At 37.3% G+C, this 72,089-nt stretch overlaps 1 pseudogene; it reads left to right on the forward strand.

Moving 5' to 3' along the window:
• Positions 1-27,653: 27,653 nt before the first annotated feature.
• LOC140631421 (microtubule-associated protein RP/EB family member 1 pseudogene) lies at positions 27,654-51,244 on the forward strand (annotated as a pseudogene).
• The last annotated feature ends 20,845 nt before the right edge of the window (positions 51,245-72,089 follow it).

Consider the following 72,089-nt stretch of genomic DNA (forward strand, 5'->3'; position numbering starts at 1 on the left):
GTTAATTTACTACCTCTTTGTTGTATTTGTTAACTTATAGGGAAATGATGGCAATGATTGCAACAAGAATTTCTTCTCTTATAATAATGTCCCATGAAATCCTTAGAGGCTAAACATATTTGTTTCCATCCTTAAGTTACACAGACCATCTTTCAGTACTGGAAAGAAGCAAGCAATCATCCTTAGTTTTGATGCTCATGAATTATGACTCACGCCCTGTTTGGGAACCTGGAATACTTGAATAGTATTATCCTTGACTTGCAAGCTCAGGTTTTGCTATTGGAAGGAAATGCTTCCATTCTCACATTCTCTCTGCTCTCTCTCTCTCTCTCTTTTTTTTTTTTTTTAATAAAGTTCAGAACTAAAAGGAGTAAACATTTTTTAAAAAATATTTTATTTATTTAATAAATGGCTGTCATGAGAGACACACACACACACAGAGAGAGAGAGAGAGAGAGAGGCAGAGACACAGGCAGAGGGAGAAGCAGGCTCCATGCAGGGAGCCTGATGCGATGCGGGACTCGCTCCTGGGTCTCCAGGATCACGCCCTGGGCTGAAGGCAGGTGCTAAACCGCTGAGCCACCCAAGGATCCCAAGAGTAAACATTTTTAGTTTGAATATTTTTTTATTTTTCCTTTTCTGTAGATATTAAGCATAATATCACTATTCATGATCTGATAATGACAAGTGTTTGAAGACAATGTGATGTCATTTATTTTAGTTGCCTGTTTTTCGTCAGACTAGGTATTTCTCTTACTAAAGTTGATTCACTTTTGTATTTATTGTTTCCTTTGTTGGGAAAAAGGAGTGCTTACTTTTATAAGATATTTATTAAAAAATTAACATATACCAATTCAATATCATTCTCAGTACCATATTTAAAATAGCTTAAATATTGTTTTAGATGTAGAGTTCTGTAAAATCAAGGAAACAGTAGTTAAATTGATTTTCATAATCCCTCCATAGGATCATCTGGAATATATTAAACATATCTTCCCTTAACCTTACCATAAAATCTATGGGGAAATAACTATTTTTACAAAAGTGAATCATTCTTATTTGGTTACTGAAACTGAGGGCACAGTCAGATTTCTTTCTTTGTTAAACTAACTCCAAAGATGCTTTACTACATGGTTTAGTCTGGCCAAATAAAAAGAGAAATTGAGACCAAGATTCAAGAAAAGTATGTGTAGTGTACAATATCTGTGTTGGGATATGCTTTGAAAGACTGAAAAAAACTTTACATATATTTTAACATATCACATATCTTTACATATTATTAACATCTTAAAAAGCTGGACATAAAATGAAATGTGTAAAAGCCAACATTATGTCATGAGGAGCAGAAAAGAGAAGAAGCAGACATTATAACTTTCTTATATGCTTTATACCAAAATTCTTAAAAAAAAGAAACCAACCAAGAATGTGGCTTGCAGCCATAGGTGTAAAATAGATTATAAATTAATTTGGAAGCAGGTGTTTCCATGGTTGTGGGAAGAACAATGCCAAATGAACATTTCCATAGCATTAACAGAGCAGACTGTGGTTATGCTTACAACAGGCAAGAAAGAGAAATAAGATCATAATGCTGGAACATATTCCTCACTTTCTGAAACAAAACCTGGAGCCATAAATGCTGCAGCTGGAAGAGTTTTGTAGGAGTTTTGATCTTGGTGGGCGAATTCGGCATTAACATCTTTAACTCAGATGCATAGCTTGCAGTAAAATCCATATCCACAAGTTATTTTCTATTCCCAACTGTGAAGTTTCTGTTCTTTCTTTTTCTTTTAAAAGGAAATAAACAAAGACCAAAAATTATTGTATTTGTTAAACTTCAATTTATCATTTCTTGGAGCAAGTAAAGTTGCAAAACAAATTCTCAAGCTAGCCATATACATAGTTATGGTATTATTATGCTTTATACTCACTGGCACAGAATCCCATTCCATTAGTGAGCTGTGTTGAAGAATAACAATGTCTATGCTTTCATGGGTGATATTTTCCTCTGATAAGAGTTGTGTTTCTACTTGATTATAGATTTCATATACTAGTTTTCCTACACCCAATTCTAGTAATTCTCCTCCCCCATCTTATTTTCATTTTAGGGTGAGGAAAAAAATCTAACATAAGACTCATTTGTCATTTTATTCCCTGGCTGCCTCTGAATGACAACTGTGATATCTTTTCTATTCTATTCTTCATAGAACTTAGACATATTATCCAATACATATACACAAATTAAAATGAAAAAGTTACCTGGCCCTCCTAATAGCCATTTGCTTGATTATTAATGAGATTATAATATAGCACAGTTGACTTCATAATTAAAATATGTAAATACATACACATTTAATATAAAACATATTTGAATATATGTATATAAATACTAAAGATGTAAAGAAATAAATACAAACAGTTGATCTTATTATGTTTTAGTCATAGCTTCAATCTCTGCTTGTATTTTTATTAACTTAGAACTACTAGGCAAAAAATAAATAAATGAATCACGTATCAAACAATTATTTCTTACCATCCTCCTCAAATTGAGTAATCATCTACTGAATTGCCTGGTTATTTAGGTTTGGTTGAATCATATGGCATTGTTATTTCCACAGGAGAAACACAATTGAATATTATCAATGTCATATGGTTCAGTCTAATAGATTCAGTTTCAGTCAGCAGTCACGTATTTCCCTCGGCTGCTTCTAACTAAAAATATATGTATCAGAAATCTTTCTTCTGTGCACTTCCATTGTAGGGATTCAGCTTTCCCCCACTAATTTACCATGTGTTCTTGTTTTTTCTTCAAAGAGCCCATTTTTTTCTGCCTTCATGTTCTTTTTCCTTTCTTCTATTGTTTCTGGGAGAGAGAGAGACAGACGGAGAGAGGGAGAGAAGGTGAGAGAGACAGAGAGAGAGAGAGAGAGAGAGAGGAGGACTAGAGAAAGATGGGGTGTGATCTTTCCCCATGAAACTGTTCCCAAACCCTCCTAAAGGTTCTACACTCAAAAAATGGGTGTGAGTAGATTTTTGTAGAAACCAGTAAACATACTGGGCTTCCTGCCTAGACTGATGTGTGGGAGTATAGAGGCAGAGCCCAAAGAAACCAGTCTGGAGCACTCAAAAGAATCATGAGGAGGATTTTGCCTTTCACAGTCCTATAGAATTTGGGTTTTTCCAAGTTTAAACACAACTCCAAGTTCCCTATTTGATATATGTTCATTTTGGAGTCCTGTCCAGTATCATTGGCATTAAGGGGCAGACCTGAACCAACAGCACAGCCTTAGAATGACTTCTAAACTGTAGGGTGTATTGTACACGGAAATTAGGGGTTTGTTGGATTGGCTAAAAATCCTGATGATTTTGGAAGTTCCATGTAAATTTAGATTAAAGTTGCAGTAACCATTCTGAGATAAGCAATATAGCCTTTGGGGGAAACTGCACTATTTAATATTGGCTACTTCATAAAGGAGCCAGGTATATGCTGAATTGTAAACAATATGGGTGGTAACTTTTGTCAGTATAAGGGACATAAGAACATACTTAGCACTTCCTGGTATGCAGTGTGGTTTTGTGAATTAAGAGAAGAGACATTTTGTGGTAAACTCCAACCAACAGGAAAAACCACTGCTCTTTCAGAAATCAAGTTCAGGAAATATGAAAGAAGCCAGAGAGGTGACTACTCCAGCACTATGAGCAAAGGTGCTCATATGAACATTTAACATTTTTTGTATGTTGCTGAGGCCCTAGAAGAAAGAGCTGCAGAAGGTAGGGGGCCCACTTAACAATATCCCCTCCAGTATGGGTCTGACTCTGAGGGTGAAGAAAATGTGGCATAGGGTTTACATTGGGAGTTGCACCCCCTTCCTGGGGCTCCCTTAAGCCTGGTGCTGTTGACTGTATTAATGATAGTGCTGCATTCATAGACTTCTCTCTGATTCTTTGGAGACCTGTGCTGCCAGAAAGGACTTTGTGTGTTGGGCTGAGTGTGAGAGACCCTTCAAGTAAATAAAGAGGCAAAGCCAGAAGAGGATTCCAACAGAATTGTTAGAGATTGGATTTCTCTATGGCCATTGGAGAAGAATGGGGAATGTGAAGGCTGTAGGGTGAGGAAGGTCTGTGATATGGAGGAGAACTGCAAGCTAGGTAATCCACATGCTGCATTTTCTCCTTACCTTTTTCTGTGGGGGAGAACTTGGTAAAAGCTGTCCAGACTGCTAATATTCCCCTTTTTCTCCTTCACCTAGAAGAAATTTTAATAAGGTGCAGAAAATTACATTCACTGGAGTTCACTTAGTTGGATAAACGCTTATGAAAGTGCTTGGGGTATAGAATGAGATTCCAAGGATATGGATGGAACTCTTTTGAGCTAGACAGCAAAGAATTTGCTTACTTCTTGGAAGGGAGGAAAGGAGAGACCGGTACTGGTGAACCCACTCAAATAATGGTGGGTCACAACTCTATAATGCAATCTTTCTTTGTGACTTTAAATTTGTAATCAAGGTAATAAATCCAAGAAATACTTGAGCATGAGTGGATTTTTAGTGGAAGCCAATAAAGAGACTCCATGTGGAGTCCTGGAAGTGTAGGGATGGGAGAGCATGAAATCAGAGAGAAGGATGTGAAACTTGGACATCACCCAGAGAATTCTGCACTCTCATAGGCTGTATAATTGGCAGCCAAGTTTAACCAGATCCGTGATGGATGTGTGTGTGTGTGTGTGTGGTCACCTAGCTGCATAAAAGGAGTCATGTCTTCCTGGAATCTTCCTGCTCCAGGACTGTATGTTTCCATGACAACACTTGATACACTGTATTGTAATTACAATCCTTCCGACTTTTTTCCTCCCAGACACAGGCATTTCTAATCCACTGAGCTATCACTGTTCTCCCTTTCAAAGGCTCCCTTGTCTCTCTGTTTCCATAGAAAGTGCATGTAGAGGAGGCAAAATTCTTTCAAATAATTTTAACCTTGTCCCTATCAGATGGATCTAATAAGACCAGAAAAAAAAAAAAAAAAGGGATCAGGGAATCCCCTTGTAAATCCTATGTGACTGCCATACTCATTTCTGCCTTCATATATTGTTTATCCTAGCCTGCCTAAATACTTTTATTCTGTTCAAATCTTATCTATCCTTCAAGGCCTACCTAAAGGTACAACTCCTGAACTTCTCTTTAATCTTTCTAGTCCTTGCTGATCTCCTTTCTAGCATTAATCTTATCTCTCTAATTCTACTGCACTCCTCTTTGAGGATGAGGCATATTTTATACTTCTGAAACCTCCATAGTGCCTAGCACGATGCTGAGTGCATAGTACGAAATTCATTTAAACATGTGTTGCTAGCTATGTGCAAATATTATCTATTGATTAGAAATGTAAGCCCCTAGGGGTCAGGGCCTAGGGCTTGTAGGTGTTTTTTGTTTGTTTGTTTTTGTTGTTTTACACAAAGTTTCATATATTTTCATTTATTTAACTATTTTGAACAATGAGGACCATGAAAGCACTAGAAACCTCATTAAAATTCTCAATGGGATGCATGCTTGCTCTGATAACTTATGATGGATATGAAATAGCAATGAGCTATTCTGTAGGAGTATTCCTAGTGGTCAGGAGAACAATTATTATAATCATTACCTACTAAGATTTTAACTGATTTTCCTTTGTGCAAATATTTCTGTAAAACTTCTTAAAGGACCCAGTATTTTGACTTTGAATTCATCTGCATTGAATAATGAATTATTATTACTAAAGGAGAGATAAGAGCAAAGTATAAGTAGAAAATTAGCAACCATTATAAGATTGGAAAATGGAATTAGTCCAGAGTGTCTTTACTCAAAGATCTCATACCTTCCTTAAAGCCTTATGTTATTAATAATAATAATAAAAAACTTTGTCAGCTACTTGGATCCAGAGAGCATTCCAAGACCAACATAAATGGTTTCATGGAGCCAAGTGTTCAGGGTTTGCATAATTGCTAACACTGTACTTCTCAACTTTCATAAGACAAACCCATCTTCAAAATTTATTTATGAGATGAATAATTGAGCCTGAAAATTTGATTCTGACATTTCCTGTCCCTATTGTGGACCTCTGAACAATTGTCTTAATCACGTTTTTAGTGGTGTCCAAGAATGACATTCTTCTGATGACTTTTAAGCAGAAACCACATAAATTTTTTTAGCATTAAGCGATAGACTCAATTTTGGTAACCATTTCCTTTGGGGCATGCAGTTGTGCCTCTTTCACTTGTGGAGTAGGTCCTACTGAAAGGGAGCAATCACACCCTTCCCCCAATCTTCCTTCATGCCATCAATACGTAGAAGATTTGACTTCATGAAAAGCCTTTCTGTATCATAGACAAAGGATATTCTTTTTCATCTCTGTAAAAGTTATCTTTCCCAGGGAATCACATAGAGAAGGGTTGGGTAAGGCAGGAATGAACTGACTCATTGATATATCTCCCATGAACTCTCTGGATTGCTTTAGAGGGATGAAATTGAGCAGTTGAACCACTGTCTAAATTCCAAGGCAGGGAACTGGCTTAAGGACAACAAACACAGTTCAGGCCTACATAAAATAGAGGGCTTTCTAGGGGATCAGAAAAAACCTGTTTTGCACAGGTGCTACTCTAATTGTGATCCAGAGCTATGGAGAATTTCACAGTATGCTGCAATTCCTGCATTGTGACCACAGCTGCTATAATTCAAGCTCCTCCCCACCCTGTGTGGTGGTCTTGCATTGTTACATAGGTCCATAATAGGATGCACATAGAAACACAAAGGAAGATATCAAGGCTTGGGCCTGATTCCAGTGAGGGGGTAGCTTTGCTCCCACAGTTAGGTTTTGTTTAATAGGGCTTTGGAGAGGCAAATGCACACATAGAAAATTTCTTCCAATATACAGAACCACTTGTTTTAGCAGTTACCAAATAAAGATTGCACTTGCTTTTAAGTTAAAGTAGAGGTCAAATGAAAGAAAAAGAACTCTGGTATTCCAGAGACTGACACCTAGGCCAAAAGGATATAAGTTTCTGTTAATAGTGCTTTTTGGCATTCTCACCCTTAAAAGGTGGTTAGGTCCTGATTGTTAGTAAGTCTTTTGTACACAAAATGTTATATTACTATTATTGATTCTGGGGGTAAGAATAGAAAATGTCCAATTATTTTCTTTAATGAGTTCACTTGATTGAAAGTGGGTCATTTAGTGGTCTGCATTTAAACTGGTGGTTGTTGGGGCACATGGGTGGCTCAGTTGGTTAAGCATCTGACTTTGGCCAGGTCATGATCTCAGGGCCCTGCAATCGAGCCTCACGTCAAGCCCACATCGGGCTCTGCACTCAGCTGGGAGTCTGCTTGTCCCTGTGTCCCTCCCTCTACTTGTGCTCTCTCTCTCTCTCTCTAAAATAAATACATAGGGATCCCTGGGTGGCGCAGCGGTTTGGCGCCTGCCTTTGGCCCAGGGCGCGATCCTGGAGACCCGGGATCGAATCCCATGTCGGGGTCCCGGTGCATGGAGCCTGCTTCTCCCTCTGCCTGTGTCTCTGCCTCTCTCTCTCTCTCTCTCTGTGACTATCATGAATAAATTAAAAAAAATAAAATAAATACATAAAATCTTAAGAAAAAATAAAAGCAACTGGTGGTTGTGAATGTCCTTGGGTGTTGTCATCTCGTATGGTGTTGGCACAATATTATAACACATTTGGCTTAGTAAAGTAGACCAGAGAGATAGAGAGAGAGAGAGAGAGAGAGAGAGAGGGAGAATATGAGCAGGGACGGGGGTGGGCAAAGGGAGAGAGAAAAGCAAACTCCCTGCTGAGCAGGGATCTGTACACGGGGCTGGATCCTAGCACCCCAAGATCACCACCCAAGCTGAAGGCAGATGCTCAACTGGCTGAGCCACCTGGGCACACCCTGCATTGTTGTTGTTGTTGTTGTTGTTTTTAAGACTTATTTATTTATTTGAGAGAGAGAGAGAGCAATGTAATTGTGGTGGTGGTGGTAGGGGCAGAAGGAAAGGGAAAGAGAAACTTTAGCAGACTCTGTGCTTAGCACAGAGCCTGACTTGGGCTCGATTTGACAACCCTGAGACAAGGGCCTAAGCCAAAATAAAGAGTTGGATGCTTAACTGGCTGTGTCACCCAAGCACCTGATAGAGTAGACCACTGTTTAAGATTGTATGTTTGGTTTGCTATACTTTCTGGGATGAGGAAATAAAGAACTTCATCTCTGTGAAATTAATCTTTAAAAAAATCAACAAATAACTTTTTTTAGTTATTCAGAATTCCTTTTTGAACTAACAGTGTGATTGCTTTTTAATTTTGAAAATTTTGTCACCTTAGCCTAAGTGACAGATCTTTACTCTTAAGCTATTTGGGGGCATTCCTACCTCCCCAACTTTCTATAGGACTTTTCTTTTGTCTCTCAACTCTATGTAAATTCTTTACTGTCATTTTTTCACATAGCTGTATTTCAGTGCTTTTTCCTTCCTGTACCCATAACACCATATATATTTTATTGGTAAGGGGATTGTAAATTATTTAAAGGTTAGGGACTGTGGCATACTTGTCTTCATATCTCTATTAATCTGAATGCATTTATTAACTCAAAGATTATCCCCCGCCTCTTACTTCTTATACAAACCTTTGTTTCTTTTTAAAATATACTCTCCTTTTGTCATCCTACTAAGAGATATACTTTGTTAGTAACTTTAACATAGTGGTCCTCAACATTAGGATTATATGGAAAACTTCAAAAAAGTGCTGATTCCTGGTTCCCCTCCCCAGGAATTCTGATTTGATTGGTCTGTAGTGTGGCCTGGGCTGTAAGGTTTTAAAGGAGCTTTCTACATGATTCTAATATCCAGTCAAAGTAAAGGGCCACTGCTCTAGTGTCCTGTCAACTTCAGACATGAGTTTATTTGAGTTTGCACTGTGTTTAGCAATTTAATTTTGCAATGATCTTTACTTATGATGATGATGATGATTACGATAACAATGATGATGAGGACCATAACTACTAAAAGTTATTGAGCACTTCTTATATGCCACGCACTAAACACTTTATAATTTATTTTACCTTCCCAAAAATAGTAAGAGGTAAGATATGCTATTACTCCCAATTTACAGAAGAAGGAATTTAGACATAGTGAGGTTAAGTAAATTGTATTAAGTCACATAGCTGATAAGTGACAGAGATGAGATTCGTACTCAGGCAGGCTAACTTCAGAGCCCACATTCCCAGCTGCAGCAGTATGCTATGGTCTGTCACACCTTCTTCTTGGAACAGTGACTCTTGATTAATGGGGTTTTCCAATTACCAGAAAAAAATTGCTAGTCAGTCATATAAATTTCCCATGTTGCCTTCATCTATATATAGCTCTGCAATGAGCAGTATGATGAGGAGGAAATTTCTTTCTTCTTTCTTTCTTTCTTTCTTTCTTTCTTTCTTTCTTTCTTTCTTTCTTCTTTCTTTTTTTTAGATTTTATTTATTTATGAGAGACAGAGAGAGAGAAAGAGAGAGTGAGAGGCAGAGACACAGGCAGAGGGAGAAGCAGGCTCCATGCAGGGAGCCCGATGTGGGACTCAATCCCGGGTCTCCAGGATCACGCCCTGGGCTGAAGGCGGCACTAAACTGCTGAGCTACCTGGGCCACCCAAGAAATTTCTTCTAAAGAATGAATACACAGATCAAGATATATAAGAAAACATGCCACAGAACCAGAGATCTCAATCATGGCACTTTTGACCAGTAGCAACCCCTTTCTGGTTGTGACAATCAAAAATATTTCCAGACATTGCCAAATGTCTCTCTCATCGAGCCCTCATCGAGAATCACCACTCTAATCAAACAGCTTTCAAGCCAGTAATAGTAATTAAACTTAAAGTAGTAAGATGTTTTGATTGATAGTGACACTTTTTTCAAAACAAACATATCATAGTTTATTTATTCAAATGAGTGTTTCTACCCAAGTAATCAACTTGGAACTCTTATTTATCCAACAAGATATTTAGAGCCAAGTCTGGTCAGCAAGGTATGTTGATGAAGAGGAACTGTAGATTTTGTAACTCTAACAACATGGTCTCTCTTGTATGACTCATAAACTGTCTTTGACAGCCATCAAACAGGAAGAGTTCAAACTAATGTTCTGATTAGTGATGTTCTTTGCAAGAGCCCTTCCAGAGTTTCTCCTCTAAAGTATAATACTAGGAATGCCTGGGTGGCTCAGTGTTTGAGTGTCTGCCTTTGGCTCAGATCCTGGAGTCCGGGGATTGAGTCCCACATCGGGCTTCCTACATGGAGCCTACTTCTCCCTCTGCCTATGTCTCTGCCTCTCTCTCTGTGTCTTTCATGAATAAATAAATGAAATCTTAAAAAACAAAACAAAACAAAACACAACAAAACCATAGCTGCTTTAGTCTTGTATAAGGCTCTCTGGAGGTGGTGCCTTGAGCCTCTGTGTTTTGTTTTGAAAATCTCCTCAAGACATCTTAATGCATAGACATGTTAGTGAATCAATTTAATAAGACATAAACTTGGTTGAGTAAAGGTAGCCTGCAATCCATGTTTTCCATGACTCATAAAGCAATAGTGGGGCCAGGTCAGGCTTCTGAGCAGGGGAGTAACCTTCTGTAGTTTTGGAGATACCAAGATGATAATATTGATTTAATATTAGAGAATTCAAAAGGGGTTAAATAACCTATCTTAGTTTATCCAGCCAGTAATGGCAAAGCAAAGGAATAATTCTCTAGTTTTTTTATTTTAGTTCAGGGGCAGACCAGAGAAAGAATTAAGAAATTTGTTGGACAGCTGGAGTGGAAGAGAAGTTAGAATAATTTGGAAGGCATCTGTATGTTGAGAGGACATTGAAGAGCAGGAGGGAAGAAAACTGAACACCTGCCATATGCTAGTTTGTATCTCATTTAATCTTACCAATATCCCAACAGAGTAGTAGTGGCACATCAAGGGAGCTGAGGCTCAGAGTGGTCAATAATATGCCCAATGTCACATAGACTGAAAGTGAAACTTAAATCTATGTTTGCTGGCTCCAGAGTTGATTTGGTCTTTTATCTGAGGCAGTGGTTCTTTACTCCGCAGGTTTCCCCCCTCAGGGACAGCTGGCAAGGTCTGGAGATGTTTTGGGTTGTCACAATTTAGGGTAGGGTGGGACTGCTACTGGTATCTAGTGAGTACAGGCCAGATACACTGTTCGACAATGCACAGAACAGGCATAAAGAATTATCCAGCTCAAAATGGTGCTAGTGTTGAAGTCAAGAAAACTTGACCTAGAAGTATGGTTGTAGCTCAAGAAGTTGGAAATTAAAGGCAACTTTATGAGTGAGATAATGAGATGGCTCCAAACATTCATGCATTAGTTAGGTGTCCAGTTAAATCGAGCTGTGCTTCATCTCCTTCCACTTGAGAGTTATTTGGGGCTGATATGTTGCTGTCTACATTGTAAATGTGGAAACTGACCTTCTCATGCCTTACTGTGCTTCTCTACACAAGCTTTCCTTTAAGATCTCAGATGGATTTACCACAAGAATAGCCTTTGTGCCAGTTTCTAACCACCTGTTAAGATGAGGAGGCTTTTGACTCCCTATTTTTCTTTCTTTTTTCCTCTTGGTTTATTATTACTATTATTATTTTTCTTTTTTATGGCCCATTGAGTTCTTGGCAGATCTGTTAGACATTTGCTCCAAGTTTCTCATTTTGGGTCCTTTGTTTGAGGGAGAGGTCCTTGTTTACCAGGACCCAAGTGGAAACGTCTAGAGGCCACAATAAGGCAGCCATTTTTAGTCACTTTCCACCTGGGCTGAATATGAGCCAGAAGATAAGAGGCAAAACATATCCCATTATCAGGCCCCTAAGCCATTGACTGCCCTGATTTCTCTCACGGATATTCTTGTTTCAGTGCCAGTAAGCCCACATACTCTGTTTGTGGTGGCTTGGAGCCAAAATCCAGGTGTGATATTCCAAAGCATTCTTGTAGAGGAGTTTTCAGCTGGTATTTTGTTTACCTGCATTTTTGGCTAGTCTCAATCCTTTGGGAGCCAAAAGCTTACAGAACTGTAACATTTCTAGCTCTTACCATACCTGTCTATAAAATATGCATGAATACAGACTTTACACAATGTGTCTGTAGCCTTTGGTGACCCCTTCCTTGCCTTTATCTTTTTTCAGGAAATTCCAAGAGGCTATGGAAACACCTCCTATCTAGTTCCTGCTTTTTGGAAATCTGGTACCCTCATAAAGTGCTCTGAGCCCCCTGGCAGGAAAAAAGGCATCTTATAAAGCCAAGGTCTATTATTTTTGGGATTACTTCCTATTTTTTAGTAGAAGATCCTTCTCAAATGTTCATGTTAAGATAGTACTGGAGGAAAATTATAACAAAATATAACAGCCATAAATAAATTATACCATTCTATTCATTCTAGGAAGAGAACTAAAAATACCTAGATTTGGATTTCAGTGTGTTTGGCTTTGAGATCACAGTCATTTCCTAAACCCTCCTCTTTGGCTTCTTTGGGGCCTTTGTGATGTTCCTATCATTTGGGGGCTCGGATGTGTGTGTTCTGGCTGGCTCTGTGACTTCCTCCTGCTCTTACTTCTGCTACTGCTCTAGGCCTTTATCTCTGATGTCCGCCTTGGCCTCTGGTTTGCAGGGCAGTAGGGCAGGTAGAGGGCACAGGTCAGTAGACAGAAACAGCGGTAGAGGGTCTGCAGACAAGTTCTGTTCTTATTACTTATTATTGTTGACATGTAGAGTCTTTCAATCTTTTTTCTGTCATCTGTTAAATGGGTATAATGCTGTCTGGCTTCTTCACCCTACACATGAATTAAGAGGACTTTACCTTATTTACTAAATCAATACAATGCCTGGTGCCTAGTAGCCACACAATAACTATGTGTTGAATGAATGGATAAGCATCATGTAAAAGTCTCTAATTCTAAATGAATTTAAGGTACTGCTTTTTGGGGGAAGATGTTGCACTTTAAACTACTCTGTTTTTAGCATACAGAAGATAAAATATTTTGACATTATTTCTGCCCTAACTTGCTCCTGGCCTCGGGCATGCAACTATCAGAAGAGCACAAGGAATGAGATTATCATAGACCTTTTGATATCAGTAGTGAGGGAAAGTTCAGAGCCTCAGTGTGATTTTAGTGGAAAATGCTTATTACTATTTATTATGTACTTTTCATGTATAGAATCTTCATCTAGATTTTTTTTCCATCTCAATTTTTAAGATTTATGTGAAGAAGAGAATTAGATACAGGATGTAGGGTCTAACTTAGTCCACTGCATTGTATATTTCCTGGAGACTTTGAAGCAAGGAGAACCCTGGTCTTGCCCTGCAGTTCAGGTGGAGTGAAGCCATCTACAGTCTATGCCCATAAGCATGATATATGCACCTTTGGGCTTGCGCATATGTACACACACACACACACACACACAATCAGGACAGCGGCAGCTCATTTGATGGCTAACCTTGATGCTGAAAAGTGCAACTTAAATATTTATACTGAGAGGGACAAGTGAGGACCAGAAATAGCCTCATGGAAATTCAAGTCAGATTTTTATAACAAATGTGTTCGCATGAAGTCAGGTTTTGCACCTGAGTTTGTGAAAAAACCTTTTGGATTTTAGAAACTTTTAGATGTTTGGGTTATGGAAAAAGTATTATGGACTAGTGTTTCAAAAACACAATTAGGGCAGCCCCAGTGGCCCAGTGGTTTAGCGCCGCCTTCAGCCCAGGGCGTGATCCTGGAGACCAGGGATTGAGTCCCACGTCAGACTCCCTGCATGGAGCCTGCTTCTCCCTCTGCCTGTGTCTCTGCCTCTCTCTCTCTCTCTCCCTCTCTCTCTGTCTCTGGGTCTGTCATGAGTAAATAAATAAAATCTTTAAAAAACACAGACACATAATTAGCTTTATTTTTTGGAATTCTGTTGAGACAGAAACTTTGTTTTATCCAGAACCTTGTGGAGGGAGGTAGGTGACTTGCTTAGAGTTTTTTTTTTCCTACATAGAAAGTCTATAGCGTTTTTGCTCACAGTTATTTGAAAATAAGTTCAATGTATTTCCTGGTGCCGGCTGTTAAAATGGCCTGGATTCCACTAGAGGGCAGTTGGTCCTTGTCTCAGTGGACTTTATGGTTACCAGATCTGGTCTTCACCTAATTAGTTAAGTTTGGCCATTGACAACCACTCATTTCTGTTTCTATTCGGCACTTCTCTGTCCCACTTGACATCACCCACACATCTGTAGGTCAGTGATTTCCATGCTTCCATTTCCAGCCTACACTGCTTTTCTGAGTTCCTGCTAGTATCTCTAGTTGGTTGTTTTAAAGATCACTCATTCAATCTGGACAGGTTGAGGATTGACCTCAAGAACTCCATTGCCTGTTCTCCACATCCAATTCTCTTCTTGTGTTTCTTGGCTCAGGGAAAGCCACCACTATCTATTTGCTTATGCAAGCCTTGGAACCTAGACTTGCTTCATCCTTGACACTCCCTTTTCCTATATAATTACTTACTGAATCCTTTCTGTTTTACTTTCCAAATATTTCTCATGGTTTGTCTACTTTTCTGTCTCCTAGCTACCACCTTCTTTTACTTGGCTATCAGCACCTAACTGGTCTCCTAGTTCTAGGCATGCCTCCCTCCTTTTTTTTTTTTTTTTTTTTTTTTTTTTACCTCTGCTCCTCCTGCTCCCAACTTTAGACCTTTCAATCACTCTCGTTTTCCTTCTGCACAACTTGTAAGTCTCTATCCACTATGAAATACTGTTTTTTAAGTGTATGAAAATCCAATGTGGAAGAAGGTAGTAAGATCTAAAGTCCTCATAATGTGGATTGACTATCATTTATTTACTATTCCTCTATTAGTGGGCATTAAGGTTTCTACATTTTTTTTTTCAATTACAAACCCTGCTTTATTGGATCTCCTATTTTTGTGCATGTATTGAGTTTTTCTCCTGTATGGAGTCCTGACAGTGGAATTGCTAGATCAAAGAATTTGCACATTTTACACTTTGATAGATGTTGTCAAATTAAATCAATATATACTATTTGAGAATGCTTGTTTCCACTTTTCAAGACCTAATATTTAAATAATTATTTCAATTAAATACCATCTGATGGATGAAAAATATTTAATTATTGTTTTGGTTTGTATTTCCCAGAATAAAACATGGAGGAGAATCTATGTGTTTAGTGGAGGTCTGTCTATCTCTCTCATATCTTTTGCCCATTTTTAAAGACTTTTTTTAACTTAGAAAAGCTTTTCATAGTCATTTGTTTAGACAATAAGCATTAACAACCACTGGCATTATGTAGGCATAATTCAGCTAGGTACTGGGATTTCAGAGAATACAATACATATATAATACACAGTGCCTACCCTTTGAAGGGTGGTGTGGTTGGTGGGAATGAAGACTTAAAGAGAAAATAAATGCCATAAGATGTTACAACTGTCATGTTAGATGAATTGCCTGCTTAAGAATATTGGGTTGTGGGCAGCCCAGGTGGCTCAGCAGTTTAGTGCCGCCTTCAGCCCAGGGCGTGATCCTGGAGACCCAGGATCGAGTCTCATGTCAGGCTCCCTGCATGGAGCCTGCTTCTCCCTCTGCCTGTGTCTCTATTCCTCTCTCTCTCTCTCTCTCTCTCTTTCTCTCTCTCTGTGTCTTTCATTAATAAATAAATAAAATCTTAAAAAAAATATTGGGTTGTGTGGTACTTGTTTAACAGTCATGGCATAACATTTCATCTCTCTAGTAGCTTATTGCTCTATCCTTAAATGTAACTTTTTATATATTTAAATCAGTAATTACTACTTATGCTACTAGTTCTGAAGGCTATAGAATTAAGAATACTCTTTGAAGTAATTTAGTGTTTCGATATAAAATGACTTAAAAAAAAGATTTTATTCATTTATTCATGAGAGACACACACACAGAGAGGCAGAGACACAGCAAGGAGAAGCAGGCTTCATGCAGGAAGCCCAATGTGACTTGATCCTGGGACTCCAGGATCATGCCCTGAGCTAAAGGCAGACGCTCAACAGCTGAGCCACCCAGGTGACCCTCTTGTTGAAAGAAATTGAGGGGTGCCTGGGTGTCTCAGTTGGTTAAGCATCTGCCTTTGGCTCAGGTCATGATCCCAGAGTCCTGGGATGGAGCCCCCCATTGGGGCTTCTCTCCCTCTCCCTCTGCTGATCCCCTTGCTTGTGCTAGCTCATGTGCACTGTATCTCTCAAATAAATAAATAAAATCTTTAAAAAGAAAAGAAAGAAATTTAAAGGACATAAACAAAAAGAAAGACCTTCCATGCATAGGGATTGGAAGAACAAATATTGTCAAAATGTGTATACTACCCAAAGTAATCTACAGATTTAATACAATCTCTATCAAAATACCAACATCATTTTTCACAGAACTAGAGCAAACAATCCTAAAATTTTTATGGAATCACAAAAGACCCCCAAATAGCTGAAGAATCTTGAGAATGAAAAACAAAACTGGAGGTATCACAATTCCAAACTTCAAGTTATATTACAAAGCTGTAGTAAACAAAACGGTATGGTGCTGGCACAAAAAAAGATAAATAGATCAGTAGGATAGAATAGAAAGCCTAGAAATAAACCCACAACAATATGGTCGATTTATCTTTGACAAAGCAGGAATGAATATACAATGGGAAAAGACAGTCTCTTCAACAAATGGTATTGGGAAGACGGGACAACTATATGCAAAAGAATAAAACTGGACTACTTACCTATACCGTACAAAAAACCTCAAAATGGATTAAGGACCTAAATGTGAGACCTGAAACCATAAAAATCCTAGAAGAGAGCATAGGCAGTAATTTCTCAAACACCAGCTGTAACAACATTTTTCTTGATATATCTCCTAAGACAATGGAAACAAGAATAAAAATAAACTACTAGGACGACATCAAAATAAAAGGCTGCACAGCAAATGAAACAACCAACAAAACTAAAAAAGTAAAAATAAACTACTAGGACTACATGAAAATAAAAAGCTTCTGCACAGCAAATGAAACAACCAAAAAAACTAAAAAGGTATGGGGGAAGATATTTGCAAGTGACATATCTGATAAAAGTTAGTATCCAAAATATATATAGAACTTACACAACTCAACACCAAATAAATAAATAAATAAATAAATAATCTGATTAAAAATGGGCAAAAGACATGAATGGATGTTTCTTCAAAGAAGACATACAGATGACCAACAAACCAACATGAGAAGATGCTCAGCATCACTCTTCATCAGGGAAATGCATATCAAAACCAGAATGAGATATCACCTCACACCTGTCAGAATGGCTAAAATAAAAAACTCAAGAAACAAGTGTTGGCAAAGTTGTGGAGAAAAAGGAATGCTCTTGCCTGTTGGTAGGAATGCAAACTTATACAGCCACTGTGGAAGATAGTATGGAGGTTCTGCAAAAAATTAAAAAAAGAACTATGATCCAGCATCACACTACTGGATATTTACCCAAAGAATTTGAAAACACTAATTTGAAGGGATGTATGCACCCCTATGTTTATTGCAGCATTATTTACAGTAGCCAAATTATGGAAGCAGCCCAAGTGTCCATTGATAGATGAATGGATAAAGAAGGTTATGGTATATATATACATAATGGAATATTATTCAGCCATAAAAAGAATGAAATCCAGGGGTGCCTGGGTGGCTCAGTCAGTTAAGTGTCTGATTCTTGATTTTGGCTCAGGTCATGATCTCATCTCATGATCTCTGTGCTGTGCATGGAGGCTGCTTAAGAGTCTCTAGTCCTCTCCCTCTGTCCCTCCCCCATAACTCACATGCACACACTCTCTCTAAAAAAAAAAAAAGAAAATTTGCCATTTGTAATGACATGGATGGAGCTAGAGAGATAATGCTAAGGGAAATAAGTCAGTCAGAGAAACACAAATACCATATGATTTCACTTATGTGGAATTTAAGAAAAAAGTAAAGAAATAAAGAAAAAAGAGAGAGAAACCAAGTAACAGACTCTTAACAACTGTAGAGAACAAATAGATGGTTACTAGAGGGGTGCTGGGTGTGAGATGGTGAAGTAAATGAAGAAGATTAAGAACACAATTTTTCTTTTTAAGCATAATCCGAGTTTAACAGACTAGACAGGAGGTGTGGAGTGGGCAGGATTATTGGTCAGGTCAGTACAGAAAAGATTAATATGCCTTCCTCTAGGCTCTATAACTGTGCTAAGAACCCTCAAAGTGGCAAGGGGCAAGGAGGGTGTCAGAAGTATTATAAAACTGAAATGTGATAGTATATGCAATAGTTTATAAACCATGAGATGTAAGTCATAGATATAATTTTTTTTGGTAAAAATATAAATCCCAACCATGGGCATAGAATTTCAGTTATAGAATGGGTTTATAATCAACAATCTGGTTGGAAAAGAACATGGTTTAAAGTTGTGTTTGCATAGCAAACACCTTGTTTTTGTTTAAATTGTGTGTGGGTTGGTAGGAAAGGAAGCAATGTAGATTATGAGTTGCTACAATACCACATGCATCCCCGGAGATATTCCATGGCACCACTGCTGAACCTCACAAATATTTTGTCAAGATAGACATTGAAGGGCACCTGGGTGGCTCAGTGGGTTAAGCCTCTGACTCTTAATCTTAGTTCAGGTCTTGATTTCAGTGTGGTGAGTTCAAGCCCCACTTTGGGCCCCATGCTGGGCATGGAACCTATGTTAAAAAAAAAAAAAGATGGACATTGAAAACAGAGATAAACTCTGACCTCCATTTTGTGGAGGGATTTGCCATTACCAAGTCAGACTGAGTGTGGTGCTGTGGAGGATGGGCTGAGAGGGAGATAAAAGTCCCAGGCATATGTTTTTTCTCACTTGAGGATTCTGGTAGGGACTACTGGTGAGATAAGACCCCCTCAGATACAAAATTTGCTACGTGGCAGGAAAACTATATTACCTGAGCCTGTAGAGGAGGTCTTCCCTTAAATTAATTTAAGGTTTTTATAGTATCGAGGATCTGGAGTAGTTTTAAGTGAGCATTCATCATTCCTTATCTCCCTAGCTAGATCCCCTAGCTTAGGAAGGTATTTTTCTCACATTCTCCAGAGTTCAAAGAGCTTACTGAACAACAGACACTCAATATTTATTCTTCAATATTATTCTATCATATGCCACACCAGAGCACATTTGTTTTCACAACATTTAATTAGATTTCCCGGAAATGGAGAAGCCATTGGCTTTTTTATGGATTTACTATCAGTCTGAAACCCAAGAACCTTTCCAATATTTTAATACAAACCAGTCATACTGACTTAAATTAAAGGAATGTGTTCAAAGTAGGAATAACACTGATAAAAGAGGCTTTTGATACGTCCCGGATAGCACCCAGCCTCACAGGATGACATTTTGGTGAACGTGAGTAAGACATGGTATCAAAGGGAGATTTTTCTTTCCTGAAATATTTAAAGCATAGTTTGCTTTTCACTTGGCAGAACAACAATAACAACAACAAAAGAAACCACGTGGTCATTTTTCACTTTGCGAAGCATTCTTTACAGATGCCTGTCTAGTTGTTCTTGGATGGCTTCAGGGCACTGACACCGCATTCATCTTTTGAAAGTTCTCCACCAGGTCCAAGTGGCTGTTGTTGATCCCAGGAATGGGTGAGGCACATCATGCCTTCCAAAGGTTCAGCATTTTATTTGACTATAATGTAGCATGCTCATGAACTTATTTGGCTGAAGATTCTGTCTTTCACTGTATCTAGAACCTTGTAAGACAACAACATTCTGTGTTTCTAATGTAAATTTAGCAGCAGTACCTAGTGCAGTGCCTAGCACATAATAGATGCCGAATGAATACTCCAAGACAGAATGGTCTAGCCATTATCTGCAAACCTAGAAATGTGCTGAAATTCTTGTATAGATGTCTACAAGAGCCTCCTCTCCTAAAACATCACCCTAAACTCTGCTCTGTTGCTATTTGGGACTAGATAATTCTTTGTAGTGGGGGGCTGTCTTGTGCATTGTTGGAGGTTTAGCAGCATCCCTGGCCTCTACCCACTAGATGCCAGTAGCATTCCTCAGTTTTGAAAACCAAAAATGTTTTCAGACATTGACAAATGTCCCTTGGGGGGCAAAAGTCACTCCCAGTTGCAAATCACTGCCCTAAACTAAGCCTGATTGTGTGAAACAGATCTAGCTCTAGGCATGAGTTGAGTCAGCAGTTGTAAATAATGAAATATGATATGAACACCCTGGAAATGCTCTTTTGACCAATAATACCTCTCCTGCCCACAGCATCCTCTAGGAAAGCTGATCATAAGCACTGTAGTTGGGATAGTTCCAGAAAGTTAAGAGCAAATGACTGAGCAATCAGCTAGGGAAATGGTTCATTTTTGATGAAAAAAAAAAAAAAAAAGGACAGTCACTCAGGAGTCATGCAATCACTTGTAGAAAGCTGGTGTCCAAGAGGTAATGTGGTATACTGTGGAACAAAAATGGAAAGTGAATCAGGAGACTTGTATTTTAATCCTGGCTACTGACCAGCTCTGTCTTGTAGGGAACCTCTCTTCATTTGTTTGATAACAAGGGGGCTCAACTAAGTGACCCATAAGGGTCTTCTTAACCCTCTTGTGTGAAAAATTATGGATTTGTTTATCTAATGAATAGTCTGTTGTTAACCTATTTTTATAGATGAGGAGCCAGGCTTTGGAGGAATGTAATGCAGGAATCAGAGAGGTAGAGATTAGAAGTATTGGAAGATAAGTAACAGGGTTTGGGGAATGACAAAGTCTAAGATAAGGGTAATGGAACTTGTGCTAAAGGGAAATCAGAATGTACAAGGAAAACACAAAAGCCATTTAATTTTGCTGTTCTGTGTATGAGTGTGTGTGTGTGTGTCTGTGCACATGTGTGCACGCAGGTTGGCGGGGGTGCTGAGTCGGCCACAGCCAGCAAGCTAGCTTTCCTTATGGCTCCTTAGGGAAGAGAGATTACTCAGGAGAACAGTCTCTTTTGCCAAATATGAAAACCACCATCATAGGTTACTGAAAGCAATGGGCACTATTGTGTGTGTATGGAAGTTCTCACTGGAACATTCAGTGGATTCAACTACATTACCTTATTTTGCAGATGTACATGTCAAAACAGCCCATAAATATTATGTCTTATGGAAACCAATGTCATGATTCATTGACTAAAAAAAGTAAAATGGCCTGAAAGATTCTGATATTCAATAACGCAGAACTGAGGGTACAACAAACCTGGCTGGAATTTGAATGTTTGAAGAGTTTTTCAGCCATTTTGAGTTTGATAAAAGAGCAAGCTCATTTTATGAAGCAGTCTTAACCTTACTTTCTAAATATCATGTGTATTTGAAAGGAAATTCAATCCATATGTTTTTGATTAATTTTACTTAAATCATCAAAATATTATTTCTTAAGGGTTGTTTGATGTCTAAGAAGTATTTAAGCCCTTTGAATAATTTTTAAAATATATATATTTTTTCTCTTTAAAACAGGAAATCACTTTTTAAAGAGTTTAGATGGGTTTGGACACAAATGAGATTCAGACTTATCTTGACCCTGTAAGATTAGGGAAAGTTTGAAACTTGCCAAAATAGACTCTCCCATTCCTCCCTAAAAATCAGTACCTTCTGATATTATATTGTCAGCAGAAATATTTTGGGCATTGTCCAACAAAGTAAAATATTTTGTTATAGTTTTCTCTCAGTCATAGGGTTCGTAACCTCAGTAAACTTTGATTCCCCTCTCCCTCCTTTGTATTGGTCTTTGTATCAGGTAAGTCACTAAGTTCTCTAGCTCTTTCAATCTGTCTCTTTCTCTTGATTTTCATTGCCTTCACCCCTTTCAGGTTTTTGTCACATCAGACCTACATCATGGCATTTACCATCTGGCTTGTGCCTCTCCCTTTCTAGTCTCTCCCAGCACCGCAAATGTATGTTTTTGCCTTTTAATCCTTACCAAAATCCTCACTAAGTCCTTACTAAAATCATCACTCTCCCACTAAAGAATCTCCAGTGGTTCCTAAAGCCCATGAATCCTTTAGTTTTCATTTGCTGGCCCTGGCATACCTTTTCAAATGTATCAATCTTTGCTGACCAATGGAATATCCCTTCTCAGAGTAGTTTGAGATAACTCAAACTACACATGTACTTAGGTCTGAGATGCCCTTCCCCCTCTTCTTCCTGCTCTTTCAGTGAGAACTAACCTTGGTCTCACCTCTTTTCTGATGACTAGTGCCAATGCTATCACTCTATTTATTTATTTATTTTTAGAGATTTTATTTATCTTCTTCTTTGCCAATTTGAATGCCTTTAATGTCTTTTTGTTGTCTGATTGCTGAGGCTAGGACTTCCAGTACTATGTTGAATAGCAGTGGTGAGAGTGGACATCCCTGTCTTGTTCCTGATCTTAGGGGAAAGGCTCCCAGTGCTTTCCCATTGAGAATGATATTTGCTGTGGGCTTTTCATAGATGGCTTTTAAGATGTTGAGGAATGTTCCCTCTATCCCTACACTCTGAAGAGTTTTGATCAGGAATGGATGCTGTATTTTGTCAAATGCTTTCTCTGCATCTAATGAGAGGGTCATATGGTTCTTGGTTTTTCTCTTGCTGATATGATGAATCACATTGATTGTTTTACGGGTGTTGATCCAGCCTTGTGTCCCGGGGATAAATCCTACTTGGTCATGGTGAATAATTTTCTTAATGTATTGTTGGATCCTATTGGCCAGTATCTTGTTGAGAATTTTTGCATCCATGTTCATCAGGGATATTGGTCTGTAATTCTCCTTTTTGGTGGGGTCTTTGTCTGGTTTTGGAATTAAGGTGATGCTGGCCTCATAGAACGAATTTGGAAGTACTCCATCTCTTTCTATCTTTCCAAACAGCTTTAGGAGAATAGGTATGGTTTCTTCTTTAAACGTTTGATAGAATTCCCCTGGAAAGCCATCTGGCCCTGGACTCTTGTGTCTTGGGAGGTTTTTGATGACTGCTTCAATTTCCTCCCTGGTTATTGGCCTGTTCAGGTTTTCTATTTCTTCCTGTTCCAGTTTTGGTAGTTTGTGGCTTTCCAGGAATGCGTCCATTTCTTCTAGATTGCCTAATTTATTGGCTTATAGCTGTTCATAATACGTTTTTAAAATCGTTTGTATTTCCTTGGTGTTGGTAGTGATCTCTCCTTTCTCATTCATGATTTTATTAATTTGAGTCTTCTCTCTCTTCTTTTTAATAAGGCTGGCTAATGGTTTATCTATCTTATTAATTCTTTCAAAGAACCAACTCCTGGTTCTGTTGATCTGTTCCACAGTTCTTCTGGTCTCGATTTCGTTGAGTTCTGCTCGAATCTTTATTAACTCCCTTCTTCTCCTGGGTGTAGGATCTATTTGCTGTTTTTTGTCTAGCTCCTTTATGTGTAAGGTTAGCTTCTGTATTTGAGTTCTTTCCAGTTTTTGAATGGATGCTTGTATTGCGATGTATTTCCCCCTTAGGACTGCTTTTGCTGCATCCCAAAGATTTTGAACGGTTGTATCTTCATTCTCATTAGTTTCCATGAATCTTTTTAATTCTTCCTTAATTTCCTGGTTGACCCTTTCATCTTTTAGCAGGATGGTCCTTAACCTCCATGTGTTTGAGGTCCTTCCAAACTTCTTGTTGGGATTTAGTTCTAATTTCAAGGCATTATGGTCTGAGAATATGCAGGGGACGATCCCAATCTTTTGGTATCGGTTCAGACCCGATTTGTGACCCAATATGTGGTCTATTCTGGAGAAAGTTCCATGTGCACTTGAGAAGAATGTGTATTCAGTTGAGTTTGGATGTAAAGTTCTGTAGATATCTGTGAAATCCATCTGGTCCAGTGTATCATTTAAAGCTCTCATTTCTTTGGAGATGTTGTGCTTAGAAGACCTAACGAGTATAGAAAGAGCTAGATTGAAGTCACCAAGTATAAGTGTATTATTATCTAAGTATTTCTTCACTTTGGTTAATAATCTATTCATAAGAGACACAGAGAGAGAGAGAGAGAGAAAGAGAGAGAGAGAGGCACAGACACAGGTAGAGGGAGAAGCAGGCTCCATGCAGGGAGCCTGATGTGGGACTCGATCCTGGATCTCCAGGATCAGGCCCTGGGCTGAAGGCGGTGCTAAACCGCCGAGCCACCTGGGCTGCCCTATCACTCTCTTTAGAGTTCTTGTATCACTCTCTTTTAAGCCTCTCGTCTCTCTGAGTTTGCGCCTGATCTTATGCTGCTGTAGAGAATCCTTTCACTTCATGATGTTTATGTCTTGCCTTTTTATCTGGACTGGAGACTTAGTTCTTTTTTTTTTTTTTTTTTTTTTTTTTTTTATTGGTGTTCAATTTACTAACATACAGAATAACACCCAGTGCCCGTCACCCATTCACTCCCACCCCCCGCCCTCCTCCCCTTCTACCACCCCTAGTTCGTTTCCCAGAGTTAGCAGTCTTTATGGAGACTTAGTTCTAAAGCATTGGTTCTCCAAGTGTGGTCCCTGGACCATAGCATCAGCATCATCTGAGAATTTGTCAGAACTATAATTTTTTAGGTCTCACTCCAGAGTTGCTAAGTCAGAAATTCCAGGTCAGGGGTCCAGCACTCTGTGAATAAGCCTTCCAGATGATTTAGATACATGCTCACTTTCGAGAACCACTGTTGTAAAGAAAAGGACAAATCTTATGCTTCTTTGTATCTTCCACAATGCCAGGGCAAAGCTGAAATGTAGAAGTTATTAAAATTCTAGATAACTTGAATTTTAAGACAAATGCTCAACGACATGCAAAGAAGAGCGTTAAAACACTTTCAAAAGTTTGTTATAAAAAAAAGTTTGTTATGAAATTTTAAGAAATAAAAAGCTACTATTTCTTACTGATTGTCATGCAGGATTATATAGACTGCAAGTTTATTAGTAATTCTCATAAGGAGAATTTCTTCATTTTTTTCCCTTTTCTTAAGGATTTTAGTGTTGTTCAGTACTGAGTAGTCAGATGATAGAATTCAGCACATTATGTTTCTAACATTCTTGAAACTCTAAATCTGTAGTTTATGGTTGATTTTTTTTTTGGAGGTTGTGTGCTTGGTGGCCATATGTGAGCATGGAGAATAATTTCCTTCTATTTCTTATTAAAATCCTTTATGATAGCTTAGAACTCTCATGCAGTAATGAATGTGCTACAGAATAAAAAAATAATGATATACAGAGAAATCAACCCTTTGTGTGTATCTATACACCAAAAGGGGAAAAGTGAATTTAACTCATTATTTTTTGAGAAATATAAATATTGCATTCTTCTCTACCCTCCTCTAATCAAATTTTACACATCACCAGAGTTTACAGGCTTCAGTGCTGAGGTTAGCTTTAACCCTGTTATATCTTTTCTTTACTCCCCAGGAAAGCTGTATAGTCAGTGATGAACCCTATAAAGTCCCTGGGTCTGGCGTCTGCCAATTGAGCAAGCTTATAGTTGCCTTGAGCCAACTGACAGTACCCGTACATATGAGCCCAGGAAGATGACAGAGGAACCATGGGTCTACCTTAAGTACAATTGGTAACACCCTGTAAGCCTGTTTTTCGATTAGGGGCAACAAATTAGTCAGTACAGTCTTGGAGGAAGAGTTTGTGCTTTGGAGTCAGACAAACCTGAGTTTGAAGTCCAGCTCTCTATCTCTAATTAGCCATGCTTCTTACTGTTTTTTTCTTTTGGAATGAGGTTTCCAATATGTATCCTGCAGGGTTGTTGAAAGAGGATGGCTAATATATGCAAAGTACATGATCTAAGTTAGATGTAGTCAGTAAATGTTGGTCTCTAATAATTACTGTTTGTAATTCTTTTAATTTCAAAGACATAACTTGAATGAAGTCATCCCCTGTTGGGCTTTTTTAATTTCAGAGAGTTCTGCTTCTAATTCTAATTCAACACAAGTTGAACAATTTTTCTTTTGTTTTCTCTCTTCTTTATTGAAGCTGCACCTCTTGAGTTTCTGGAAAGCAGGTGGGTAGCTACATTAGTACTACCATTTATTGAGAAATCAAGTCTGTCTGGATCTTCCTTCTTTCATTGAACTAGTATTTATTGGATGCTTACTCTCTGCCAGACTGAGGATATGCAAGTGTGCACTGAGTACGGGATCAGAGCATGGTCTGCTTAATTCCAGCCAATAGTCATTTCAGAGAGCTGAAATGCAAACTTGTGACTAGAATTACCGTATTGTTCATACTTCCCTACAAATTCAGATTTTGGAGTTGTGGAAGCTGGTATATGCCTGCATGGTGAGATTTAATACAAGGACTTAATACAAGAACATTTCCACCATCTACTAGTATCATGAGAACCACTGTTGTTCAGGAAGAAACCTGATGTTTCCTCCACTAGAGTTAGTGCTTAGTCAAGGCCTTGGCTCTTTTATTCTCTGATGAAGAAGAATATAAGTTAGAAGTAATACTTTTTCCTTGTAGCATTCTCTGAACACATTAACAAAAATTATCTGATCAGCAAAGCTATGCTTAGTAAAGAATAGAGAATTAAGAGGATAAATGTACTGAGCATTTTCTTTGGAGGCCATCTGGAGAGGACTGTCAGGGCCAGTACAGGCAGGCCTGAGTGGAAGGTCTTGGGCAATTAGGGCCTGCGGTAACTTCCAAGATGGCTGCCAGTGATTCTTGCTTCCTGTTAGTTGCACTCTTATGTTGTCTCTATGACTTTGAATGAGGGTTGCTTTTGTGAACCAGTAGAATACTGTGGAAGTGACTCCCAAAACTAGGTCACAAGACATTGAGGCTTCTGCATTAATCACTAAATGAATCATTCTGGGGAAAGCCAGCTGCTGCGTTGTGAGGTCACTCAAGCAGTCCTTCACAGAGTTTCTTATGGTGAGGAACTGAGGTGTTCTGCCAACAATCAGCACTAATTTGCCAGGTATCTGAATGAGCCACATTGGAAGTGGATTTTCCAGCCTTACTGAAGCCTTCAGGAGACTATAACTCTGAATGACATCTTGACTTCAACATCATGAGAGACCTGAAGGTAGAACTACTCAGCCAAACCACATCCAAATTTCTGGCCTACAGAAACTGCATGAGATAATAAATATGTGCTGTTTTAAGACACTAAGTTTGGGGTAATCAGCAAGAGATAACTAATACAGAGCCCAGCATATGGTGCTAGATTCCTGGAGAAAAGAGCAAAGTTAAGGAAGCATGTATTCAAAGGGAAGATTAGAGATGCCAAAGACAGATACTTTTCTTACACTTTATAAAGGGGATAGAGATGGGGCTGGGAATGTTGGTGGGTGAGAGGAAGAAAATTTAATATGCAATTCCCAGAGTATGTGAAAGAAAGAAAAAAGGCAAAAAGGATGGATGTTAGTTTAGGAAGGACTCCTGAATGAAAAATTTGGAAATGCATCTATATTTCAACACTAGGGAGGTTTTGAAAATTGATTTTTATTTGAGCATCATTTGGATTTCATCAAACAGTAGAGTCATAGTAATATAGGTAAAAGAAGTCTCCAGAGATTCTTTAGGCCTTCCCCTCCTTCTCCAAGATTCTAGTTAAAGACCAAAGACAATCTAACCTTTTAAGTCAACATGCCAATGAAAACAGCAGTTTCCAAGGCTTGGCAAAAGGTTTGATATTTATTTAAACAAAAAGAGGCTCTTTCTAAAATTATCTCCAACTATATGAAACTATGAGTCACTTTTGTACCTCTAGAAAGAACTTAAATGACATATATGAGCATTTAGGTAAGAAGCTTTGTATTAGAGATTAAAAATTTTTAAACAAATTGCTTTCTTTTCACATGGTTTTATAACTATGAACGTCTTATATGTTTTTAGTTGGGGAAAAGAATGAGTTTCTTTGGAAAGGGGCAAGGCAGGAAATCAGTAATGATTCATACCACTTTTTCACATGCTTCTCTGACGAGTTTTAATCACAAATCTGTGTCCACTTGTATAACAAAAACATTAAAAGAGGGTGTTTTAAACTGCTTCTTTTTATTAACCATGTATTTGGTCTTGTAAATAATACACGCAAGGACATCCTTGTTACGTCAGTTGGAAAACAGTGATTAACCACCTAAGCTGTATAACTAGGAGACAAGGATGTCTTGCAATTTTATATGTACTTCTTTTTTTTTTAATTTTTTTATTTATTTATGATAGTCACATAGAGAGAGAGAGAGAGGCAGAGGGAGAAGCAGGCTCCATGCACCGGGAGCCCGATGTGGGATTCGATCCGGGGTCTCCAGGATCGCGCCCTGGGCCAAAGGCAGGCGCCAAACAGCTGCGCCACCCAGGGATCCCTTTATATGTACTTCTTAAATAGCTATGTGTTTTCTCTTGTGCTATTTAATTTGATTTAGGTACTTTAAATTTTAGAATTCCTTTAATTGTTTTTGAATGTTAATGATCATTTCTATCTTACTCTACATTTGATGGCAATTTTTAGGACTCTAAAGATAATTTTCTATGCCACAATAGTCTTTTGAAAGAAGGGCACATTTATTTGAAAGAAATACACTGTTATTTTTAAGCTCCCTTGATACGGTTTTACTTTGGCTTTCACTTAAGTCTAATTCCTTTTCCCCTTTGTTTCTATTGGGATGAGATAATCTTAGGTTTGTAGAGTCTTGTGTTGGAAATGACTATGACTACACAGACATAGCATAATATTTAGTAAGAAGAAGAGAAAGAGAAATATCATTAGTAATGTTCACTAACCATTTGAAAATACTTAAGTCCTACATAACCAGAGAGGAAAATGCCTCTTAACATATTTATTATTAACTTGGGTGGCTGAAACATAGTATGTGCACAAAATTATGAATCTATATTGAATAGGAAGAGAGGAGTGGAATTTAAAAATTATGACAAGTGGGAGAAATGGTTAAGGAGGCTAGATGCATTAACAATGGCAGTAATATAGGACATTTATGAATAAGAAAATTACTTCGAGGTAGACAGCTCAACAGATGAGTAGGATAGCATGTGAATATAGTACATACTTCAGTAGGAGCCTATGGAGTTGAGCAGGGATTGGAGATCTTTTTCTGTAAATATTTTAAGCTTGGGGGCCATAAAGTCTTTGTCATAACCGTTCAACTTGGCAGCTGTAGTTGAAAGCTGCCATGGATAACATGTAAATGAATGGATGTGAACGTGTTCCAATAAAACTTTATCAGCCTGAGGGCTGTAGTTTATCAATTCTATTCTATAGTATATAATTTTTTTATTAACTTTTTTGTAGATCAAGAAATTGCATAATGTTTGCAGCAACTTCTGGGAATCTAAATAATGCTAAATGCTTAAAAATGTATATGGAAGAGTCAAGGGACACTGGAAACTGCAGAGATTTTGTGGGTAGGAATAGAGTTGACTCCAGTTGACACTACCTTGAGTACATCTGCTGCAAATACCAGGGAACCACTTGGGAGAAAAATCAGTGTCTGTGACCCATTCTGTTTTCATTTCAGTGAATATTTCAGCACATAGCCTGTGCTGAGGACCTACATAGATGCCCTTTATATTGGCATTGTTAGGAGCCTTCCAGGTCTGATAGCCAGCATATCTCCCAGTAACCAGGAGAGATGATGTTTAGTTCTATTTTAGTTAACACAAACAGACAAGCTAACAAACAAACACAAAACATCTCCTTTTGATGGTTTGTAATACTCTTAAATGTCCTGAGATAGAAGATGGAGCCCTTGACACCTGGAGGGGTGATGGTGGAGAAGAGAAATCTGCATTTATACTGAGATGTGATTAAAACAGGGCTAACTTAACCCTCCTACCCCTTATCAAGTGGAAGAGGAGTAAGATACACCCTCTATAATATTCTTTGACTTCATAATTCAATTCCATTGTAGGACTCTATACTAAGAAAAATCTTAGAAAGACTGCTAAAGATTTATATATAATATTTTAATTTTAGTTTCATTTATTAAACCAAAAATGTAAAGAGGTTAAATATCCAACAGCAGGAAAACAGGTAAATATGTTATGCTACATATGAGACAAAATAATATATCCTTTTTTAAAAATAAAGATTTATTTATTCATTTTGAGAGAGAGAGAAGAGTACAAGTGGGGGGAAGGGCAGGAGAGACTCTTCCAAGTAGACTCCTTACCGAGTGAGGAGCTCTGTTCCACAACCCATGAGATCATAATCTAAGCTGAAACCAAGAGTTGAATGCTCAACTGAGTGAGCCACCCAGGCATCCCTAATATGTTGTCTTTTAAAACTGTTTTTTGAAGACAATTTTATGATAGGCAAATTCTTAATATGATTTTAAGTGAATAAAGAAGAAGACATATGATCCTAATTTTAAAACTTTTAATTCCAGTATAGTATAACAGTTTTACATAAATTTCAGGTGTACAATATAGTGATTCGGTGATTCAATACTTAAAGTAGTCATCAACTTAGGTTCATGAGTGACAATGAAGAGCTGAATTCCCCTGCTGACCTGAGTACTCATCTAGAACTGTCACTTAAGGGAAAAAAAATGCATATCTATGGTGCTCATCTATCATGGTTGTGCCTAATAGAAAAATAAGTCCATGTGAAACACCCACTGGGGATTGCCAGAAACATTTGGTTGGGAGCAGAGATGACGTGTTTTATGGGAACCCAAAGATGTTCATAAATAAATAGGAATATAAACTAAAATTTATAAAATTAAAATTTTAGTTATTATTTATGTTACCACGTTTGCATCCACATGTTGAGGTCTCAGGAAGCTTGGGCTAACACGTATTTTAAAAATTTTATACTTTAGCATATATTATATTTCTTAATTGGGAGAGGTAGTGAAAAAGACAAACATATACATGAAAAATTGGAAAATATAAGTAAATTAAAAAATAAGGAGCAAAGAAAGCATAGAAATATAGTAAAGTATACACAGTATAGAAGGTAGAGGCCTAGTAAAGATACGAGGCACATAAGCCACTGTGTCTTACATAGTTCCTGAAAACTGAGTGTAAATTAATTCTGATTTTACTATCAACCAGGTGATCAGTTAAATGATTAACACACCAATTTCTGATATGTGCAAATGTTTCCTTTGGCAATTAGTTCTGAAAGAAATTTCTCAATGGATTTTCACATAGGAAGCAATGTCCTTAGCAATATCCGCAAGAAAATACCAGAAAGGGTTTCACAGTGCTGCCTCTAGGTTAACTAAAAAGATACTGAATCAAAACAAATCTTAGGCAGAGAAAATCAAGAGAGTTGGAGGTGCACCTTGACAACAGAACATGGGAGATGATGGCCCCACTTGATCCGGGAATTAAACCTATATCTAGAGAAATGGTTGGAATCTATGTCCTTCAAATTGTCTTTATTAATATCCTTGCTCTACAGGAGGCTTTTTTTTTTTAACATGTTGAGCAGCAGGTTATTTTTAGGAACTTTCCTAGAAACTGCTGTAAACTCTCATTTTTTTTTTCCATTTGCCCACATAACTGCTAGAAAATATTATCTTTTCAGTCTTGTGAGATTACCTCTTATTGACAGAATTTAATCCAGAGCCATAGTTAAAAAGGATTTTGGGAAATTTATATCTGGGCATTTCCCTTGCGATAGTAAGAACATAGAGGAGGAAGCTATAATGTGAAATGGATAACAGACCATCTAGAACACTGCAAAATATTAGGTGGCAGATCTCCAACGGCAAGTCAACAAATAGAAAAGCAAACCAAATTGCCAACAATAGGTAGTTATTATTTTTTTTAAGATTTTATTTATTTATTCATGAGAGAGAAAGAGAGAGAGAGAGAGAGAGAGGCAGAGACACAGGCAGTGGGAGAAGCAGGCTCCATGCAAAGAACCTAACGCGGGACTCGATCCCGCATATCCAGGATCATGCCCTGGGCTGAAGGCAGGCGCCAAACCACTGAGCCACCCAGGGATCCCTTATTATTTGTTTTAAAATCACCTTTAAAACAAAATTATATGTAGGGATGCCTGGGTGGCTCAGTGGTTGAACATCTGCCTTTGGCTCAGGGCATGATCCTGGGGTCCTGGGATCGAGTCCTACATTGGGCTCCCCATGGGGAGCTTGCTTCTCCCTCTGCCTGTGTCTCTGCCTCTCTCATGAATAAATAAATAAAATCTTAAAAAAATTAAATGTAGAAATATTTGTATGTAAATGCAAAGGAAAAAAATACACACCAGTATGAGAATAAAAGTTTGGGAGTAGGATTTTATAGGACCAAAAGAGACTTGTACATTATGTTATCTGAAATTCATGCATATATGGTCAATTAATTTATAGCAAAGGAGCCAAGAATATATAATGAAGGAAGGACAGTCTGTTCAGTAAACTGTGTTGGAAAAATTGGACAGCCACAAGCAAAAAAGTGAAACTAGACCACTATCTTATACCATACACAAAAATTAACTCAAAATGAATAAAGACTTGAACATAAGATGTGAAACCATAAAACTCCTAGAAGAAAATGTAGGCAGTAAGCTCCTTGACATAGGTTTTGGTGATGATTTTGTTTTGTTTTGTCTTTGTTTTTTAAAGATTTCATTTATTTATTTATTTATTTATTTATTTATTTATTTATTTATTTATTTATTTATGAGAGACAGAGGAGAGAGAGAGGCAGAGACACAGGCAGAGAGAGAAGCTGGCTCCATGCAGGAAGTCCGATGTGGGACTCCATCCCAGGACTCCAGGATCATGTCCTGAGCCAAAAGCAGATGCTGAGCTGCTGAGCCACCCAGGTGTCCCGATTTTTTAATCTTATACCAAAAGCAAAAGCAACAGAAGCAAGAATAAACAAGTAGGACTAGGTCAAACTAGAAAGCTTCTGCACAATAAAGGAAGCCATAAAAAAAATGAAAAAGCAAAAAAAAAAAAAAAAAGAAAAAGCAACTTATTGAATAGGAGAAAATATAAATCATGTATCAGATAAGGGGCTGATACCCAAAATAGATAAAGAATTAATGCAACTCAATAGCAAAAATCAAATAATCTCATTAAAAAATGGGCACAAGACAAACTGTGGAAGGAGCCTCGGTGTCCATCGAAAGATGAATGGATAAAGAAGATGTGGTTTATGTATACAATGGAATATTACTCAGCCATTAGAAACAACAAATACCCACCATTTGCTTCAATGTGGATGGAACTGGAGGGTATTATGCTGAGTGAAGTAAGTCAATCGGAGAAGGACAAACAGTGTATGTTCTCATTCATTTGGGGAATATAAATAATAGTGAAAGGGAATAAAGGGAAGGGAGAAGAAATGTGTGGGAAATATCAGAAAGGGAGACAGAACATAAAGACTCCTAACTCTGGGAAACGAACTAGGGGTGGTGGGAAGGGAGGAGGGCGGGGGGTGGGGGTGAATGGGTGATGGGCACTGAGGGGGCACTTGACGGGATGAGCACTGGGTGTTATTCTGTATGTTGGCAAATTGAACACCAATAAAAAATAAATTTATTATAAAAAAATAAAATATTGTGCTATACTGTTCTCATCTAAAAAAAAAGGGGCACAAGAGCTGAATAGACTAAAGAAGACATACAGATGGCCAACAGGTACATAAAAATATGCTCTAAGTCATGAATCACCAGGGAAATGCAAATCAAAATCACAATGAGATATCACTTCACACTTGTTAGAATGGCTGTTACCAAATAGACTAGAAATAATGTGGATGTGGAGAAAACAGAACTCTTGTGCACTATTGGTGAGGATGTAAACTGATGCAGCCATTATGAAAGCAATATGGAGGTTCTTCAAAAAATTAAAAATACAAATATCATATGATTCAGAAATTCCATTTCTAGGTATTTATCTGAAGAAAACAACTCAAAAAGATATATGCATCTCATGTTCATTGTAATATTATTTACAATAGCCAAGATATGGAAACAGGCTATGTCTATTGATGGAGGCATGAATAAAAAATGTAGTATGTATTTATACATGCATACATATATGCATATACACAATGGAATATTATTCAGCCATTAAAAATATTGAAATCTGACCATTTGTGACAGCGTGGATGGACCTTGAGGGCATTAGGCTAACTGCAATAAGTTAGAGAAAGACAAATGCCATATGATTGTTCTTATATGTGGAATCTAAATCACGACAATAACAAGAGACAAACTCATGAAGAACAGATTGAAGATTGCCAGAGGTGGGGAGCTGGGGGAAATGCGTGGAGTTTTTGTTTTTTAATTACTTTTTAAAGTTTATTTAATTTTTTTCAGTAGTCTCTACGCCTAACATGGGGCTTGAATTCACAATCCTCAGATCAAGAGTTGCCAGTCAAGTGCCCATTTTTCAGTTTAAATAAATTGAATAATAATAATAAAAGAGGAGATTAATTTCTTATTCTACATATCTCACCATACAACAGGCATCGAACTCATGGTTCACTCACAAGCTTTTAAAATGTCAGATGCCAAACAGGACATTTATGATTAAGAATCTGGGTCTGGAGTTGTCTACTCAAAACTTGAGTTGGAACCAATAACAGCTGATGTTTGAAAGAAACAAAATTGAGTCAACTAAAGAGAATAACTAATCCCATGGATTTAGGCCTTAGAACCTTGGGATAGGTAATACATCTGGCTCAGAATAATTCATACAGATGAATTTTCTAGTTGTGATATGCCATTCTTATCATTTCAGTTACTGTCTCTTGTCTTTGGAAGATGGGTAACATTCATTCAGTTGATTTAAATTTATTTGGTGCTCATTATGCTGGTTGTGATTATCCTGTTATATTTAATGAATCTTGAGAGAGGACTATATATATATTTGTTCATGTTAAAAGGAGGGCCCCTATAGCTACATGTGGGGCCCCAGGTACATTAGAGCAGTCAGGTAATATATCCCTTTCAATATATTTCATTTAAAATTGTAATGCCTGGAACATTCAGTTAAAAATGTTTTTTTTATGACTTGTTAATTTTAGCTATTCTCACTCGTGTAAAGTGGTATCTCATTGTGGTTTTGATTTGTATTTCCCTGAGGACAAGTGATGCGGAGCATTTTTTCATGTGCTCAGCCATCAGAAAGGATGAATACCTACCATTTACATCAACTTAGTTGGAACTGGAGGGTGTTATGCTAAGTGAAGTAAGTCAGTCGGAGAAAAAAGCTTATCATATGATTTCACTCATATGTGGAATATAGAAATAGTGTAAGGGACCATAAGGGAAAGAGGGGGAAACTGAGTAGGGAAAAATTATGGATGAAGACAAACTATGAAAGACTTGTGACTCTGGGAAACAAATGGAGGGTTGCTGAAGGGGAGGTGGTTGGGAGAATGGGGTAACTGGATGACGGGCATTAAGGAAGGCACATGATGTGATGAGCACTGGGTATTATAGTATATGTTGGCAAATTGAATTTAAATAAAAATAAATGAAATATATTTTTAAAATATGAAATTTTGTGTATTCTATAATTAAAAAAATAAATGGAACTATCCTGGGTTAAGTAGTACCTTAACATAGTAATAGCTTAAACTACTAATTTCTATGATAGGATATTCTGTGATTACTCTGAAGTCAATGAATGGCAGAAAACTTTAGTTCAATTTTTGCATTAGCACTATATGATATGACTTTGGAAAAGTAATTTCATTTCCTTTTTCTTTTTTTAGGATTTATTTATTTATTTGATTTTAGAGAGAGAGAGAGAGCATGAAGTTCAGAGACAGAGGGAGAGAATCTTGAGCAGATTCCGTACTGAATATGGAGCCTGACTCAGGGCTTAATCCCATGACACTGAGATCATGACCTGAGCTGAAATAGAGTCGGACGCTTAACCAAATAAGCCACCCATGTACCCTTAATGATTTGATTTTCTTAGAACTCTGTTTTCCCAGTTGCAAAATAAGGGATTCTATTAGAGAATTTCTAAGATCCCTCTCAGCATGGATAGCCTATGATTCTAGGATTTGTTAGAAATATTAGAAGCATGGAATAGTTCTAGGTGTGTGAGAGGAAAAGGCACAATATTGCTGGTCTTTGGGAAGCAAGAGGAAGTGCCCCAAATTACTGAGGATTCAGAAATTTAACCTGTGAGCAGTTGATGGTAACTTTTGCATACAGTAAAGTTTTGCTGAAGTTCAGCTTTCTTTCTCTTTCTTTCTTTCTTTCTTTCTTTCTTTCTTTCTTTCTTTCTTTCTTCTTTCTTTCTTTCTTTCTGTTGTATTCATTTGTTATGAGAGATGCACAATGAGAGGCAGAGACCTAGGCAGCGGGAGAATCAGGCTCTCCTCAGGGAGCCTGATGTGGGACTCAATCCCCAAAGCTGGGATCACACCCTGAGCTGAAGGCAGACACGCAACCGCTGAGCTACCCAGGTGTCCCATGAAGTTCAGCTTTCTTTCTATAAGACACTTGAAGTTACCCAGAGATATTTATTCTTATGTCTATGAACAGGGATTATATTCAGATAGTTTGTAACAAAATTACTCTATGTGCTATCTTTGGAGGGCATCCTTTCTGATTGTTTGGGTCAATTCTTGTATGGATTGTTGAATACTAATCCTAGCCATACATCATACTTATACATCTAAAGAGGTATATATAGTCCTTTCTTGTTTCCATTAGGAAGAACCTAGATGTTGAGTCTTAAGGTTTTACCATTTTCTGCTATTAGGGGATCAAATTTTGCAAGCAGTTTATGTCAGAGCTGAAGATCCACCTCTCAGGAATGAAAGACTGAAAATGAAGGTGAATATCTTTCCAGTAAAAGTGAAACTAGACTTCTTATTTATACAATCCAAGGAGAGTAAATACATAAGGGCCAAATATATCAGTTGAAAGAAGTCTATTAGTAAAAAAGCATATTAGCAAAATTAGATGTAATGATCTAAGTTTTTTGTTATCTTTGTAATAATGATATACTTTCATACCATTTCTTGGGCAGTATTATTAACTTTTGACATTTACTAAGTATCATTTATGTCCTCAGTACTGCATGCTATATAACAGAGTCTTTTAGAGATGGTATTATAAAAAAATTCTAAGAAACATACTTACAAAGACTGATAACCCATGCATTGGGGCCAAAAGGGGATTTTGTATGTTCACGATAGGAATAGTCAATATAATTAAGATGTTAATTTTTCTCAGATTGATTTAGAAAGTCAACTCAAACCTCCAGTCAAAAATATCAGCAGACTCTTTTCTTCTTCCTTTCCTTTCCTTTCCTTTCCTTTCCTTTCCTTTCCTTTCCTTTCCTTTCCTTTCCTTTCCTTTCCTCTCCTCTCCTCTCCTTTCCTCTCCTTTCCTTTCCTTTCCTTTCCTTCTTTTTCCTTTCCTCTCTTGGACAAACTGATTCTAAACTTTATGTGGAAACGCAAAGGATCTAGAGGACAAAAATGGAAGACATACAACCATCTAATTTCAAAACTTATGATGAAACTCCAGTAACCAAGATAGTGTGGTATTAGTTTAGTGTAAAGATAGACAAATAAATAAGTGGTACAGAATAGAAAGTTCACAAATACACACCATGCATATGTGGCTAATTGATTTTCAGAAAAGGTATTAAAACAACTCAATGAGGAAAAAATGATCTTACTTCACATTATATACAAAAATTAACTCAAGATAGATCACAGACCTAAAGAGCTAAAACTAGAAAATTGCTAAACAAGAACACGTGAGGGCAACCCCGCGGGCGCAGCGATTTAGCGTCGCCTGCAGCCGGGGGCGTGATCCTGGGGACCCGGAATCGAGTCCCACATCGGGCTCCCTGCATGGAGCCTGCTTCTCCCTCTGCCTGTGTCTCTGCCTCTCTCTCTCTCTCTTTCTCTCTCTCTCTGTGTCTCTCATGAATAAATAAAAAATAAAATCTTAAAAAAAAGAACATGTGAGAAAATCTTACAAAACAATTCAAATGGTGAGCTTTTTGAGGCTGACCCACTCCATCATTTATCATTTATCATTTATCTCTTTTTCCTCAGTACCTAGCACAGTGTCCAGCCATAGGAAGTATCCAAGGAACGCTGGAACTCAGACCTAGATTTGTTCTTGTATTTCACATCCTTGGTGTATTCTCTCAGGGTTAGGTTCCACTCCCTTTATACTGCACTAGTGGAGAACCGGGAGCTGCATAAGCCTCAGCCCCCAAAGGAATTTGCTCACAGCACTTCTGAAATGAAAGAAGGGGGTTTCCCAGTCTTGGCCCATAGTTGATATCTCCTCAGTTCCTAACTGATCCTACTCTAGATTGGACCTGGTAATGCAACCTCGTTGGCCACCCAGGTTGAGACTCTGAGAAAATACAGTGAACTAGAGTGCTGAGGGTTATCAGTGAAAAGGTGGTTCATCCCAGGGTAATAGTTGTTCCACAGGATTATAGTGAAGGGCACTTAAATTACCATAAACAAGTAAAATATTTATTTTTAAAGAATGCACAGGAAGGACATGATGCTATTTCTTAAGAAGGGGAGACTTTGTTCATTTCCTGTTCTCTGAATTAGAGATCTCTAATTTTTTTTACTCATAACCTAGACAGGTCCTAGAAATACTGTAATTGAGAACTTTTTTGTCTTTCCTCCTTTTAAGTCTCACCATTACGCTAGCTATTTTCTAAGCACTGGTGGCATCTTCATTTAAAACTTTAACTAGGGACACCTGGGTTACTCAGTGGTTTAGCATCTGCCTTCGGCTCAAGGAGTGATCCCAGGGTACTAGGATCAAATCTGTCCCACATCGAGCTCCCTGTGGGGAGCCTGCTTCTCCCTCTGTCTGTGTCTCTGCCTCTCTCTCTGAAATAAAATCTTAAAAAAATAAGACTTTACCTAATCTAGTCTGCATTGGAGTTAACACTAGATCTGAGTCCTCCTGGGGATCTGTTGTCATTTAGCAATAGAAGTCCTATTTTTCAACAGGAATATATGGACCGTGGTTTCTCACCATGCTCAGAAAAGCATAAAGAAAAAAAAAGCATAAAGAACTCACCTTGTCCATTTTTGAACTTCAGATCCATATGCCCTCTTAGTAGTATCCTAAGCTTCACATCTTTTTTCTTGATAGAGTTTCATTCCCTTCCCTTGTGGTTTATACATTATTTTGTCTTATAGGAGGAGATGCTTTACTTGCAAGCATACCTTTTCTTCATGTATCACCAAATGAGTACTGCTAGATAAATTACTTTTAATTCAGGTCAAGGTTTACTCTTAAAACTAGAGGGCTTCATCCAGAAGAGGGCCTATTCCAGGATCTAGAGTTATTTTGAACACTCTCCACCATAAGTTGGCACTTGGCTAAGTCTACTCCTTATGCTTTAATGGTTATATATGAAAATCATTTGAGCAAGATCTATGATAATTATTAGATTGTTATATTTGAAGAATCCCTGATAACTAAGTAATTTATTCCTTTCTCCAAAATGACTGCATTTATCTGCTTGGATGTTGTATAAACATTCATTTAATTTTGAGAGTAAATTAGCAAAGGATTATCTTCAGGCAGCTAGAGGGGTGCATGTGTGTTTGTATATATATATATATGTATATATATATATACATATATATATATGCATAAAGCATAAGAACCTGAATAAGATTTTATTTGTATTTTTTGTTATTGGTTCCCAGGAATAGAGGGTCTTATGAATTATAATTCTTATGAATTTTCCCTCAAGGGAAAGTTACACAATTATGATTAAAATGTAGCATTCAGAGAGGTCTATGTTAAGCATTCCTCAGCTTTATCAGGGATACCCTGAAAAGCACAGTGGCAGGAGTAATTTTTTTTAAACTATGCCAACCTGGAAGGGTTCTACCATTTACTTTTTGATATAAACAGATTCTGTCCAGCACTTACCAACAACTTGACCTACATTTTGTAGTACAACAAAAAATTTCAGTGAAAAATAGAAACCAAGAGTTCTGGATTTAAAGCTAGAAATATTTAAGACAGGGAGTGTTTATAGGTACTTCTTTCTGTTTATCATCTTAAAATAGATGCAGTACCAATGAAGGTTCTAGGATTTTATTTTGGCCCACATTTAAAATGTTCTGAGTAAATGCATGTGGTTTACTTTTGCAATGTTTACAGAGCACAGTCAAATAGCATTTAATGTCTAGGGTTAACCTCAAAATATTATCTGTTTTACTGAAGTAGAGTGTTGTATCCTGAGCAGGGCAGGACAGTAGGTGCATTTATTCTGTGAAATTTTTTCAAAGCCAGTTCCATGAACTCTACTGAAACTCCAATCCTTAGTTCAGTGATAATTATTTATAGTAAATGGTATTTATTATTCTCTTATGTTTGGACTTTGGGTAGAGGACAGATACTGTTGAATACATTGAAAGGGTTTCAGGAAAATAAGGAAGGAAATTTCTTTTCCTTTTAATAATGCAGCACTTGTAGGAATGTAGGCTATATGCTTTAGGCCAATGATCAGTTATGCCTAGTTATAGACAGTGATGATTTTGTTGGGCCAATTGTCTGTTATCTCAAGAATAGGGAAATATGCCTGGGCAGGGGGCTGCTGGGGATGTTTCTCTAACCTTTCCTCAAAGTAGGAAGCTATTGGGTGTTGCCTGGTACTACCTCCAACTCTGAGGAGACCTTACTTTTTCATAAAGATATGGAGCCTTTCTTTATAGGATTCAAATTCTATTATGATGTTCTCTAGTAAAAAATTACAGAAAACCTCAGAGTGTCTGCTGGCTCAGTTGGTAGAACATGAGACTCCTGATCTTGGGGTTGTGAGTTCGAGCCTCATGTTGCATACAGAGATTACTTTAAAAAAATAACAGAAAATCTCCTTTTATGTAAGCCCTTTCTTGTTGACTAGGGACAGTTTCTCATCTTCCTCTATTCCTTTTAACTTTGAAATATATAGGGACTCTATTTTCCCTTTATTTTTTAATTAAAAAAAGATTTTATTTATTTATTTGTCATGGAGAGAGAGAGAGAGAGAGAGAGATATCGAGAACGCATAAGCAGGGGGAACAGCAGGCAGAGGGAGAACAGGCTCCCTGCTGAGGAAAGAGCCCCATGTAGGGCTTGATCCCAGGACCCTGGGATCCTGAACTGCTGGGATCCTAACCTGAGCCAAAAGCAAGTGCTTAGCCTACTGAGCCACCCAGGAATCCCTTTTATTTTGATTTTAAACCAGAAGGAAGTAGAGATAGAGTAACAGAAGAACAAATTTCTAAATAACAGAGAAGCAGCTTCTTTTATAAGGCTGAATTTAAAACATTCCCCTGAGTTTTTGGCTAGGGCATTTTTGGGCTGCCTGAACATATTTACCAGTCCACTTGCTATGAACAAAGCCACCAGTATGCGTTTATGGATGCATCTATTTCCTTTTTGTCTGTGTCATCAGGCCATGAGAGCTCTTTTAGCTTAGTTACTTAAAGTCAACGCACAAAAACAAATTCTCATAAAATCGACTGGAAAAAATTAGAGAACCCATAGCTGATTAAACATCTTATTAGATTAATCTATAAGAATTTAGATACATGTAATTATACATGTTAATTTGTATAAGGATTAGTGTTTATAGCATTAAATAAATACTGACCCACCCAAGTGCAAAGCAAATCAGTTTGAGAGCAAACTAAATGTTTTTTGGAGATGTTTTCAGACATACCTCAGAATCTACTGCTTGGTAACTTTTGCTTAAATGTGTGTATGGTGGTTATTTTATATGTCAACTTGACTGGGCTAAAGGATGCCCAGATAACTGGTAAAACATTATTTCTTATGTGTCTGTGAGGGCATGTTTTTAGAAGAGGTTAGCATTTCAGTTGGTAGGTTGAATAAAGAAGATTGCCTGCACCGAAGTGGATGTGCATCTTCTAATACATTAAAGGCTTGCATAGAACAAGCCAATAGAGGAAGGGTAAATGTGCTCTCTGCTTAAGCTGGGATATCCATCTTCTCCTAACTGTGGGCATCAGCACTTCTGGTTATCAGGCCTTCAGATAGGGACTGAATTATACCACTGGCTTTCCTGGTTCTTCAGTTTGTAGATAGCAGATTATGGGTCTTCTCAACTTTCATTATTGCATGAGCCAATTTCTATAATAAATCTCTATATCTATATCTAATCTATCTTACTAGTTCTGGTGTGTGTATGTGTGTGTGTTTTCAAGATTTTATTTATTTATTCACGAGAGACGCAGAGAGAGAGAGAGAGAGAGAGAGAGAGAGAGAGATGCAGAGACACAGGCAGAGAGAGGCAGAGAGAGAAGCAGGCTCCATGCAGGGATCTGATGCAGGACTTGATCCTGGGACTCTGGGATTATGCCCTGGGCCAAAGGCAGATGCTCAACCACTGAGCCAATAGCCTTCCCTGTTTTCTGTTTTTTAGAATCCAGATATAGCACATAAGGTATAAACAAAATCACTCAACCTTAAACCCTCATTTTAGGGATGTCTACTGGTTTATTTTCATTGTTTTTTTGAAAAGTAAAGTATATTACAGTGAAGTAAGACATACTCTGATTGTGACTTTAGAAATTATTTATACGTTTATTGGAAATATATCCAATTGAAACAACGTAAAAGTTCAACACTAAGGCATTGGTTATATATATTAAGATGATTAATATAATATTAAGCTGTTTAATAAATATAAATATAATTAAAATAGTATTGCCAATAAATATTTACTAATATAGAAATATCTTCATAAAATATTGCTAAACTTAAAAAGTCCACTTAAAACAAATAAGCATATGTATTGTAACACTCAAAAGAGGGAAATTTACATACATAAGAAAAGTTCTAGAATAGCATTATTCTATTTAAATATATTACAAGTCACAAATGCATTTAAAGTTTTCTAGTAGCCACATTAAGACAAGTGGAAAGAAATAATTGAAATTAATTTTAATAATATATATTAATGGACAAAATATATATTTTTTAATAATAAATTTATTTTTTATTGGTGTTCAATTTGCCAACATACAGAATAACACCCAGTGCTCATCCCGTCAAGTGCTCCCCTCAGTGCCCGTCACCCATTCACCCCCATCCTCCTCCCTCCTCCCCTTCCACCACCCCTAGTTTATTTCCCAGGGTTAGGAGTCTTCATGTTCTGTCTCCCTTTCTGATATTTCCTACCCATTTCTTCTCTCTTCCCTTCTATTCCCTTTCACTATTATTTATATTCCCCAAATGAATGAGACCATATAATGTTTGTCCTTCTCCAATTGACTTATTTCACTCAGCATAATACCCTCCAGTTCCATCCACGTCGAAGCAAATGGTGGGTATTTGTCGTTTCTAATGGCTGAGTAATATTCCATTGTATACATAGACCACATCTTCTTTATCCACTCATCTTTCGATGGACACCGAGGCTCCTTCCACAGTTTGGCTATTGTGGCCATTGCTGCTATAAACATTGGGGTTCAGGTGTCCCGGAGTTTCATTGCATCTGTATCTTTAGGGTAAATCCCCAGCAGTGCAATTGCTGGGTCGTAGGGCAGGTCTATTTTCAATGGAACAGAATAGAGAACTCAGAAGTGGACCCTCAACTTTATGGTCAACTAATATTCGATAAAGGAGGAAAGACTATCCACTGGAAGAAAGACAGTCTCTTCAATAAATGGTGCTGGGAAAATTGAGCATCCACATGCAGAACAATGAAACTAGACCACTCTCTTTCACCATACAGAAAGATAAACTCAAAATGGATGAAAGATCTAAATGTGAGACAAGATTCCATCAAAATCCTAGAGGAGAACACAGGCAACACCCTTTTTGAACTCGGCCACAGTAACTTCTTGCAAGATACACCACGAAGGCAAGAGAAACAAAAGCAAAAATGAACTATTGGGACTTCATCAAGATAAGAAGCTTTTGCACAGCAAAAGATACAGTCGACAAAACTAAAAGACAACCTACAGAATGGGAGAAGATATTTGCAAATGACGTATCAGATAAAGGGCTATAAAGAACTTCTTAAACTCAACAGCAAAGAAACAAACAATCCAATCATGAAATGGGCAAAAGACATGAACAGAAATCTCACAAAGCAAGACATAGACATGGCCAACACGCACATGAGAAAATGCTCTGCATCACTTACCATCAGGGAAATACAAATCAAAACCACAATGAGATACCACCTCAACCAGTGAGAATGGGGAAAATTAACAAGGCAGGAAACCACAAATGTTGGAGAGGATGTGGAGAAAAGGGAACCCTCTTACACTGTTGGTGGGAATGTGAAATGGTGCAGCCACTCTGGAAAACTGTGTGGAGGTTCCTCAAAGAGTTAATAATGGACAAAATATTAACTGACAAAATTATTAATGATATTTTATATATTTTTGTATAAGAGAATATTTCACATGTTTTTGAAATTCACTGGGTATTTTACCATTAGAGCACATTTCAGTTTGGACTAGATATATTTCACATGTTCAGTAGTGTCATGTGGCTAGTGGCTACCATCCTGAACTATGCAAAACTAGAAGAACATGCATCAAAAAATTAATAGTGGCTGTCTATAGATGGTAGAATTATGAATTTATATTTTGCTTACTTATATTTTCTAGTTTTTACAATAAACATCTATTACTTTTATAATAAGTTTAAAAAATCCATGTTTAAATAAGTGTTTCATAAAGTGTGGTGAAACGTCCATTTGCTTATATCTCCAAGAAGTCCTCTAATGGAGGAAGATATAATAATCTGTGTTTACAAGACAGTTGAAGTTTATGAATTGAGACTCAAATCAGTACTATAGGTAGTCAGGGGACTGTATATGTGTGTGCATGTGTGTGAATGAAGATGGTGTGTGAAGAGCTTTCTGTGAACCCTGACAATTCCCACAGTCATGCATTGTGGCAATTCCCATAGGATACATGGTGGCCCTGAGGCATGAGCAACATAGCCTTTCATTGAGGATCATTAACCTGAAGTGATAGTCCTTAACATCAGTCAGTTCCATTTTTCTTCACTGGAGTATCTTCATATTTGTTAGCCCAGAATGACCCACTGTACTAAACACAAAATCAGGCTAGATAGTTCTTGGGTTGAGTTCTAGAGGTTAAACATGAATATTTCAGAGCAGTTGGGGCCAGTTTCCCATCAAAAGTAACCTCTTGGGAATTTGGAGTACTCAAGTATTAGCCAAGTTAGGGTCTAGTTCAATATTCCTCTGAAATGACACACTGGAATTATTCTGTCAGAGGGAGCTATGGAATGTACCCTACCACGTGATCAGAAAGCCCTGAACTGTAAACAGTGAAACTTTTAGAATGCCAAATGGAGTCATATGGAGATCAGTGACACTTTATATGCTATCATCTTAGTGGCCTCATAACAAACACTGTATTCATTAAAATTGCACTTGAGGTACCTTGACCTATGTCAATGATGGGCTAAAATATTGGACTAAATAATTTCTAATTCATTTGGCTTTTATTATACTAAAGTTAATCATAAAAACTCATATGGTATTAATGCCTGTGTCATAAGTCCTTTATCAAATTTCTACCCACAATTCATTATTAATTTTTCAGGAGATTCCCAGATGTTCTGGGGATGGAGTTATGGCAAACATGAACTGGTTCCCCAAGGTTATGCTTAGAGCAGTTTGAGCCAATCTGACAACCTCATGTGCTTTTAAGTATAAAGCACCTGCCAAGCCACATGTGCACCAGACCACTGGAATTCCCTGGCATTGTTTTCCTGAGCAGGAGGCTAAGGTAGTGGGGTACTCATAAAAGCACTCAGTATTTCTTTCTTTTTGTTTTAAAAATAGAACATTTCTACAAAATAAGCCTCATCTCTGGTTTCCAAACCATAAAATTCTGAAGCAAGTTCTTTTAGGAAGTCACTGTATTTCTGAATGAAACTTCATCACTAAGTCCCATCATCCTTTTCTTTTTTTTTTAATTAAATTCAATTTGCCAACATATAGTATAACACCTAGTGCTCATCCCATCAAGTGTTTTCCTTAGTGCCTGTCACCCAGTCACCCCATCCGCCCCCCACCTCTCTTTCTGCAACCCTTTATTTTCCAGAGTTATGAGTCTCTTGTGGTTTGTCTTCCTCTCTAATTTTTCCTCCAGTTTCCCTCCTTTCTTTTATAGTTCCTTTCATTATTTCTTTAATATTTTATTTACTCATGAGAGAGAGACAGAGACAGAGACAGAGACACAGAGAGAGAGACAGAGAAACAGAGAGGCTGAGGGAGAAGTGGGCTCCGTGCAGGGAGCCTGATGTGGACCAGATCTCTGGTCTCCAAGATCACACCCTGGCTGAAGGCAGCGCTAAACCGCTGAGCCACCCAGGCCGCCCCGCTTTCACTATTTCTTATATTCCACATATGAGTGAAACCATATGATGGTTGTCCTTCTCTGATTGACTTTTTCACTCAGCATAATACGCTCCAGTTTCCATCCATGTTGAAGAAAATGATGGATATTCATCCTTTCTGTCTCATCATCCTTTTCAACTGTTGCAACTCTCTGCAGAGAGTCTGATGATCCTTAGCAAAACCATTTTACTTAGTGAAGATACTAACGTAAAATTAAGGAGATACAATACCTTTATTTGGGCCACAGGAATTAATTGGCATTTTTTAGCCCCCTCCACCCCCCTTTTTTTTGACTTAATGGCACAGTAGCTATGACACTTAACTGCTCTGTTCCCTGTAATAGAGAACAGGGGAATGGAAAAATTAGTCTCTCTTCTCTACAAGTATAGTCACAGAAAACTTATAACCTATCAAGCCTAGGACTTGGAAAAGATAATTGGGTGATCCTTGTTTACTAAAGATTTTGAAACTACTTCATATCAATTTAGGTAGGCCAACAGCTTTAATGCAAGTGTTGGGTAGGGAATAGGTGGGCAGTATCCTTCCTCCACACAGTCATTCAGAAGTCCAGGACAATGGAGGCCTTGCCAATTTCAGTATGCAGATGATCCAGGTTTCCCACTAGGGGAATAGGGCAGAGAGGAAAATGCATAGGAGAATTTTATGGACTGGAATTGGACATGGCATGTAACATTTCCACTCACTTTTCATAAGTTAGTATTCATTTATATAGTCTCACCTAACTGCAAGAGAGACTAGGAAATGTAGTCCCTGGCTGGGAATCAATTTTCTTTTATTTTTTCTTTTTTTTTTAAATTAAGATTTTATGTACTAATTTGAGAAAGAGATAGAGAGAGTGCAAGAAGAGGGGAGAGGGAGAAGCAGGCTCCTGGCTGAGCAGAGGACCCCATCTGGGTGGGGCTTGATTCCAGGACCCCGGGATTATAACCTAAACCAAAGGGAGACACTTAACCAAATGAGCCCCCAGGTGCTCCTGGGAATCAATTTTCAAATAATCTTTACACTATGGATGAGGGGCCATAAATTTTTGCTTGACAATTAGTTAGCTATCACTGTTTAATGCTCTGCCCTTTTCCTTTTGAGAAATTTAGGCAGATGAAAAATTAGAGCTAACAGATTAAAGAGAACAGATCATTTCCCCCAGGAATAGCCTTAATGATGGTACCTTCACCTCAGCTGTACACTGTCTCCATGAAACTTGCATAGAAGAGATTGAAGAAGAAAGGAGATGGGAGGAAAGAAGGAGAGAAACACTGAGGGGAAAAGATGGAAAAGATAGTAAAAAAATATGATGAGGTGATAAGAAGATAAGATTGTACTACACTGGATATTCTTGGGGATTAAAAAGAGTTTCCAGCATTTTACATCTCTCTTATTTCCTTATTGTGCCAGAAGACAACTTTAGGTAAGCTGGGCTCTGGGTTCCCTTTACTACAGACATGTTCTAGTAATAGTGGGTTAGTTGTTTTTATCACTACACTAATGAAAAGATAATCCATTTGCAAATGATTTGCAAACTACACAGGATTATCTGATTGTAATTATGATGGGTTTTAGCATTAGACATAATACACATTTTTAAAGGTTATATTGCTGGGCTAAATGAGAAAATCACAATTTACTGATTGCAATTCCATTTTACTAAATAATGTATTGATGTGTAAAAATTCATATAGGTAAAGACATACATCCTCAGTGTGTAGCTTGATGGATTTTCACAAAATGAATGTCAAGAAACATAACATTACCAGCATCCAGAAAATCCTCCTGTGCCTATTCCTTGTCATTATACTCTCTTTCTCCAGAGATACCTTAACTTTCTATAATTCGAATTATATAGTATGGATTTTTTGTGACACAATTTATATTGTTGCATATGGCAGTAATTTGTTAACTATATGTATATTCTCTCTCTCTCTCTCTATATATATGTATGTAATATAGTCATATATATTCAAGAGTATTTTTTTTTGTTTCCAGTTTTCAGCTATTATGAATAACTCTGCTAGGAACATCTTTGTACATGTCCTGTTGTCTACAGAGGTACACATTTCTATTCAGTATTTACCTAATAATGAAATTTATATCTCATTGAATAGGCAGATATTCTCTTTCAGTAGATACAGCTAAGCACGTTTTCAAAGTGGCTATAATAATTCACCTTCCCAGTAGCAGTGTATTCAAGTTCCAGTTTTTCCACATCCTAGCCAGCACTTATTGTTAATCTTCTACTTCCAGTCACTCTGATGGATATATAATGGTTTCAGATTTTCTGGTGATTAATGAACTCAAGAGCCCTTTCCTATGTTTATTAGTCATTTGGGTAACTTCTTTTGTGAAGTGCCTGCTTATGTCTTTTGTCAATTAAAAAAATGTTACTGTTTTTTTTTTTAAACAGTAAAAAAATGTTTTTCTTATTGCTTTGTAGGAATATGTCATCTGTTCTGGGTATGAGACCTTGGACAGATGTCTACATGCACATATCTTCTTTCATTATTTGGTTCATTCTTTTTTTAATAGGTCTTTAAATATACAAAAGTTACTAATTCCACCATCATTTTCTTTAAGAATAATGCCTTTTTGTGTAATGTTTAGGAAATCTTAGGGTGCCTGGGTGGCTCAGTTGGTTAAGCATCTGACTCTTGATTTTGGCTCAGGTCTTGATCTCAGAGTCGTGCAATTGAGCCCCATGTCAGGCTCTGCACTGGGCGTGGAGCCTGCTTAAGATTCTCTCTCTCTCTCTTTCTGCTCATGTATACTCTCTCTCTATTGAAAAAAATCATATTACTTTAATAATGTATAGAGTATACTTTTTTAAAGGACTTTTATTGTGCCACCTTTCATATGTAAATACACAATCAAATTAGAATTGATGTTTTAATATGGTATGAGGAAAGTTCAAGCTTAATGCATTTTGAGTCAACTGGATATCCAATTGACCTAACATTATATATAGAAAAGACTCTTTTTTCAACACTTGTAGTAGTGCCGTGTTGTCTTGCTCAGATTCCCGTTTACCAGGTAGTGCATCTATGCTGTCAGATGCTGTGTCAACAGTTCATGGCTGATGCTCAGACAACTGGTTCTTTAAAAAAAAAAAAAAGATTTTATTTATTCATTCATGAGAGACACACAGAAAAAGGCAGAGATATAGGCAGAGGGAGAAACAGGTTCCCTGCAGGGAGCCTGATGCAGGACTGGATCCAGGACCCTGGGATTACAACTTGAGCCAAAAGCAGATGCTCAACCACTGAGCCACCCGGGTGTCCCCAACTGGTCGTCTTTTAATGGGAACCATCTACCCCTGGCAGTTACATCTCCACTGAGGATGTTCCTGAGCCAGTGAATGATGAATGTAGGAGCATAAAAGCCTGGCTTTTTTCCTTGGGAAGGGTTAACCTGTGTTGGGTTTATGCTTCTGAGCCTCATCCTGTGGATTAAACTATAGCTAGCTTTCATCAAAGACTGCACCTTTGCGTGCCTCCTTCTCCTTTCCTAATTCTGCCTAATTCTCTCTATATAGAATTTTTTTCCTGAAGGGCATTGTCTCAATAAATCATGTATACTACAAACCTGGAACGAGACGAAGGCAGAATCGAAGCCGGGCACAGGCAGTGGACGCGGTCCCACCGAGAGCCGAAGATGCAGTGAACGTATACTCAACGACCGTCACCATTGATAACCTAAGTCGACATGATATGCTGGCCTGGATCAATGAGTCTCTGCAGCTGAATCTGACAAAGATTGAACAGTTGTGCTCAGGGACTGCCTATTGTCAGTTTATGGACATGCTATTCCCTGGCTCCATTGCCTTGAAGAAAGTGAAATTCCAGGCTAAACTAGAGCGTGAATACATCCAGAACTTCAAAATACTACAAGCAGGTTTTAAGAGAATGGGTGTTGACAAAGTAATTCCTGTGGACAAATTAGTAAAAGGAAGTTTCAGGACAATTTTGAATTTGTTCAGTGGTTCAAGAAATTTTTTGATGCAAACTATGATGGAAAAGACTATGACCCTGTAGCTGCCAGACAAGGTCAAGAAACTGCAGTGGCTCCCTCCCTTGTTGCTCCAGCTCTGAACAAACCGAAGAAAACTCTCAGCTCTAGCAGGGCAGCTCCACAGAGGCCCATTGCAACACACAGAACTACTGCAACCCCTAAGGCTGGCCCGGGTGTGGTGCGAAAGAATCCTGGTGTGGGCAACGGGGATGATGAAGCAGCTGAATTGATGCAGCAGGTCAATGTATTGAAACCTACCATCGAAGACTTGGAGAAAGAGAGAGATTTCTACTTTGGAAAGCTAAGAAACATTGAATTGATTTGCCAGGAGAAAGAAGGGGAAAACAACCCTGTATTGCAGAGGATCGTGGACATTCTCTATGCCACAGATGAGGGCTTTGTGATACCTGATGAAGGGGGCCCACAGGAGGAACAAGAAGAGTATTAACAGCCTGGACCAGCAGAGCAACATCCGAATTCTTCACTCCAAATCATGTGCTTAACTGTAAAATATCCCCTTTTATTATTCTTAGAGGACTCACTGGTTTCTTTTCATGAGCAAACAGTACCTCTTCTTAAAGTGCACTTTGCAGAAGTTTCACCCCTTTTCCAATGAATTTGAGTTAGGAGCTTTTACCCTGTAGCAGAGCAGTATTAACATCTAGTTGGGTCACCTGGGGAACAGAGAGGCCGACCATGGGGCTCACTGTGTGGATGCTGGTAACACTCACTGCTGGAGAAGGTGCTTTTATGTCATACACTGAGGTGGAGTCCTCAGTAGAGAAATGTAAAGACTGATTTGAATTTCAAGCTAATGTGAAATCTTGGCAGAGAACGTTTTAATAAATAAATGCCTTAAGAGTATTTTTAAAAAATAAATAAATTATGTATACTACAAACCCTATTTCAGGCTCTGTTTCTAGGGAACTTAACCTAATACATTTGTTTCTAGAAGTGGGACGTACACTCTAAGAATGGGATCCCAGGTTGGATCATTTTCTGTCAGTATAATAGAAATGCCTCATCATCAGTTACAATAATCTATTATGATATGTAGTAGAAGTACAACTGTTGAGACTTCTACCTGTGGTGAATGGGAATGTGTATAGGGGAAGAATTTGCACTGGCTTGTTCAGTATCTCTGGCATTTGGAAGGTAGCAGAGAAAGAATATAAGAATTGTGAAATTGGGTGGGTATTGTTGATTGCCATTGAAAAGAGAAAATCATAGGCTCAGGACAATCCATCACCAATTTCATGCTAAGTGTGAGAGTTAGGGGACAGCTTACATAGCTTTCAAAGTGATCTCATTTTCTACTAGTGAGGGAGAGATGGAGATGAAGATCAGGCATAGAACCTCATTTTTAAGAGTGGCAGAACTTTGGAAAAGGCTGAATTCTCAGCCTAGCCAAATCTATGCTAAAGATAAGTGCCTGATAGGGGATCTCTGGGTGGCTCAGTGTTTGAGCACCTGCCTTCAGCCCAGAGCGTGATCCTGGAGTCCCGGGATCGAGTCCCGGGATCGAGTCCCCACATCGGGCTCCCTGCAGGGAGCCTGCTTCTCCCTCTGCCTTTGTCTTTGCTTCTCTCTCTCTCTCTGCGTGTGTGTCTTTCATGAATAAATAAATAAAATCTTAAAGAAAAGTGCCTGATAAAGAGTGAGACCTTAAGACCTGATATGATTGATGTTATCTTGGTACATAAACTTGAGCATGCAGATTCTCTTGTGCTCTCTATGTTTACAGATGTGGCATCAACTTTCGACTGTTGGAAAACAGAGTCTCCCTTTCTTGAAGATTGTGAGACAGGCAGCAGTATTATGTTGGTTCACCTCTGGACCTGCCCTTACTTAACCTTCCGACTATTAGGTCAATACCAGGATTAAATTTTATCATGATCTAGCTATGTACTGGGAAAACTATGGAGGGAGTGATTATTACATTAGTATTTACCGGAAGTCCTAGTTAATGCAGCAGGGCAATAAATAAGTGATAAATAAATGAATGAATAAATGAATGAATGATCTCTTTTACAGATCAGAAAAGAAAAAATAAAATTGTCTTTGTTCATATATAATATGATAGTCTATGCAGGAAATCCCAAAGAATTGGTAACAAATACTATAAAAATATAAGTAATTAAATAAAGGTCATAGAAAATAAGGTTAATATGTAAGAATCAACTTCTTTCCTGTATATTAGCAATGAACATTTCAATCTTGAAGTTAAAACAACACTATTTTTATATTATAACAAAAATTTAATATTTTGGTATAAATCTAAAAATATATTCAAGGTCTATAGGTGGAAAGCTACAAAACCCTGATGAAATAAATCAAAGAAGATCTAAATAAATGTTGAGATATTCCATGTTCATTGATAGGAAGACAAAATATTGTTAAGTCAGTTCTTTTAAGCTTGATCTATAGATTCAATGCAATTCCAATCAAGATCCCAGCAAGTTATCTTGTTGTCTTGTTGGTATTGAAGAAAATATGAAATTTATATGGAAAGACAAAAGACCCAGAGTAACCAACACAGTATGGAAGAAGAACAAAGTCTAAAGACTGACAATACTTGACTTAAAACTTACAATAAAGCTCTAGTAATTAAGATAGCATAGTATCAGCAAAGAATGGACAAATAGATCAGTGGAACAGAATAGCCCAGAAAAAGACTCCCACAAATATTGTCAACTGGTCTTTTATGAAGGATCAAAGGCTATTTAGAAGAGAAAGGATAGTTTTTTTCAGCAGATGATGCTAAAACTACTGGACATTCACATGCAAAACAAGTCTAGGCATAGACCTTATACCATTTATAAAAATTAACTCAAAATGTATCATAAATCTAAATGTAAAATGCAAAACTATTAAGCTTCTAGAGGATAACAGAGAATCTAGGTGACCCTGGGTTTGATGATGACTTTTTAGATATATAACCCAAAGCATGACACATGAAAGAAAAATTTAGTTAAGTTGGACTATACTAAAACTAAAAATTTCTTTATGAAAGACACTGTTAAGAGAATGAAAAGAAAAGCTACAGACGGGGAAAATATTTTCAGAACACGTATCTGTAAAAAGACTTGAATCTAGTATAAATATATATATATATGTGTGTGTGTGTGTGTGTGTGTGTGTGTGTATGGAACTCTTCAAACTCTACAAGAAGATAACAACTAAATTTAAAAATGGGCCTAAGATCTGAAAGCCCCTACTAAAAAAATATTACAGATAGCAAATAAGTATATGAAAAGATGCTTAACATCATGTCATTAGGGAATTATAAATTAAAACAGCAAAGAGATAGCACCATACTACTAGATATCTATTAAAATGGTGAGCTAAACATTGTCTTGCCGTATGATCCAGCTATTACACTCCTAGATGTTTGCCCAAGTGAATTGAAAACTTATGTCCACACAAAAACCTGCACATTGAATGTTTATAGCAATTTGATTTATATCTATCCAAAACTGAAAGCTGCCAAGATGTCCTTCAGTAGGTGAATAGATGAACAAACCATAGTACAACATTTCCTATTCAGTGATAGAGAAGAATGAGCTACTAAGCTATGAAAAGACACGGATGCATCTTAAATGCATATTGCTAAGTGAAAGAAGCTGGTCTGGAAGGGTTGCATGCTGAATGGTTTAATTATGTGACTTGTTTATACAGATGATAAACAGTTTAGTAGTTTCCAAGAGTTTAGGGGTGGGGTGGAATAGGGATAGTAAAAGGGTCTTTTTGAGATCATGAAACTATGTTCTGTGATGCTTTGGAGATGGATACATGACATGTATTTGTCCAAACTCATAGAACTGGGCAGCCCTGGTGGCTCTGCAGTTTAGCGCTGCCTTCAGCCCAGGGCGTGATCCTGGAGACCCAGGATTGAGTCCCACGTCAGGCTCCCTGCTTGGAACCTGCTTCTCCCTCTGCCTCTCTCTCTCTCTCTCTCTCTGTCTCTCATGAATAAATAAATAAAATCTTAAAAAAAACCTCATAGAACAGAATAGCACAAAGAGTCGAACAATGTGTATAATAAAAAAAATCATTTAGAAAGTGGAAGATCCCAGATGTAATAAGAATGTAACACACCAATCTAATTGCTTTATAAATATATGAAACAGTTTCACTATAGGGGTAGGGGTGGTGGTGGGGAAACAGTGCTGACCTGAGTCACTTTGGAAATAAGTGGAGTGTCTGCAAAAGGAACTGTACTGAGGTATTCTACTCTAGTTGATAAAATTGTTTCTCACAGGGGTACAGGTTAACAATTCTGAAATTACTATATATGCATACTAGAATTGAACAAATAAGCAAACAGATGGCTGATGGTGGGAGCAAGGTGTGTCACTGTTGGAGGTTACAGGTAAGCAAGGAGATGAGGCTAGTATGATCTGTGGGGTAATGATCTAGAGTTGGAAACATTAGTGTGACCTCATGTTTAGCCTAATATAGACAAAGATGGTGACATATAGAAATATTTATAGGTATGTGTATATAAATACAGGTTTTATTCTCTTGCTTTTTCAGTTGAGAGGTCCTAGAAGCAATGATGTCTCAGTAGCAATGAGTGCATCTATCATCCAGATGTTGTACTGGAGAATGTAAAGGGGGAAGAGAAGTAAAAGGCACCTTGCAAGAAACGGCTGGCTCTAGGACTGGGACAAAGACTGTACACAATAAATCTGAAGTATGATGTAGTACTAGAAAGTAAGGAAGATCTCACATTTAAAAACTCTCCCACAATGCAAAGGATATGTTATGTCAAAGGGACATAAAAACAAACTGAAAGAGCTCCCAATGACCAAAATTGGAACAATCTGGGTAGCAAAATAAAGAAAGTAGTAATGGATTATAACACAAAGTGTAAAATAAGTAGTCATTAGTACACATTGATATAAATTATTGTATACATAAATAAATGGGAGAAGGGACAAATTTCTCATGCAGAAAAATTCAAATAATTTATGTATATACTTTATTGTCAAGGAGATGAAAGATAACTCCTCATTCCTTATATGTGGGCTGCACACAATGACTTCCTTCTAAAAGTACAATATACAAAGGAGGGAAAATAGCATCTTTAGTTGAGCATCCTAACAATCACTACCTCAGGCAAGTGATCAGGGTTAACATCAACAGTGAAAGTCATGTAGATAGTATGTACCATCAGTATGATGTGATGAGAGTGTCACTTTGCCTCTGGTTTTCCTCTCCAAAACCCGTAATATCCATCTGATCATAAGAGAAACATCAGACAAATCTCTACTTGACAAACATTCTACAAAATACCTTACCAGTACTCCTCAAAACTGTCAAGGTAACCAAAACCAAAAGTCTCAGAAACTGTTACAGCCTTGGGAGACCTGATGAGTAGGTGAATGTAATGTGGTGTCCTAGAACAGAAAAAGGACAGTAAGTATAAACTAAGGAAATCTGAGTAGTATGGACTTTAGCCAATACAGTGTTTTGTGTTGGTCTCAGCTTATTGTTAGTTAAAAAGAGAACTATACGAGACTTCTGGGTGGCTCAGCGGTTGAGCATCTGCCTTCAACTCAGGGCGTGATCCTGGAGTCCCAGGATCGAGTCCCACATTGGGCTCCCTGCATGGAGCCTGCTTCTCTCTCTGCCTCTCTCTATCTCTCTCTGTGTGTATCTCATGAATAAATAAATAAAATCTTAACCAGACTTATGGTTTTTATTATGATGGCAAATGCCCTTCAGCGACAATCATAAGGAAACTTTGAAAAAAAAATATTACTTACAAGACTTGGAAATTACATAGCACACCTGGGCCATGCAGTGAGGTTGCAGGTACAGAGAGAGAGAGAGAGAGAGAGAGAGAGAGTGCACATGGGCTGGGGGTTCTGTTTTTATTGGGATTGAGGGTGGGAGCCTACGGTTTCCACAGGGGTCACTCTTGATTGCCAAACTTAAAATATAACAGTGGGAATTTTTTGTTTTAAGATTTTATTTTTATTTATTTGAGAGAGAGAGAGAGAGAGAGAGAGAGAAAGAGAGAGGCAGAGACCCAGGCAGAGGGAGAAGCTGGCTTGATGCAGGGAGCCTGATGTGGAACTCGATCCCAGGACTCAGGATCAGGCCCTGGGCTGAAGGCAGCGCTAGACTAAGTGCCTAGAAAAAGATATGCCAGTGAAGAGGGTTTGAGTGACAATATTAATATCAAATAAAATAAACTTTGAGACAAAGAGTATAACTAGTCTAACTAGTATAAATTGGCTAGTACTTCCAGTATAGAGTTAAATGGGTATGTAGAAAGATGACTTCCTTAACTTGTTCTCGATTTTAATAAGAAAACATCCAGTCTCTCACAAATAAGTATAATGTTAGTGTTAGTTGTTTATTAGCTATTCTTGATCAAGTTGAGGAAGTTCCTCCACTATTTATAGTTTTCTGAGGGTTTTTATTATGAATTTTGTCAAATGCTTTTTTTTGGTGACAATTGATATGTTCATTTGTTTTTCAAATTTAGCCTAATGATATGTAAGACATTGATTTTTTTGAGTGTTAAATCGGTCTTGCATACTGGAAATAAATCGTACTTGGTTGTATCGTATAATTCTTTTTACGTATTGTTAGGTTTAATTTGCTAATATTTTGTTAAGGATTCTTACATCTATATTCTTTAGAGATATTGATCCATAGCCTTCCTTTCTTGTAATATCTTTATCTAGTTTTGGTATTAGGATAATACTGGCATTAAAGAATGAGTTAGGAAGTGTTCCCTCTGCTTTAGTTTTTTGAAAATAATTGTGAAGAATTGGTATCATTTCTTCTTTAAATATTTTATAGAATTCACTAGTGAAACAATATTAGCCTGGGGTGTTTTCTTTTTTGGAAATTTCTTAATTATTGATTTCAATTCAGTAGATATAGGGGTATTTGGGTTATCTACCCTTGTGTGAATTTTGGTGGTTTGAATATTCAAGGAATTGGCCACTTTCACCTATATTACCAAATCTGTAGGCATAGAGTTATTTGTAATATTCCTTTTATATCCCTTTTAATATTCATGGGATTTGTAATGTGACTCCTACTTCATTTCTTTTTTTAATTTCAAATTTTAAATTTAAAAAAATAAAAAAACCAAATTTTAAATTTAAATTCTAGTTAGTTAACATATATGGTAAAATTGGCTTCAGGTGTAGAATTTAGTGATTCATCATTTACATATAAAACTCCATGCTCCGCAGCCTGGGTGGCTCAGCGGTTTAGCGCCGCCTTCAGCCCAGAGCATGATCCTGGAGACCCAGGCTCAAGTCCCACATCGGGTTCCCTGCATGGAGCCTGCTTCTCCCTCTGCCTGTGTCTCTGCCTCTCTCTATCTCTCTCTGTGTGTATCTCATGAATAAATAAATAAAGTCTTAAAACAAACAAACAAACTCAATGCTCATCACAAGTGCCCTCCTTAGTAACCATCACTCATTTAGCCCATCCATTCCCCCACTTCCCTTCCAACAACCCTCAGTTTGTTGTCTGTAAAGAGTCTCTTACCGTTTTCTTTCCCCTCTCTCTCTGTTTTCCCCTTCCCCTATGGTCATTTGTCCTGTTTCTTAAATTCCACATATGAGTGAAGTCATATGGTATTTGTTTTTCTGACTGACTTATTTCGCTTAGCATAATATACTTTAGCTCCATCCACATTATTACAAATGGCCATGTGGTATATATAAATATACCATATCTTCTTTATCCATTCATCATTGGATGGATACTTGGGCTCACTCCATAGTTTGGCTATTTTTTTTTAAAGATTTTATTTATTTATTTGAGAGAGAGAGCACACACGCACACAAGTAGTAGGGGAGGGGCAAAGGCAGAAGCCGACTTCCCACTGAGTGCAGAACCAGATGGATGTGGAGCTCCATCCCAGGATTCTAAGATCATGACTTGAGCTGAAGTTGGACACTTAACTGACTGAGCCACCAGGTGCCCCTTAGATTTTATTTTTAAGCACTCTCTACACCCATGTGGGGCCCAAACTCACATCCCCAAGATCAAAAGTCACATAGTTTGGCTATTGTTGATAATGTTGCTATAAACATTGGGGTAGGGGCACCTGGGTGGTTCAGTGGTTGAGTGTCTGCCTTTGGCTCGGATTGTAATTCTGCGGTCTCCGGATTGAGTCCTGTATTGAGCTCCCTGCAGGGATCCTGCTTCTCCCTCTGCCTCTCTCTCTGTATCTCTCATGAATAAATAAATAAAATTAAAAAAATACATTAGGGTACAGGAGTCCCTTTGAATTAGTATTTTTGTATCCTTTGGGTAAATACCTAGTATTTACCTAGTAGGGTAATTGCTGGATCATAGGGCAATTCTTTTTTTAAGCTTTTTTGGGAACTGCCAAACTATTTTCCAGAGTGGCTGCACCAGTTTGCATTCCTACAAACAGTGTAACAAGGTTTCCCTTTCTCTGCGTCCTCACCAACATCTCTTGTTTCCTTTGTTGTTAATTTTAGCCTTTCTGATGGGTGTGTGGTGGTATCTCACCATGGTTTTGATTTGTATTAAATCAATGATGAGTGATGTTGAGCATCTTTTCATGTGTCTGTTAGCCATCGAGATGTCTTTTTGGAAAAATGTTTGTTCATGTCTTCTGTCCATTTCCTAACTGCATTATTTGTTTTTTGAGTGTTGAGTTTAGTAAGTTCTTTATATATTTTGGATACTAACCCTTTATCAGATATGTCATTTGCAAGTATCTTCTCCCATTCCATAGGTTATCTTTTAGTTTTGCTGATTGTTTCCTTTGCTGTGCAGAAGCTTTTTATCTTGATGAAGTCCCAATAGTTCATTTTTGCTTTTGTTTCCCTTGCCTCTGGAGACTTGTCTAATAAGAAGTTGCTGTGGCTGTGTTTTCCTTTAGGATTTTGATGGTATCCTGTCTCACACTTAGGTCTTTCAACCATTTTGAATTTATTTTTGTGTATGGTGTTAGAAAGTGGTCCATTTTCATTCTTCTGCATGTGGCTACCCAATTTTCACAACACAATTTATTGAAGAGACTGTCCTTTTTCCACTGGATATTCTTCTCTGCTTTGTTGAAGATTAGTTGACCCAATACTTGTGGGTCCATTTCTGGTTCTCTGTTCTGTTCCATTGATCTATGTGTCTGTTTTTGTGCCAGTACCATACTGTCTTGATGACTGCAGCTTTGTAATACAGCTTGAAGTCTGGAATCATGATGTCTCTAGCTTTGCTTTACTTTTTCAAGATTGCTTTGGCTATTTGGTGTTTTTTTTTGTGGTTCCATACGAATTTTAGGATTGTTTGTTCTAGCTGTGAAAAATGTCGATGACATTTTGCTAGGGATTGCATTAAATGTTTAGATTGCTTTGCATAGTATAGACATTTTAATGATGTTTGTTCTTCCAATCCATGAGCTTTTACATTTTACATTTACAATACTTTTACATTTCTCTGTGTCCTCTTCAATTTCTTTCATAAGAGTTCTATAGTTTCCAGAGTATTTAGATCTTTAACCTTTTAGTTAGGTTTATTCCTAGGTATCTTATTGGTTTTGGTGCAGTTGCAAATGGGATGGATACCTTGATTTCTTTTTCTCCTGATTTGTTATTGGTGTATAGACATGCAACAAAGTTTTGCACATTGATTTTATATCCTGCAACTTTGCTGAATTCATGTATGAGTTCTAACAGTTTTTTGGTAGAGCGTTTCAAGTTTTCTGCATAGAGTATCATGTCTTCTGCAAAGAGTGAAAGTTTGACTTCTTCCTTGCCAATTGGATGCCTTTTATTTCTTTTTGTTGTCTGATCTGAAGCTAAGACTTCGAGTACTGTTAAATAGTAATGGTAAGAGTGGACATCCTCGTCTTGTTCCTGACCATAGGGAAAAAGCTCTCAATTTTTCCCCATTGAGGATGATATTAGCTGTGGGTCTTTCACATATGGCCTTTATGGTATTGAGGTATGTTCCTTCTATCCCTATATTGCGGAGGGTTTTTATCAAGAAAGGATGCTGTATTTGGTCAAATGCTTTTTCTGCCTCTACTGAGAGGATCATATGGTTCTTATCTTCTCTTTTATTAATGTGGTATATCATGCTGATTGATTTGTATGTGTTGAACCACCCCTGCAGCTTAGGAATAAATCCCATTTGATCATGGTGAATAATTCTTTTAATGTACTGTTGAATTTGATTTGCTAGTATTTTATTGAGAATTTTTACATCCATGTTCATTAGGGAAATTGGCCTATAATGTACTTTGTAGCGAGATCTTTGTCTGGTTTTGGAATGAAGGTAATGCTGGCCTTGTAGAAGGAGTTTGGAAGTTTTCCTTCCATTTCTAGTTTTTTGGAACAGTTTGAAGAGAATAGGCAATAACTCTTCTTTAATGTCTAGTAGAATTCCCCTGGGAATCTGTCCGGCCCTGGATTTTTGTTTGTTGGGAGATTTTTGATTACTGATTCAATTTATTTGCTAGTTGTGGGTCTGTTCCAATTTTCTATTTCTCTGTTTTTATTTTTGGTAGTTTGTAGGTTTCTAGGAATGTGTCCATTTCTTCCAGGTTGCCCAGTTTGTTGGCATATAATTTTTCATAGTATTCTCCTATAATTGTTTGTATTTCTGTGATATTGGTTGTGATCTCTTCTCATTCATTTTTAAAATCTATTTGGATTCTTTCTCTTTTCTTTTTGATAAGTTTGGCTAGGGTTATTAATTTATTAATTCTTTCAAAACCAGCTCTTAGTTTCATTAATCTGTTCTACTATTTTTTTTGTTTCTATTTCATTTATTTCTGCTCTAATATTTATTATTTCCCTCTGCTGGCTTTTGGCATTATTTGCTGGTTCTTTTCTAGCTCCTTTAGGTTTAAGATTAAGTTGTATATTTGAGACTTTTCTTGCTTTTTGAGGAAGGCCTGTATTGTTATATACTTCCCTCTTGGGACCACCTTTGCTGCATCCCAAATGTTTTGAACTGTTGTATTTTCATTTTTATTTGCTTCCATTTATTTTTAAAATTCTTCTTTAATTTCCTGGTTCACCCATTCATTCTTTTTAGGATGTTCTTTAACCTCCATGTATTTGTGGTCCTTCTAAATTTTTTTCTTATTTTCTTTTAAAGATTTTCTTTATTTATTTGAAAGAGAGAACAGAGGGAAAAGGAGGGTCCCCCTGAACAGGGAGCCCAATGTGGGGCTCAATCCCAGGACCTTGGGATCATGACCTGAGATAAAGGCAGATGCTTAACTGACTAAGCCATTTAGGCACAACCTCCCCCGATTTTTTTCTTCTGATTGAATTCAAGTTTCATAGCATTGTGGTCTGAAAAAATGCATGGTATGATCTCAGTCATTTTGTACTAGTTGAGTCCTGATTTGTGACCTAGTATGTAATCTGTTCTGAGGAATTTTACATGTGCATGTGAAAGGAATGTGTATTCTGTTGCTTTAGGATGGAATGCCCTGAATATAGGTTAAGTCTATCTGGTCCAGTGTGTCATTCAAAGTCATTATTTCCTTACTGATTTTCTGCTTAGATGATCTGTCCATTGCTGTAAGTGGGGTGTAAAAGTCCCCTACTATTAATGTATTATTACCAATGTGTTTCTTTATGTTTATTATTAATTGATATGTAGATTGCATGCTTCCAAATTGGGGGCATAAGTATTTATAATTGTTAGATCTCCTTGATGGATAGATGCCTTAATTATGTTATAATGCCCTTCTTTATCTTCTATTAGTCTTTATTTTGAAATCTAGTTTGTCTGATATAAGGATGGCTACTCTGGCTTTCTTTTGATATCTATTAGCATGATAGATGGTTCTTCATCCCTTCACTTTCAATCTGCAGATGTCTTTAGGTCTAAAATTAGTCTCTTGGTAGCATATAGATGGGTCTTGTTTTTTAATCCATTAAAACCCTATGTCTTTTGACTGGATCACTTAGTCCGTTTACATTCAGAGTGATTAGTGAAAGATACGAATTTAGTGTCATTGTATTACCTTGTAGAGTTGGTGTTCCTGGTGATGTTCTCTGGTTCTTTCTAGTCTTTGTTGCTTTTGGTGTTTTTTTTTTCTCCCTCCAGTCAAAGAGTCCCTCTTAAAATTTCTTGCAGGGCTGGTTTAGTGGTAATGGACTCCTTTAATTTTTGTTTGTCTGGGAAACTCTTTATCTCTTCTTCTTTTGTGAATAACAGCCTTGAAGGATAAAGAATTCTTGGCTGCATATTCTTCCCATTCAGCACATTGAGTATTTCCTTCCAGTTCTTTCTGGCTTACCAAGTTTTGGTGGACAGATCTGCTGCAAATCTGATCTGTCTTCCCTTGTAAGTTAAGGCTTTCTTTTTTCTTTTTTTTTTTTTAACCTTTTTGCTTTCAGAATTCTTTCCTTGTCTGTCTATTTTATGAATTTGACTATGATATGCCTTGGTTTTGGTCAGCTTTTGTTGAATTTAATGGGAGTTCTCTGTGCTACTTGGACTTTGATGTCTAGGACCTTTCTCAGAATAAGGAGGTTTTCGGCTATAATTCTTTTGAGTAAACCTTCTGCCCCTTTTTTTCTGTCTTCATCTTCTGGGATTCCTATGATACAAATGTTATCACTTTTTAAAAAGTCAATGAGTTCCCTAAGTCTAGGGAAGTCTAGGGTTCATGGTCCATTACCTTTCTTTTCCCTCTTCTTTTCAGCTTCATTATTTTCCATGATTTTATCTTTATATTAGTGATTCACTCCTGTGATTCATCCATTCTAATTTTTATGTCCTCCACTTGGGATTGCATCTCAGCTACAGCATTTTTAATTTCAGCCAGACTAGATTTTAGTTCTTTTATCTCTGCAGTAAGGGATTCTCTAGTGTCTTCTATGCTTTTTTCAAGCCCCACTAGAATCCTTATAACTGTTGTTTTAAATTCTAGTTCAGACATCTTACTTGTATCTGTATTGATTAAAATCCCTGGCTGTGAGTGCTATCTCCTGTTCATTCTACCCCCCCACCCCCCCCCACCCGGTTCTTTCTTTTGGATTGAATTTCTCCATTTTGTCATTTTGTCCGGTAAAGAAAAGAAGAAAGAAAAAGAAAAAACAAAACAAAAACAGCAACAAAAAACTAGATCCTGGGTGTGTTTTGGTCTGCTTGCTAAAAGAATCTAGATCCCCAAATAAGAAAGAAAAATAAAACAAAATACAATGAAAGTAAACAAACAAAGAGAAATATGTATATATAAAGTATATATGTAGAAATAAAAGTTAAAGGGGGTACCTGGGTGGTGCAGTCAGCTAAGCATCTGAATCTTGGTTTTGGCCCAGGTCATGATCTTAGGGTTGTGAGATGGAGCCTGGCTTTGAGCTCCCTGCTTAGCATGGAGTCTGCTCAAGACTCTCTCTCTCTCTCCTTCTACCCCTCCCCTGCATGTGCTCTCGCTTTCCCTAAAATAAATAAGTCTTTAATAAAAAAGAAAAAACTTAAAAATTAATAAAAAAGAATTGAAAAGAATAGGAAAATAAATTTAAAAATAAAAGTACAAAGGAAGCTAGATACTATTTTCCTCTAGAGCTGAAGCTTTGTAGCCCTCTATGAATAGTAAACTTTGTGCCAGTGAGCTCTTTGTGTCAGTCTCCCAGGAAAGGGGTCTGTTGTGCTGATTCTCAAGTGGCCTTGTCCTAGTGGAAATGCACCTCCATGGTGCAGAAGTGGGACTAGGTGTAAGCGGCTCCAGACTCCACTGATAGGCACTATTTTGCTCCCTGAAGATTTTCAGATCTAGTGGGCAAGATGAATATGGTGATGCCCCTCCCTCTAGCCCTGGAGCTCAAAGTTTGTACCCCCCACACTTCGGTGAGCTCTCACAGGAGAATAATTAATGGCTGTTGTCTCCAACAGAACCTTGTGTTCACCCAGCCTATGTCTGAGTTTTTTTTTTTTTTTTTTGTCTGAGTTTTTTTTTATCTCAGGTGTGCAGCTGCGTTTCAGAACTTCAAATTTTGGGGACTCCTTCCTCACAGATCCATACTGGTCCTCCCAGGAAAGCTCTTGCCACACTTCCGCCATTTGCTGGACTGTCCCAGGAAAGCAGCTACATGATCACACAATGGTTCACAGTTTGTGGCAGCACAGAGAAGAAAGCCAGTACTTAGACTCACTGTTTTCCTCAGACTTCCACTCTCCTATGCCTCAGAACAGTGCAGCACTTAAGCACCACTCATTCTTCTTGTGATCCAGGGGATCCTCAGACCATGGTGTCACACCTGGAAGTCTGTCCTGCTTTGCCACCTAAGCACCTTTAAGCCAGGCATTTCCCCCACTGTAGTAGACTTCTAAAAGTTCTGAATGTGTGCTCTGCTGCTTATAGTATTTTGCGGTAGTGTCAGAAAGCTGGTTCTCTCCCTTCCCCTATCCACAGCTATATCTCCCTGAATTCAAGTCTCTGCACCTCTTACTTTCCAAAAGGTGTTCATTTTTCTACTTGTAGACTTGCAATTTTTTTTTTCTCTCAGACCTCTGATTGATTTCTCTGATGTTCAGAATGATTTGATATCTATTTAGCTGTATTTGCGGGATGAGACATCTTAGGGTCCCTCTAATTCTCTGCCATCCTAACTCCTCCCTGTATCTACTTTAAATATTTTACATTCGATGATAACTTCAGCTTTTTCACGGGGGCATTGGCAGCACTAAGTTATTGATTTTAGATATTTTTTCTTTTGAGAGCATTTAATGCTCTAGATTTCCTTCTAAATTTTGAAAATTTGTATTTTTGGTTCCATTTAGTGTGATATTTTATTGAGATTTCTTCTTTAAGCCATGTGTTATTTAAAAGCACGTTGCCCAATTTCCAAATATTTGGGCATTTTCCAGCCATCTTTCTGTTGTAGATTTCTACTGCACCCATTGTAGTCTGAGAACATACTTTGTATGATTTTTATTCTTTTTAACATGTTAAGGTGTATTTAATAGCTAAGAATGTGGTCTATCTTGGTGAACATTGCATGCAAGCTTGGAAAGAATGTATTTTGCTGTTATTGGATGGAATGGTCTATAAATGTCAATTAGATCCAGCTGATTGATGGCTCTGCTGCATTCAAATATGTCCTTACAGAGTTTCTGCCTGCTTGCAGTCAATTACTGACAGAGAGGTATTAAAGTCTCTAACTATAATAGTGGTTTTGTTGGCTTTTCCTTGCCATTTTATAAGTTTTTGCTGAATGTGCTTTGACACTGTTGTTAGGTGTATACTTGTTTGGGACTGTTATATCTGTGTGTGTGTGTGTGTGTGTGTGTGTCGGGGAGGACTTTCTGGGTCATAAGGCAATTCTATGTTTAACTTTTTGAAAAATCACCAAACTGTTTTCCATAGTGGCTGTTATGTTTTCTTGTAGAATTGACCCCTTTTTATTAGAAATGACTCGTCTTTATCCCTAATAATTTTCCTTGTTCTGTAGTCAACTTTATTTGAAGCTACTATAGCTTTCTTTGATTAGTGTTAGTGTGGTTTTCTCTATGCCTTTACTTTTCACTTATCTGAGTCTTTATATTTGTCATGAATTTTGTGTGGCAACATATAGTTGGATCTTGTATTTTTTGCTTTAAATCTACTTTGACAATTGTAATCTTTTAGTTGGCATATCAATATCATTCACATTTAAAGTGACTACTGATATAGTTGAATTAATATCTACTGTGTTGGCAACTGATTTTATTTTCTTCATTTGTTCTTTGTTCCTCCCTCCCCCAATTTAAAATGGTCATCTTATATATGATTCTTTTTTATCTCTTCTTTTAGTAAATCTACTGTGCTTCTTTAAAAAAATTTAGTTGTTGCCTTAGAGTTTGTAATATATATATTTAATCTAAGTCTACTTTCAAAGAATATGTGTAGTGCAGGTAACCTATAACTGTGTTCCAAATTTCCTTCTCTAGTTCTCTGTGACATAGTGAGCATCCATTTTACTTACCAATATGCTGTAATTACCTAATTGATTTTGCTATTATTAATTTAGACAGTTACATTTTAGGCTAATTAATAATAAAAATAACTTCCACTTATTTTATTTTACTTTCACTTATTCCTTCACTGATGCTCTTCTTTTCCTTATGTATCCTACTTTCTGAACTCTATAACTCCTTTCTGCCTGAAGAACTGATTTTTTAAAAAAAATTATTTATTTATTGATGAGAGACACACAGAGAGAGGCAAGAAACATAGACAGAGAGAGAAGCAGACTCCCTACAGAAACCTGAGCCAAAGGTAGATGCTTAACCACTAAGCTACCCAGGCACCCCATGAAGAACTGCTTTTAACATTTCTTTTAGTGAGGTGTGTCGTTGATGAATTCCCTTAGTTTTTATTTTTTTGAGAGAATATTTCTCTTTCACTTTTTAAATAATTAAAATTTATTTCTTACTTTTTATATTTTAAAGTTTTTATTTTAATTCCAGTTAGTTGATATACAGTGTTATATTAGTTTCAGGTGTCTCCTTCACTCTTGAAGAATAACTTTGCTGGATATAGAATTCTACCTTGGTCGTTATTTTTCTCAACACTAAATATTTTACTCCACTCTCTTGTTAGCATAATTTATAATGGAAGCCTATTGTAATTCTTATACTTGTTCCTCTATAGATAATGTGTTTTTCCCCTTTGGCTTTTTAAAACATTTTCTCTTTGTCTTTAGTTTTCTGCAGTTTGACTACGATAGCCTAGGAGTATATATGTGCACACATGTCAATTGATGTTTTCTGAGATTTCTAGATCTGTGGTTTGATGTATGTCATAATTTGGAAAATTCTCAGCCATTTTTACTTTGAGTATTTCTTCTTTTTCTTTTGGTGTTCCAATTTTGCCTATGTGACCTCTTTTGCAAATTGTCCCACAGTTCTTGGACTTTCAGTTCTATTTTCTTATTCTCTTTTCTATTTGTGTTTCAGTTTGTGAAACTTCTAATGATAGATCTTCAAGCTCATTGATTCTTTCCTTGATCATGTTAAATCAATTGATAAGCCCATCAAAGGCATTCTTTAATTCTGTTAGAATGTTTTTTAATCTTTTATTTAAATTCAGTTAATTAATATATCATATATTATTGTTTTTTACTTCTAGCATTATTTTGATTATTTTTTAGAGTTTCCTTCTTTCTGCATACATTACCCATTTCTTCTTGCATGTTGTCTAATTTTCCACTTAGAGTCCTTAACATATTACTCATAGTTATTTTAAATTACTTATCTGATAATTCCAAAATCTGTGTCATATTTAAATGTAGTTCTGATGCTTGGTTTGTCTTTATAGACTGTGTTTTTTCTTGCCTTCTAATATGACTTATTCTTGAAATCTAGGTATGAAGCATTGGATAATAGGAATTGAAGCCTTTAGTGTGAGGTTTTATGTTAATATGGTTAGGAGTTATGTTTCCTGTAATTATAGGGGTATGTTTCCTGTAATTATAGGTGCCAGAGCCTTCAAATTCTCTTACTGGTTTTGATTTTGTCTCCCCTGTTGTCTTTAGTGTTCCCCAAGAACTTCCCTTAGACTCCCTAGATAAAGTCTGAATCTTGCAGCTATTTAAGCTGAATCCATTGTTATTCTGGAGCCTGTTGGGTGGTGGTAAGGTGTGAGGGAGAAGTAGAATTTTATAATTTGCAATTAAATCTCATTCTTTTAGTGCATCCACGTCCCTGGGCTGTGACCTTTACACATTTTTTTTCCACTGCTATAGCTCCCCCAAATGTCCTTTCCTGGCTGCAGTGTCTATTTCCTGGAAGCCATGACCTGGGCTGACTATTTACTTTTCTAACTTAGGGGAGACATGAAGGCTAGATGGGACTATATTAGGAGGAATTCCATTCCCCTGGGTGGGAAAGTCTTTTCCCATGAGAGTAGACCGTGTTATGGAGAAGGCTCTGAGCATATTTCACAATGGTTAATCTTTCCCTCACCCCACCTGCCAGATTTATTTGGAATCCTCACTGTGGTATCTCTAAGACTGAGGCTTTCAGGAGTCTTTAAGTTTTAAGGTAATCCACACTCATCCTCTAGCAATTTATTAAATTTTCCATTTAATTGTTCCCACTAATTTATGGCTCCAGTGAACATATTATTGCTATGACTCTCATGGTTCTTCTCTCTGGACAGATTTTACTGTTCTGGTATTTTGCCCTGCACTTTAGTTCTCTGATAAGTGTTGATTTTCAAGATTTTTGTGTGTTGGAGTTGAAACTGTAAGTTGTCTAATGACATTTAATATAATTGTTGATACAACTGAATTAAGGCCTACCAGTTGATTGTTTTATGTTTGCCCCTCTGTTTCTATTTATTTATTTTTTAATTTTATTATAAAAAAAGATTTTATTTATTTATTTGAGAGAGAGAAGGCTAAGAGAGAAAGACAGAGAGACAGAGCTTGAACAGGGAGTGGGGGACAGAGAGAGAGAATTGCAGGCAGACTCCACTCTAAGCATTGAGCCCCATGTGCAGTTCAATCTTATGACCCTGAGATCATAACCTGAGCTAAAATCAAAAGTCAGAGTCTTAACTGAGTCCCCTCGTGCCTCTGTTTCTTTTCTTTCTTTCTTTCTTTCTTTCTTTCTTTCTTTCCTTCTTTCTTTCTTTCTTCTTTCTTTCTTTCTTTCTTCTTCTTTCTTTCTTTTTTTTTTTAAGATTTTATTTATTTATTCATGAAAGACACAGAGAGAGAGGCAGAGACACAGGCAGAGGGAGAAGCAGGTTCCATGCAAGGAGCCGGACGTGGGACTCAATCCCAGGTCTCCAGGATCACACCCCCAGCTGAAGGTGGCGCTAAACCGCTGGGCCACCTGGGCTGCCCCTCTGTTTCTTTTTAATAGGCTTTATTTTTTAGAGCAGTTTTAGATTCACAGCAAAATTGAGCGGAAGGAACAGAGATTTCTCAAATATCCCTGGTCCTTGTACAAGGATTGCCTCTCCTATTCTCAACATCCTCTACCAGAATGGTACATTGTTTAGAATTGATGAATCAACATGGATACATTATCACCCAAAATTCATAGTTTACATTAAGGTTCACTCTTGGTGTTTTGACAAATGTATAATGACATATATCTACAATTATATTATTCACACCACTATGTATTCATACAGAATAGTTTGACCACCCTAAAAATCCTCCCTGATTTGCTTCTCTGTTTATTTTTCAATACCCCCCTTTTAAATCTTCAATTGGATTACTTAAATATTTTTAGAATTATATTTTTAATTTATTGTATTGACTTTTAGCCATACTTTGCATTTTCCTGGTGGATTATAATACACATCCTTAAATTTTTATAGTCATCTTTGATTTAGTATTATGCAATTTTAGGTAATGATATAGTTTCATTGCACTTATGTAGATACATTTACTGTCCCCTCAGGTCGGCTGGGAATTGTTTCCTTAGTTGTCTTTCTTCTGAAAATGTCCTTATGTTATCTTCATATTTGAAGGGTACTTGGCTAGATAGAGAAATCTTGGCTGAGAGTTCTTTTGCTTTGAAATATTTAAATATTTCAAAGATCTCGTTCTGTTACCTTGGTCTCTCACAGTTTTGAATGAGAAGAAGGAGTAATACCTGAATTTTCTAAGGCTGCTTTTAATATTTTCTCTTTACATTTGATTTTTAGCTCTTTGACTCTGATGTGCTGATTCTTGGATTCTTTGCATTTGTCCTATTAGAATTAACTTTTCTTAAATCTGTAAACTATGCCTCTCACCAAATTTCAGAAGTTCTCAACTATTTTTTTCTAATACTTTTTTTTTTACCCTATTCCCACTCTCATTGCTTGTGCTTCTATTGATATGATTCTGTGATTTAATTTTTCTTCTTTAGCTTGCTGATGTGATAAATTATATTAATTGGTTTTCAAAGCTTGAGCACGCTTGGCATACTTGGGATAAATTTCACTTGCTTGTGGTATATAGTTCTTCAGACTCACTATCTTCAGTTGTACTAACACTATATTCTATGTCTTTATTCTTTTGTTAAGCCAATCCTATGTATTTTAATTTTAAATATTTTATTTTTCAGTTCTAGCATTTCTATTTTGTAAATTTTTATAGTTTCTTTTTTTAATTGAAGCAGTCATTTTTGTTTTTTATTTTTGTCCCAATTTTTATTTTATTTATTTATTTATTTATTAATAAATTTATTTTTTATTGGTGTTCAATTTGCCAACATACAGAATAACACCCAGTGCTCATCCCATCAAGTGCCCCCCTCAGTGCCCGTCACCCATTCACTCCCACCCCACGCCCTCCTCCCCTTCCACCACCCCTAGTTCATTTCCCAGAGTTAGGAGTCTTTATGTTCTGCTCCCTTTCTGATATTTCCCACACATTTCTTCTCCCTTCCCTTATATTCCCTTTCACTATTATTTATATTCCCCAAATGAATGAGAACATATAATGTTTATCCTTCTCTAATTGACTTACTTCACTCAGCATAATACCCTCCAGTTCCATCCACGTTGAAGCAAATGGTGGGTATTTGTCGTTTCTAATGGCTGAGTAATATTCTATTGTATACATAAATCACATCTTCTTTATCCATTCATCTGTCGATGGACACCGAGCTCCTTCCACAGTTTGGCTATTGTGGACATTGCTGCTAGAAATATCGGGGTGCAGGTGTCCCGGCGTTTCATTGCATCTGTATCTTTGGGGTAAATCCCCAACAGTGCAATTGCTGGGTCGTGGGGCAGGTCTATTTTTAACTCTTTGAGGAACCTCCACACAGTTTTCCAGAGTGGCTGCACCATTTCACATTTCCACCAACAGTGTAAGAGGGCTCCCTTTTCTCTGCATCCTCTCAAACATTTGTGGTTTCCTGCCTTGTTAATTTTCCCCATTCTCACTGGTGTGAGGTTGGGGAACCATCTCATTGTGGTTTTGATTTGTATTTCCCTGATGGCAAGTGATGCAGAGCATTTTCTCATGTGCGTGTTGGCCATGTCTATGTCTTCCTCTGTGAGATTTCTGTTTATGTCTTTTGCCCATTTCATGATTGGGTTGTTTGTTTCTTTGCTGTTGAGTTTAATAAGTTCTTTATAGATCTTGGAAACTAGCCCTTTATCTGATACGTCATTTGCAAATATCTTCTCCCATTCTGTAGGTTGTCTTTGAGTTTTGTTGACTGTATCTTTTGCTGTGCAAAAGCTTCTTATCTTGATGAAGTCCAAATAGTTCATTTTTGCTTTTGTTTCTTTTGCCTTCATGGATGTATCTTGCAAGAAGTTACTGTGGCCGAGTTCAAAAAGGGTGTTTCCTGTGTTCTCCTCTAGGATTTTGATGGAATTTTGTCTCACATTTAGATCTTTCATCCTTTTTGAGTTTATCTTTGTGTATGGTGAAAGAGAGTGGTCTAGTTTCATTGTTCTGCATGTGGATGTCCAATTTTCCCAGCACCATTTATTGAAGAGACTGTCTTTCTTCCAGTGGATAGTCTTTTCTCCTTTATTGAATATTAGTTGACCATAAAGTTGAGGGTCCACTTCTGGATTCTCTATTCTGTTCCATTGATCTATGTGTCTGTTTTTGTGCCAGTACCACACTGTCTTGATGACCACAGCTTTGTAGTACAACCTGAAATCTGGCATTGTGATGTCCCCAGATATGGTTTTCTTTTTTAAAATTCCCCTGGCTATTCAGGGTCTTTTCTGATTCCACACAAATCTTAAAATAATTTGTTCTAACTCTCTGAAGAAAGT

This window comes from Canis lupus, chromosome 4 (assembly GCF_048164855.1).
Source record: "Canis lupus baileyi chromosome 4, mCanLup2.hap1, whole genome shotgun sequence".
NCBI classification, from domain to species: Eukaryota; Metazoa; Chordata; class Mammalia; order Carnivora; family Canidae; genus Canis; species Canis lupus.